Source organism: Monodon monoceros, unplaced genomic scaffold (assembly GCF_005190385.1).
Source record: "Monodon monoceros isolate NGI ecotype Baffin Bay Population unplaced genomic scaffold, NGI_Narwhal_1 Super_Scaffold_4, whole genome shotgun sequence".
NCBI classification, from domain to species: Eukaryota; Metazoa; Chordata; class Mammalia; order Artiodactyla; family Monodontidae; genus Monodon; species Monodon monoceros.
The window spans coordinates 49,532,474-49,604,562 of record NW_021703781.1 but is presented as its reverse complement, the minus strand read 5'-3'; the positions used below and the strand labels follow the sequence as shown (position 1 = coordinate 49,604,562).

General features: G+C 42.4%; 1 protein-coding gene and 1 long non-coding RNA gene across 5 annotated transcripts; one reads left to right on the top strand and one right to left on the bottom strand.

Moving 5' to 3' along the window:
- Positions 1–33,673: 33,673 nt before the first annotated feature.
- LGI1 (leucine rich glioma inactivated 1) lies at positions 33,674–65,228 on the bottom strand. Of its 4 annotated transcripts, none has more exons than XM_029245849.1 (8): positions 64,678–65,228; positions 64,211–64,282; positions 46,546–46,617; positions 46,372–46,443; positions 40,224–40,295; positions 37,472–37,641; positions 37,036–37,200; positions 33,674–34,100 (listed from the first exon to the last, which is right to left on the bottom strand). In XM_029245849.1, the coding sequence occupies exons 1-8, from the start codon at positions 65,142–65,144 to the stop codon at positions 34,063–34,065; spliced, it is 1,128 nt and encodes a 375-aa protein (XP_029101682.1). In that variant the 5' UTR covers positions 65,145–65,228; the 3' UTR covers positions 33,674–34,062. The 4 variants fall into 4 exon arrangements, with proteins under 4 accessions (XP_029101682.1, XP_029101680.1, XP_029101678.1 ...); XM_029245845.1 differs by having other exon boundaries at positions 33,689–34,881; XM_029245846.1 differs by lacking the exon at positions 64,211–64,282 and having other exon boundaries at positions 33,690–34,881.
- Positions 48,225–66,002, top strand: LOC114909004. The gene is made up of 8 exons (XR_003797105.1): positions 48,225–48,277; positions 48,769–48,863; positions 49,224–49,278; positions 59,960–60,018; positions 61,583–61,657; positions 65,024–65,196; positions 65,451–65,554; positions 65,741–66,002. It is a non-coding gene; the product is annotated as an uncharacterized LOC114909004 (long non-coding RNA).
- The last annotated feature ends 6,087 nt before the right edge of the window (positions 66,003–72,089 follow it).

Genomic DNA, 72,089 nt, shown 5'->3' with positions numbered 1-72,089 from the left:
GCTAGTTGAATAATTTCAATGGCCTCTGGGTGTTCTCTAGTTGTCTAGCACTGGCCCTGGGGTGATTAGGGCAGGGGAATAGTGGCCCTGAGGATGAGAGCCTGATAGAGTAGGTGGGAGGGGGTAGGCTCTGGATTGGTTAGTTGGCATATGAAAAGTACGAATCCCAGCTAGTCTTTACTATCTCTAGGAATTGGCTAGCCCTTGGAGGGGCAGCCATCCAGGATCAGCAAGGTCCCAAGATGTCAAAGCATTGGAAATGAAAATAAAAAAACATGATTAGAGTGTGGAAGCTACATGGACTTCCTTTTTGGCTGAAGTGAGATGCCCCCACCCCTACTCACCACTCTCCCCCATGGTTCTTAGATAATTTAGGGTAGGAGATACTGTGCTTCTTGATAGTAAGGCAGATGGGGCCTCAAGCAAATAATTAGAAAAGTGGTAGAGATGTGATCATGTTTGATCTCCAAATTTGTGAAGCATTCCATGCTAGTTATAGTAGTGAGAACTCAGTTGATTAGGCTCAAATATACAGAAGGAATTTTAAACAACTTCTATTTTAAAACGTCTCTGCAGCTCTCATTATCCTAATAAAATGAAAGTAAAAGGGAAATGGATGAATATTTAAATCAATTTAAAATGTATTAGCCTGGGCAGACATAGGTTCTTTGGATAATTCTTCAGACACTGCACACTTTCAAAGAACTACAACTGATGGGGATCAAACCCTGCAATAAACATATGAAGGCTATCAGAATATGCCATTCCAAAATATGTCTCTCTAGGATATGGATTATCTTGAGCTAAAGGCCATTGAGAACCAGCATACACAGGAAGAGCTCTTTACTTCCCTTTAACTGCCTAAAAATAGAGTATAAATTTCTTCTTTTGTAAAGGAAATCTACATTTATATATATATTCCATATAAAGATGTCTCCATACCAGGAAGAGAGCGACTCCCAGAGACAACTCTTATTACCTGAGAGACTCTTATCTGCATAACATCCCTCAGAAGCACAGCGAAGGAGTGATTAGCCCTAGCTCTCCCCTGAGTGAAGTAGTCCCCTACTCTACCACCAGTAGGACCCAGAAGCATGTAGCTGAATAGTTGAGATGCAACGCTTATTACAGGAAAAAACACCAAGAATGAAATGTGAAGGGAGAAGCAAGGCCAGATCTTGGAGAACAAATGTGGGGCAGGTTGGGGAAGTGGTTCAGAACTCCATTTCTGAATGCAGGGGGAGCCCTGAGATGCTGTTTTCAGACAGCCTTTGGGACATGCTTTAAGGATGTGTTTGATGGTTGACAGTGACCGATTAGGGCTAGACATGGCCAAACCCCTCAAAATCTTATTCTAGAAAAAATCTTCTAGGAAAATACTGTCAATAGCAGAAAATGTGTAGTGATAGCAAGTTTTAATTGAAAACCTAAGGACCAAGGCCTGGTAGAACTGGGCTGGAGGGAATTAACAGGAATAATAATCCCATCAAAATATTTATTGAGAGTTTACTAAACTTCACATACATAATTTCATTCAACCCTCAACCAAGTCTAAGAAGTAGTTATGATGATCTCCTTTTATAGATGGGAAATCGAGGCTTAAAACTATGAAAGACAAAATGTAGTGGACAATTAAGGATCTAGTTTTACCCAGGCTACTGCAATAGGGAGAAGGTTCATTAACACGGATGATCTCAATAAAGGGAAGGGGCCTGGAGTTTTATAGAAGCAGATAAATAAGGGAATGCCTCTTGGGAATCCTGGAAAGGGTGGAGATAGGTCTTGGAAGCTGCAAGGTCAGGTTGTCCTGTCTGAGATAGCCATTTCCTGGAATACAAAAAGGTGGAGGGATTTTGGAGTACAAAGGGATGGCGGGGGACTTCTTAACCCTCCATGTTTTCTCAGGGCTCAGGTAATATTCAGTGGTCTCAAAGGTTGAGAAACATATTCAAAGTCAATCAGCCTGTAAGTGGTTCAGCTGGATTCAGACCCAGTCTGACAGGTAAAATCTGTTCTCAATTTGTGGCCAGAACATCAGTTAATGTAAACAGAAAGAGAGAGAGGGAGAGAGAGAGAGAAAGAGAGAGAGATTGAGTAGCATTCAGCCAGGAAAAGCCAGGCCAGGAAAGATTCCAGAGAGCAAGAAACAGCCCCAGTTATCCCATGAGCCTGGATGTTCTAATTAAATAGCTCTAGGATCAGCCTTTGAGGAATCCCACAAACCAGGGTCCAGGATGAGGGTCCCAGGTTGGGAAAGTGGGAACAAAGTCTCAGTCTTCCTATAGGCAAGAAGAACAATCAGAAACTGTCAAAGACCCCGAGGTGGAGGCTGTCTCCGTTCTCCTTTCACCTTAGATACTCCTCTGGGCTTGTGCAGACATTGGGGCATATATGCAGGGGCCAGAGAGAGGCCTCTTCCCCTTCCGAGGAGCTCTTCAGGAGATCCTCGCAGCTAACTGGCAGAGCCGCTAGGCTGCTTGACATTAATTAGCCATCATTCTCATGCACTCATTAAGCAAGTTCAAGGACCTTTATCACTTTGTTGACTGAAGGGTAAAATGAAAATGAGTTTTTTACACTTGTGCAGCTTAATAGTTAAAAGTCAGAGAGGTAGTTCTGTGCTTTCTCACTTGCGGGGCCTCAGATAAACTTTCCCTAGGGCTGCTAATGCACACTGAAGTGTGCTAGCCACTGATGCAAGCTATTCAGTGATTAAAACAGAAAATATCCTTCCGTTTCTGATGCTTACAAGCTAATGAAGGAGATAATGAACATAATAAATAAGTAAATTATGGAGAATGATAAAACATGATATGTGCTTTAGAGCAAGGTGAAGGGACTTGGAAATACTGGGGGTGGGCTTTGCATTTTAGATAGGGTGTTTGGTTGAGAAGTAGATATGTGAGCCCTGCAGATGTAGGGGGAAGGGTGCTTTGGACAGAGGGAGGTGTAAGTGTGTTACGTGTGTTCATGGAACAGCAAAAAGGTCTGGTTGGAGCAAAGGAAGGAAGTATGAAATAAAATTCATATTTTCTAGCAAGACAAGAAAAATTTAAGCCTAAATTTTTTTTCTCTGCCCTTTCACCTGCCCTCCCGCCTCTACTATGCGTTGTGTATCTGCATTATGCCTGGACCAAACCTCCCCCAACAGCAGAAATACCTGCTTAGCCATAAAGAACAACATTCTCCTAGCACCAACAGGACAACTTCTTAAAAGATAACATTCCTTCTTGACCTTATAAGGGGTCACGATGACCCACCACGTTGTACTTACAGATCTGGGTGTGCAAACTATCTATGTCATTTAACATACAGCCCTCTGTCTCAAAAACCTGTATAACTATGCTTTGACCTCTAATGGATGGATGGATGGGACAAGTCTGAATTATGATGTAAAGTTTGAATTAGTGTTCCTAGAAGTTAGCAAAAATGGGGGAAATATTAAAATGCATCTTTACTCAATAATTCGACAGTGAACAAAACCCTAGGAGGCAGAAATTATCTGTCTGCAGTTGAAAGGATAAAGGAGGAGGAATGTGGAATAGGCAAAGAAGGCAATAATCCACCTGGATTATTACCAGGTGCACTAACATCCCCTCCTTTGGCTCCTGGGCTCACTAGGAAGCTCACTCCCAGTCTCTGGAACTGCCAGGCATCATGGCCAAACCTGCTGGTGGGGGGAAGGTTGGGGGGAATGGGAGGTTGTGCCAGGAAGGCTTCTCAGAGGAGATGAAGTTTTTTTCTTTTTTTTAAAAATAAATTTATTTATTTATTTATTTTTGGTTGCATTGGGTCTTCATTGCTGTGCATGGGCTTTCTCTAGTTGCGGTGAGCAGGGGCTACTCTTTGTTGCAGTGTGTGGGCTTCTCATTGTGGTGGCTTCTCTTGTTGTGGAGCACAGGCTCTAGGCACACGGGCTTCACTAGTTGTGGCACGTGGGCTCAGTAGTTGTGGCTCATGGGCTCTAGAGCACAGGCTCAGTAGTTGTGGCGCACGGGCTTCATTGCTCCACGGCATATGCGATCTTCCCGGACCAGGGCTCGAACCCGTGTCCCCTGCATTGGCAGGCGGATTCTTAACCACTACACTACCAGGGAAGCCCTCTTTTATTTTTTTGAGATATAATTCACCTACAGTGATATGCACCGAGTTTAAGTTATGGTTCATTGGGTTTTGACAGAGAAGGTGAAATTCTGACTTGAGTCTTGGAAGGCTAAGGGTCAGGAGTACAGAGCACGTGCAAAGGCACAGAGAGCTAAGAGGGCATTCAGTTCCTGGTGGCGGTAGTTTGTACCAAGAATAACATGCTGCTTAGGTACGACCAATAGATAAGGCCGGAGAAAAGTCCACACATGTACATGCAAGAACTAGAAACTAGTTTACAGTTCAGAGTTTTATTGCTATTGTTGGGACCCAGGGTCAGCCACCCCAAAATGTGCCTCAATGGCACATTGATTATTTTGAATGAAAGTTACTTAAGAAATGGCCAGTGCAAGAGGGACTAGCTACTCCTCCTCTCTGCCACCCTAAAAGCAGGAAATAAGTCTCTCACGTGAAAGGCGCCCTCCCTGCATCTGGAGGTAGAAGGACACCCTTAAGGAATTTGGGGCTGAGAAGCCCAGATAAATAAACCTTGTTACTTTAATTTACTCCCTAAGCCCAAACTCTGTTTAGATTCTTCGCTAATTGAGCACCCAAAACCCAATGTTTCTTTGTCCTGTCAATTCCTCATAAATTTGTTTCTTTGTCTAAAAAGTATAAAAAGCTGCCTGCTTTGGCCACTTCTTAGGTCCCATTACTCTGAGACCTCTGGGCACAAGATTAAAATCTGTTTCTTTTGCTCCTGTTCATCTGTCTGTTAATTTTATTATTAGCCCAGCCACAAGAACTCAAGAGGGATCGAGGAGGAAATTTCTCCCTCCCTGACACCATTTTTGTGTGTAAAACCTTAACTCCCAGTAGCAAGACCTCTGCCTTCTGCTTTCTCTTTGGAATTCTTTGACCCCTTCCATTTCATACGGTGCCACATCCACACAGCTGCAGGTGGTGTTGCTGAATTCCCACAAATGCAGGCTACTAAGTTACCACCTACGTATCCAGCCAGCTGGCTTCCCAGCCAGTTTCTGACAGTGCAGAGTCATTTATTCTTGGGGATGTAAATATGCATATCAGCTGATCTGGGATTGCTATTTTTGGCTGTGAATAAGGACATCATTCAAGAGTTATGAGAAAGGACAAGATTTCTACAGTATAAACACACCAGCCCCTCAGTGGAAGAGACATCCCAAACATAGTGAGAGCTGAGAAGCTAACTGACCATGGTTCAGTTTACTCAATACATATGAGTGCTTTCTATCTGCCTGGTGTGCCCCTACTTGCTTCCCAACTTTACTCAAATGGCGTCTCTCCTTGAGGCCTTTTCCGGCCTCCTCCTCCTGTGCACAGATTTCCCATGTACCCTTCTCTGCTTAGCTTTCTCCTTAGCACCCATCACAATCTAGCAAGAGTACTTATTTTACTTATTAATATTAGTAAAATATTAGTAAATATTAGTAAAATATTAGTAAAATATTAATATTTTACTTATTAATCCAGAGTACACTTTACATTTTACTTATTCATTGTCTGTCTTCACCACTAAAATACAAGCTCCAAGAAGGCAGGTGTCTCTGTTTACTGCTATTTCTGCAGTATCTAGACCATAGCAGGCACTTAAAAGTATTTGTTGAATGAATGAGTTGTGCTAAGTTCTGTAAGCAGCAGAGGCTCTGAAATTGATGCACATTATCTAGTGATAGACAAAGACCCACAACTCAAATAACATTAGAAGGAAAGGAATGAAAAACAAATGAACAAAGGCAAACGTTTTAACATCAATAGTAGAAACCTAAATAGCCTGCTTTAAGCTAGTTAATCATCTTAGAAATTTGACAAGCTCAACCAAATTCCTGAACATTTCTTTAAAAGGCACAGATAATTTAGCTGTCTCCTTCTTAAACGCAGGGCATAATTATAGATGCATAGACTTTGGAAGGGTAAAGGATGTACAGATCCTATTTGCCTATTTTTAGAAAAATTCTGCTCTTTGGAGAGTCAAAGAAATGACCTTTTGTAATATTCAAAACAGGAGAATTAGACCTAGAGATGCAGATAACTAAAATTTTGAATATTATAATCTTATATGTTAGGAAGTGGTATGCAACTTCACTGACACCTGGGAGCTTTTATGATTCTACTTTCCAGGTCTTTTATCCTTGACTGAGCTGTGACTTCTTAGTGATTAATTGAATTTGATTTCTTCTCCACGTAAATTTTAACAAAATACTTCATTGAACATGCAGATTGTGGCAAGTTTTATTTAGTTTTAAAAATGGGTTTTTATTCATTAGAAAGACTCATTAAAGTCTACTTTTTCTGAGATAAAATTTAAGAGAAATACATGCATCTATCTAAAGATTTTTTTTCACGCTAAAGGCTTTCAAATGTAATGTTCATGAGTAATTATTACCTGTCACCTCTTGAATTTCTGTTGGGTATAGGCTGACTTGCTGATTTTCCCCTAAATGTCAAATCATAAAACCCTGTGCAACAACTTGGTAAAGACTTTGCAATACTCAATTTTTGTCTTTTTCTCCACAGAACTTGTCAGTGGCTTTTCAAATGTAGTTCAGAATTAACAAAACAGTCCACGTGAGCCCCAAGGAACAGTGCAAACTAAGGGTCCCTATGGCATAGATACTTCTATCATCATAGCATTTGTGCTTACGTTTCTGTTATGGATTAACAAATATTCATCATGTTCAATGAAAAAAAATGTAAGTTCATTCATCCATTCAACAACCATTTTATGGCGTACTTAAGCAATGCTAGGAATAATGCTAGGCGAGGGATTACAGCTGTGGACAAAACCGACAGACTCAGTTCTCATGGAATTTACATTCTCGTGAAGGCAAAGATAGCAAACAAGTAAATAAGTAAAAAGCAGCATAATTCTAAATATATGAGCAGCACACTAAACAAGATGAAACAGTGTAATGTGATGGAGAGTGTCAGAGTAGGGAGGGAGCAATTTTAAAACTGGTGCTTAACGGGACTTCCCTGGTGGTCCAGTGGTTAAGGCTCTGTGCTCCCAATGCAGGGTGCCCGGGTTCAATCCCTGGTAAGAGAACTAGATCCCACATGCCGCAACTAAGATCCCGCATGCCGCAACTAAAAGATCCCACGTGCCACAGCAAAGATCCCGAGTGCCGCAACTAAGACCCGGCACAGCCAAATAAATAAATAAATAAATGTTAAGAAAATTAAAAATAAAATAGGTGCTTAGGGATGGCTTCTTTGTGGAGGTGACAGTGTGAGCTGAGACTTACAATAACGTTGGTCTAGAAAGATGGGCTGAGAAGATGAACTGTCCCTCTTAGCATACCAAGGCTGGTAAATTGCTATCAATGATCCGAACTTATTCTTCACTCTTCCCCACATGCACCTGCTGCTCTAGCCAGGTGTGTGCTCAGAGTGACTCCCCCACCTCACCCCTCCATGGAGGTCACATATTCTTCATCAGCCCCAAATCACCTTGCACAAATGCCAAATGCCTAGATGCCTCTTACTCACAAATCCTGTTGTTCCTTAAATGATAAAATGGGAGGGAGAGGAAATTTTTATGATATTGTTTGGCATCTGGGGAAAACCACTCACCCATTCCATGCACCTTCGCACCTTCATCCTGTGGGGAAGAGAGTAGAATGTTGCGTGAGGAGGACTTGGTCAAAGGTATGAAATTTGAACATGAGCTTTTGGACTTCAGGGTCCAGCCGACTGGGGCACCAATCTGGGAACTCCTGGCAGATGATCATTCAGTTTTTGTGTTGACACATTTGAGATCTGAGTAAACCCTGTAGGAAGATTCCTCTGCTTATTTCCAGAGGGACATCTGACAGCAGAAACTTGAAACTGTGTTTGGAGCTAGAGAGAAATGTTCCTGAAGTTGCCACCTAGATCCTGAAGCAACGTGTCACTGAGATTCAGGCACCTTCTAACAGTGAGCGTCTCCTCCGGCCATGCTTCTCCTGCTTCTAAGCCTGTGGAGTCTATAATTCTGGAATACTCAGACCTTTCCAATATGCCCGTGCAATCCTGCCTGTCATTCAAAACATCTCTTCCCTAATACCTTTCCCAGCCACTCTGGCTTCTCTGAGGCCCTCCCATGCTCAGCATATTACCCTCGGAGCCTCTGATTTAGTAGATCTGAATTCTTATACAACTCTTCTCCCAGAGATTATGACGATTAGTCTGGTCCAAGAACTTACTTTCTATCCAAAGGAGACTCAAGAGGAAAGGGAAGGAGACAGGGCTCGTCCCCTGTTCTCTACAGTTCTTTGGTGACCACAGAGAGAGGCCTGCTCAATTTGGATAAAACTGTTTTTTCTAGTTCAAGGCCACCATTCTCAGTGTAGAAGTTTCTCAAACCTTAGGGGACAGAAGAATCTTCCAGGTAGCTTGCTACAAATGAAGATTTCTAGGGACCAGCCCCAGAGGTCCTCCTTCACTAAAGCTGGTGGGGCCCAGGAACCGGCATTTGTAACCAGCATCCTCAGGTAGTTGGGATGTTGCTTATCTGTGGACCTTTTGAGAAATGCTCGCAGAATGGAAAGTAGGAGACCATTGCCCACCTCTGCCTTCTTCCTTGTATAACAGGGCATTCTATTTTAAAATAAAGTCCTAACATTCTCGTTCATCCAACAAACATTTCTCTAAGCCAAGCACCATACTAGGCATAGGGAATAGAGCCAAAACAATATTTGAGACATACTTATACAGATGATCCCTGACTTAGAATGGTTTGACTTAAACGATTTTTTTTTTAATTGGGTATAGTTGCTTTACAATGTTGTATTAGTTTCTGCTGTACGGCGAATCAAGTCAGCTATATGTATACATATATCCCCTCTTTTTTTGGGTTGCCTTCCCATTGAGGTCACCACAGAGCACTGAGTGCTCCTTGTGCTTGAGAACAGCAGGTTCTCATTAGTTATCTATTTTATACATAGTAGTGTATATATGTCAATCCCAAGCTCCCAATTTATCCCACCCCCCCTTTCCCCCACTGGTGTCCGCACATTTGTTCTCTACATCTGTGTCTCTATTTCTGCTTTGCAGATAGGTTCATCTGTACCACTTTTCTAGATTCCACATATATGCGTTAATATACGATATTTGTTTTTCTCTTTCTGCCTTACTTTTTTTGGCTTTACAGTGTTGTGAAAGCAATATGCATTCAGTAGAAACTGTACTTAGAATTCTGAATTTTGACTTTTTTCTGTACTCACAATATGCTGTATGATGCTATAGTGATGCTGGCCAGTGGCAGCTTCCAGGCAGCCACGTGATCATGAGGGTAAGCCACCAATACACTTACAACCATTCTGTTTTTCACTTTCAGTACACTATTCAATACATTTCATGAGATCTTCAGCACTATAGTATAAAATAGCTTTGTGTTAGATGATTGTGCCCGACGTTCAGCTTATGTAAGTGTTCTGAGCATGTTTAAGGTAGGCTAGGCTAGGCTATGACTTTTGGTAGGTTAGGTGTATTAAATGCATTTTTGACTTACGACATTTTCAACTTATGATGGCTTTATCTGGATGTAACCCCATCATAAGCCGAGGAAGATCTGTACTAAAAAGTTATCCATTGTTTATCTGAAATTCACATTTAACTGGGAGTTCCATATTTTATCTGGCAGTGCTAGGTGGAGGTGGGCAGGAGTTGTTGCAGGTTGGGTCCTCCACAAGCACACTCTGAGATGGAGTTTAGTGTGCAGGATGTTTACAGGAAGCACCCTTGAGATCAACACATGTGGCAGGAAGGGGAAGGAAGCTGGACTGGGCTGAGAGAGAAGGTGGACTAATATGTAGGTCCACCAGCCTCCACTAACCCTACAGGCAACCCAATGCATCTGAGTTGTCCCATGTTGGGCTGAAATGGCTGGGACTACATAGCCCGGCTCCCATCCATCATTAGGTATAAGCTGCCCCAGGAAGGATGTAACCTTAGGCAAAGGAGCTCTCTGTAGCCATTCTAAGCCTGACCATTCTAAGTCAGGGACCGTCTGTATAAGTATGAGGCTGACCCTGAAGGGGCTGACAGCTGAAGGTTCTCTGCTGACAGCACTCCCAGCAGCTGGGCAAGTCCTTCCTTGAACAGAGACCTGGGGATTCACCATCCCTGTGTCCACTGCAAGAGCCTAAGATCTAGCAAGAGCTCCGTGGTTCCAGCCATTAAAATGCGGACATGAAAAATTAATGTGATCTTATTTTATGCTTGAGAGGCTGCAATACCTGGATACAGTGGTTAAATTTGTTCGAAAGGAGACCTGTGTCCTACAGCCACATATTATCATTGGCTTTTTTGAACTGCTTCACAGGGTGGTATTTTTGTAGATACTAACTTTCAGACTTCCACAGCACAGAAAATAAAATTCTGAGAAGTGAATGAGTGATTCACAGTGATATTTCTCCAGGTTTAAGAAACAGAGCTGATGAAAACCTGGGGTCAGTGGCTAATCATCAGGTGATGAACCTCTCTAATTCCTAAATCCATGCAAGTAGGAAAGCATGACCTGTTTACCCACTACAATGCCAGGGTCACCTTGTCTCCCACTCTGCATTCATGCATTCATCCAACAAGTACGAATTGACCTTATCCATAGAAATAAGGGCTCTTATTCCCCAAATTGTGGAATTGTTGAGAGCTTTCCGTTGGTATGTTTTGAGTAGAGGTGGAAAGGCTGTTTTTATTACTTGATTTGTTCAGGTTTTTAAATTTTTTCATATCTTCCAATGCCTCATTTGTTTTCCTTTGAGATGAGCATCACTGATTCTCTTTCCTTTACATCAATAATTTATTAAAAAATACACAGGTTCCCATAACAACTTCAAAGGTTAACAGCTCATCTAGGCCAGGGGAATCTCCAGAAAACTGTTTGTGATAGAATCACTAGGTCTTCCAAAAAAAAAAAAAAATGCTTAAAACATTTAAAAGCTTAACACTGTGTGAGAATACACACACACACACACACACACAGAGTTGGCTGATGGTGTAATGTGGGATTTTCTGCATTCTAGCATCTTATTACAGTGTAAGAATGGGGCAGAATTCCCTGAGAGAGGTAGGGACTCACCATGCTAGGGGATGTGGGGCTGGAGAAAAGGAGTGGCCCTAACAACAGTGAGAATAATGTTTTTCTGCTGCAAAGTTTCAGGGGGTCACAAAGCCGGAATTCCTCATCTTTGCCAGATGTTAGGAGAATGCTGAAGATCTGATGATCATATCTCTGATTTTGTAAAGGAGGGATAGAGGCTCAGAGAAAAATGATACTTGGGAGAACAAATGCAGAAGAACAGAAAGTAGAGACAGAGAAGGGGTGGCTGTGAAAATGTGCCACTGGATTTCCTACTGAAGAGCAAAATTGCAAGCCGGCCCCTACTCCTGCCCCTCTATCTCCACCACCAGTGGGCTGAGTCCCGCTTCCCTAGGCTACTTGCTCCAATGATTGAGCACAGCAGAGGGACTGAGGCAAGCCCATTCCATCAAGAGGAGTGTGACTTTGGCTTGAAAACTCCTCGATAGCTTGCCTGAGACTCTTCCATCCCAATCTTTCTTCCTTTCCAATTTTTAAAGTTAAGTAGTCTATCTTCTCATTATTGAGTTATAAGAGTTCTTTTCATATTCTGGATAAAAGTTCTTGGTCTTATGTATGTATTGTGAATATTTTCTCCCATTACATGGCTTGACTATTTCCTTTTTTAATGCTGTACTTGAAAGAGCAGAAATTTATGATTTTGGTGAAGTCCAATTTATCAGCTTTCTTTTATATTTTGTGCTTTTTTGTGCCTAATCTAAGAAATCTTTGTCTACCCCAGGGTCACAAATATTTTCTGGTACGTGTTTTCTTCTACAAATTTTACTTCTTTAGGTATTATGTTTAGGTTTATGATTCATTTTGAATACATTTTTATATATAATGTAAAGCAATAGTTGAGATTCATTTTTTTTAATTAATTAATTAATTATTTTACTGCATTGGGTCTTCGTTGCTGTGCACAGGCTTTCTCTAGTTGAGGCAAGTGGGGTCTACTCTTCGTTGCGGTGCGTGGGCTTCTCATTGCGGTGGCTTCTCTTGCTGTGGAGCACGGGCTGTAGGCAAGCGGGCTTCAGTAGCTGTGGCACACGGGCTCAGTAGTTGTGGCTCGCGGGCTCTAGAGCGCAGGCTCAGTAGTTGTGGCTCACAGGCTTAGTTGCTCCACGGCATGTGGGATCTTCCCAGACCAGGGCTGAACCTGTGTCCCCTGCATTGGCAGGTGGATTCTTAACTACTGCGCCACCAGGGAAGTCCCATACCCTTTATTACATAATAAACTGGAAAATGTAGTAGTAAATGTTTCCCTGAGTTCTGTGACCTGGTCTAGCAAATTATTAAATCCAGGGAGGTGGTTGTGGGAACTTCGATTTATAGCTGTTTAGTCAGAAGTACCAGGGACAACCTGAGCCTTGTGATTGGCATCTGAAGTGCGGATAGTCTTGTGGGACTGAGCCCTTAACTTAGGGGGATCTGACGCCCACTCCAGGTACATAGTGTCAGATAGAACTGAACTGTAGGACACCCAGGTGCTCTTGGAAAATGGGTGATGTGGGAATAAACCCACACATCTCATGTCAGAAGTGTCAGTGAGTGTAAAGGTAAAGGAGACACAGGGAGTTTTTCCTAGACAAGTCTATAGTTCAATCTGGGGAGAATCGACAGCTTAACAATATTGAGTCTTCCAGTACATGAACAGGGTATAGTTCTCCACTTTGAATTATAGGGTTAAATATAAATTGTATTCCATTGTTTTACATGTCTTCTTCAGGAGTTCCAATGATTTGTATCCTTAATTTTCTTTGTCTTCCATTTCAACCACTTTCTGTCTGAATCGTTTTAGTTCTTTATTTCATTTTTATTTTCTTGTTTGCTTTTCTGCCTCTCCTCAATACGCATTATTAAAATTTCATTTGAGTCTATTCTCTGTTGGGTACTTAAAATTTAGCCTTCATTCCAAAAATAATTTTGTCTTTTTTTCCCCAAGTTTATTCAGTTGATTGCTCAGTCACTTTATCTGCCTATCTACCTATCACTTTGTCCATTTCTGTTCTTGGATTTTGAATTTTGAATTTAAAGTGGCTTTTCCTATTTCCAAATGCTTGTTTGGCGATATTAATCCATTTGGAATTTTGTGTTTTTTTGGTAAGAATTTTCTCCACCTAAGATTTTTTTATTCTCGGGGCTTCCCTGGTGGTGCAGTGGTTAAGAATCCGCCTGGCAATGCAGGGGACATGGGTTCAAGCCCTGCTCTGGGAAGATCCCACATGCTGTGGAGCAACTAAGCCTGTGCGCCACAACTACTGAGCCCTCAAGCCACAACTACTGAAGCCCGTGTTCCTAGAGTCCATGCTCCACAAGAGAAGCCACCACAATGAGAAGACCTCGTACGGCAATGAAGAGTAGCCCCCGCTCACTGCAACTAGAGGAAGCCTGCACCCGCCAACGAAGACCCAACACAGCCAAAAATAAATAAATAATTTTTTTTTTTTTTTTTGCGGTACGTGGGCCTCTCACTGTTGTGGCCTCTCCCGTTGCGCGGAGCACAGGCTCTGGATGCACAGGCTCAGCAGCCATGGCTCGCGGGCCCAGCCGCTCCGTGGCATGTGGGATCTGCCCGGACTGGGGCACGAACCCGCGTCCCCTGCATCAGCAGGCGGACTCTCAACCACTGCGCCACCAGGGAAACCCAATAAATAAATTTTTTAAAAAAATATTTTTTTATTCTCATTTTTTTCCCCTTAGAGTAACTTTGTGTTGATTTATGCTGCTTTGTTTCATTTTATGGATTTGGAGTAATTTGTCATTCCTAGTTCAAGATCACCCTCTTCTGTCAATGTCGTGAAGTACAGTTCCTTTAAGGGATGGTTTTATTTTTAAGTTGAGGGGTGGATAATTTTTTAATGCTCTTTTAAATTATTTACCTATTCCAGTTTCATAATCTATTCTGATTTTATTGATGTTATCTTCTTTTATTTTTTTGAAGATTTTAAGCAGATTCATTTCAAAGTTCTTTTAAGATTCTTCTTGTATCTCTGTCACCTCAGGATATAAATCTCTCCTTTGGGACTACTTCTCATTGTGCTAAGTGTGTTTTCAAACCTTTCCTGGAAAGCTCATTTTGCATGGGAATTTTCTTTCACATGTCCCTTGTCTGTGAGGCAGTTTCTTAGCTGCCTTAGCCTCCATCTCATGGGTTAACCAGACTCAACCCATGTCATATGTGTGCAGCTCAGTTCAGAGCTCCCCATTTCTGGAGTGACAGCTCTCCACAGTTCATATGGCACAGAGCAGAAGGGACTCTGCCGTGGACACTGGCCCTGAGCAAGTAGTGTATTTCTGCTACAATTCTCCATGCCTGGGTGGAGCTATCTTGCCCGCTCTTCTTGGGTAGGAAGCCCAGCTCAGAGGTGCATTTAGGCCTGTCTGGGAAGGTATTTAACGCCAGCCCTGCTTGCCTGGCTCCAGCTGCTTACACCTGTGGTTTAACATTTTGCTTATTGTTTAAGTTTTATGTGTCTATTGAGCTGCTGAGATTTTCCTCTTGTATTTTGTTTTTGTTTTGTTTTGTTTTCGGTACGTGGGCCTCTCACTGTTGTGGCCTCTCCTGTTGCAGAGCACAGGCTCCGGACGCGCAGGCTCAGCGGCCATGGCTCACGGGCCCAGCCGCTCCGCGGCATGTGGGATCTTCCCGGACCGGTGCACGAACCCGTGTCCCCTGCATGGGCAGGCGGACTCTCAACCATCTGCGCCACCAGGGAAGCCCTGTTGTATTTTGAGAGAAGCATATAAATATATATTTTGACATCTTATCCCTCATTCTTATGGATTTAGAGCACAGGAAATAGTATCATGAGTGTATTTACTTTGAGGCATTATCTAGAGGTTTTCATGCCTTTTAAAAAGTGAGAATGACAATATGTATCTGAACTCAAAAAATATATATCATCCTTTGATCCAGTCATTCTGCTTCTGGAATTTTACTTGAGGAAGTAATCCAAAAGGAAGAAAAAAAGCTTCATGCACAAAAGATGTTCATAATTATCTTTGGTTATAAAAATCTGGATATATTACAAATATTTCCCAACAATAGGGAAATATTTCATAAATATATCCACTCAATATAATTTTGTGCAGCTTCTAAAAATAATAATTTACAAAGAATGTATAATATTTAAAAAATGCTTGTCAGAATGCAAGAGAGAAAATTGCCCTTAGCCATTTTTTGTTTCATACAAGTGTGCTTTAAAAAAAAAAATAGAAAGATAGAAAGGAGAATGGAAAGAAATGACACCAGAGTGTTAAAAGTGGTTGTCTCTTGGTGATTTTTTCCTTTTATTTTCTTCTTTATTTCCAAAATTTCATGTTATGTGGATGGATCTTTTTTTTTTTTTTTTTTTTTTTTTTTTGCGGTACGCGGGCCTCTCACTGCTGTGCCCCCCCCCCTCGCTGCGGAGCACAGGCTCCGGGCGCGCAGGCCCAGCGGCCACGGCTCATGGGCCCAGCCGCTCCGCGGCACGTGGGATCTTCCCGGACCGGGGCACGAACCCACGCCCCCTGCATCGGCAGGCGGACTCTCAACCACTGCGCCACCAGGGAAGCCCTGGATCATTTTTATAATAGAAAAAGACCTAAGTAAATATGTTGTCCAGAAAGCTGAATAATAGAAGACTGAAATTTAAATAGGCGTGCTTCCTGTGAGAGAATGGATTGGGATGCCACAAAATCATTGATTACAAAACATGGTTCTGATGGGCCACAAACAGCAGAGGAAGCTTTTGGGTTATAGGATTATTTGTTGTGATCAGATCACTTTTCAGCATCAGGGGACAGGTAACACCAGGTTGGAGATACAGAGCAAGGAGGCAGGACTAGGGGGGGAGGCAGGTGGCAAGAACCTACAATCTGTGGGCAACTGGCCAGGAGCCAGGCTCCAATGAGGGAAAGGGCAAACTAAGAGATGGCACTGGAGGTCAGCTGGCAGGAGACACAGTGGGAGCCAACATTCATTGAGTTTGTGTCAGGCACAGTTTGGACCCTGAAAATACAGATAGAGAAGACTGATACAGTTCTTGCCTTCATGAAACTTACAGTCTAGAGCAGGGGTTGGCAAACTTTTATGGGAAAGGGGCAGATAGTAAACGTTTTAGGTTCTGTGGAGCCATGCAATCTGTCACAACTTCTCAGCTCTGCCACTATAATGCAAAAGCCATCTTAGATGACATTAAATGAATGGGAGTGGCTGAGTTCCAATAAAACTTAATTTACAAAAACAGATGGTGGCTGGATTTGGCCAGTGGGCCATCATTTTGCCAACTCCTGATCTGGGGGGAAGACAGACATTAAACAATCACATCAACATGAATACCAGATTGTGATCGCCGTCCAGAAGTAAATAAAGAGGGTGTTGTGGTAGTGAACTACTATAGGTGGCCCACTTTATATTTTAGCTTTTATTGAGGCACGACATCCATAGAGCAAAGCATACAAATCTGAAGGTATAATATAGAATATTCTTAGCACCCCAAAACTGCATTCTGAAGGATCAGAATGATTTATCCAACCAAAGATCTGGGCAGAGGGCAGCATTCCAGGCAGAAGGGAAAGCAAGTGCAAGATCCTGCAGCAGGAAAAGACCTGGCATTTTCCAGGAACAGAAAGTGCTTCCATGTGACTGGCCGGCAGTGAGCTTGGAAAAGAGTGAGATGTGTGGGTGGAGGAAAATCCTACAGACTTCACAGGCCATTGTGAACATTTTGTATTTTATTCTCAATGTAATGAGAGAGCAGTGGAGGGTTTTAAATAGAACGACATGATCTGACTGAAGTTTTAAGATGATCTGTGAGCCAATTTCTTGTCTTACTTCTGGTCTTTTCTATAGTGGTGTTAGGTTAGGGCTGGGGGCTGGGACCTGCTGTGGGATGTGTGAGAAAAATCCATCAAAGAACACCAGGACCACTCACCATGTGCGGAACCACAGACATCGATCTCTTTTATGAAACATTTCTTTGAAATGTTACTGTTACAGGATTTTTTAAAAATAAATTTATTATTTATTTATTTATTTTTGGCTGCATTGAGCCTTCATTGCTGCATGTGGGCTTTCTCTAGTTGCGGCAAGCGGGGACTACTCTTCGTTGCGCTGCGTGGGCTTCTCATAGCGGTGGCTTCACTTTTCGTGGAGCACAGGCTTCAGTAATTGTGGTGAGTGGGATCAGTAGTTGTGGCTCGCGGGCTCTAGAGCGCAGGCTCAGTAGTTGTGGTGAACGGGCTTAGTTGCTCCAATGCATGTAGGACCTTCCTGGATCAGGGCTCGAACCTGTGTCCCCTGCATTGGCAGGCAGATTCTTAACCACTGCGCCACCAGGGAAGCCCCATTACAGGATTTATTGACACCTGCCACTTAACTAGCCTACACCTTAAGAATTGTGTCCTAATCATAGACAAGGGCCTGAGAAAAGTGCAAGCAGGGAGCTCAGAGGTGAGGTCAACGAGCAGGTGTAGATCTGGCAGCTGCAAGAAAGGTAAGTAGTGAGGTCAGTTCAGAGGCTCACGGGTGAGGCTATATGGGGTGTTGTAATACACTATTAGCGCCTAAGCAAAGACACTCTGAGTTTGTAGGAGCCGGAGAGGTTTGGTTTGATTGTGTGTGGCTTTGTTCTGACTTGATTTTTTGAAGACATATTGTGGGGACTGGTTAGGAAGTGTCTTGTGATGGTGAAGAGACAGAAGAGCAAGAGGGGGTGGAGTGTGGATAGGTAATTAGAGAGAAACTAACCATTTGGGGTTCATATTTTCTCTTCCTCCCTTCCTTCCTTCCCTCCTTCCTTTTTTAAATACATGATGATGAGAGATCAAGAAGATATTTAATCAGTGGGAGCCACCCTTCTTAGGGTTGTCAAACACACTAAAATATTAGGGAACAGAAACATACTAAAAGCTTATTCGCCATTTATCTGACATTCAAAATTAACTGGGCATCCTGTATTTTTATTTGCTAAACCTAGCCATCCTGCACTGATGGCTTTGGTTTTGCTGCTTCAGCCTCAGGGAGCAGATCTTCCGTAAGACAGCCACCACCAGGAGGCAGCCGGGTGCTGTGCTCAGGCAAGATGACACGTGGTCTCTGGGCTTCTAGGTAGCTCTAGGTCTGTCTGCCTTCCTCTTCAACCCTCCCGGCACCCACCCCCGATTTAACCACAACTTTCCACTGTTCACTGCTAATCTTGCTTTGTTACAGTAGCTAAACTCCAAAGAAACATTTAAAACCCTGTCTAAACGTAAAAAGAACCCATGATATAACGTGCATCCTGCCTTCTCAATTAATTGCAATCATAAATTAATTCTTTCTTCCTTTAAAAACCTGAATTTAGCTTAAAAGACTCAGAGTTCCTGTCACTCACCCCTTTGACCTGGGTGTCTTCTCCCCTCCCTGCATCCCCTCCTGCCCTCTATCTGCACTGGCTCTTTGCTCCCTCCCTCCCACCCCTTCCTGCCTCAGCTCGTCACCATGGTTACGTGGGGAGCTGTTTCTGTGGTGCCCTCTTCCATAGCCTGCTTGTGAGGTAATTTCCCCAGTGAATTCCAACTCTTCCTAGTTATCTCTGCCCTTATCCTCTTTCGATGAAAGAAAAAAAAAAAAATCAGAGAGGGAGATGGCAGGAGAAAGAACCCCAGCAGCTCAGATACCAACATTTTTTTCTATCTGTAACCAGGAGACTTTCTCCAGCTGATGTTACCTCTTCTTTCCGTTTTCCTTCTTTAGCAGGAAAAGCCACTCCTGATCCTATGCCTCATACTCTGGTGTAAAACCTAGTGCATATTTAACACTTAGTTAACTAAGCGCCTTTGGGCCTTGTGGCTGTTTTCCTCTTTAAATGCCTTCAGTTCTGGAAGCTAGAAGGGTCCCTTTAGGACAGAAAAAGGAACTGAACCAAGAACACCAGCTCTGTCATGTGGGGGAGACATGAAGGTAGGAAACATCAGCCCAGGCCACAGTGAGAGTTTTGTTTTGTTTTTTTTATAATTAATTTATTTTATTTATTTATTTTTGGCTGTGTTGGGTCTTCGTTGCTGCACGTGGGCTTTCTCTAGTTGAGGCGCACAGGCTTCTCATTGCGGTGGCTTCTCTCGTTGTGGAGCACGGGCTCTAGATGCGCGGGCTTCAGTAGCTGTGACTTGTGGGCTCAGTAGTTGTGGCTCGCGGGCTCTAGAGCGCAGGCTCAGTAGTGGCACACAGGCTTAGTTGCTCCGTGGCATGTGGGATCTTCCCGGACCGGGGCTCGAACACGTGTGCCCTGCATTGGCAGGCGGATTCTTAACCACTTGAGCCACCAGGGAAGCCCACAGTGAGAGGTTTTAAAGGGCAGCCGGAGGCAAGTAACGAGACATTAAAGCCAAAGGCCTCCAGAAAAAGAAACTTTCGAAGCAAGATGGAGTGGAAATGTCTCCAACAGCTTTAAAGCAGCAAAAATGATTCCAGAAAGCTTTAGGTGTGATACCAAGGAAGGGAAGATCAGAAATAGCAGGGTTTTGATAACTATTTGTCTTCCGGTTTGCTTGGTTGGGGGTAACTTGAGATCCTGTGTGTTGGGTAATTTTCCGTGTTCCTCATGAGGTTCAGAATAACCTATTTGGATTATGCAAATGCTCATTCAAAGGAAGAGGCAGAATTATGTTAGTTTGTCCTGTAATTCTATTGAAACTATGATTTATAGGGCCCATTCTCAAGGAAGACTTGTTTCAAATGAACACAGGCAAGCAACATTTTTTTGTTGTTTTTTTCGGTACGCGGGCCTCTCACTGTTGTGGCCTCTCCCGTTGCGGAGCACAGGCTCCGGACGCGCAGGCTCAGCGGCCATGGCTCACAGGCCCAGCCGGTCTGCGGCATGTGGGATCTTCCCAGACCGGGGCACGAACTCATGTCCCCTGCACCAGCCGGCGGACTCTCAACCACTGCGCCACCAGGGAAGCCCAACATTTTTTTTTAATGTCACAAAAGGGCTGTAACCCACAGAAACACTTCATAGAATCCCCATGTTTTCTCCCACCCACTTCCTTTACACAGCTGCTTCTGGGTCCTTCCCTTCCAAAACCCAAATTCGAACACCCTCCTTCAGCCTAATCTGTGAGTTTCTTTGTGTTATTCTCCTCCCAGTTCTGCTTCAGGAGAGACCCCAAAATAGGACTCTGGGAAGACTTGGGGAGAGGAAGAAATTGAGTAGAAGAAGGCAGAATTTTCTTTAGCTGTAGAGCCAGGAGAAGGGCTGGGAATACATTGACAGCAACAGTTGTGCCTAGTTAGACTAACATCTTTGATAACAAAGTGTTAACAGAATAATTTCCTTGGGCTTCCCTGGTGGCTCAGTGGTTGGGGGTCCGCCTGCCTATGCAGGGGGCGCAGGTTCGTGCCCCGGTCTGGGGGGATCCCCCGTGCCGCGGAGCAGCTGGGCCCGTGAGCCATGGCCGCTGAGCCTGTGCGTCCCGAGCCTGTGCTCCGCGGCTGGAGAGGCCACGGCAGTGAGAGGCCCGCTTACCGCAAAAAAAATAATAAATAAAAAAAAAAATTCCCTTTACTGTCCTGACCCACTGGGACAGTCATCTCAACTAGCAATAACTCTGAGTGGTACTTGGTACTTGACCCTACACACACGGGGCTTGATGGGTCTTGCTGTATTTAAAGGCAGTAAAATTCAACTACACATAGTCATCTCTGGCTTAACCCAAGAAGAAAGGGAGGCAACCAAGCAGGCCCCCTCTATGTGTACATGACCCTCACCATGCTCACCATCACCTGAGTGAGAAAACTCACCTTCTGGAGAAGAAGATAGAGGGCAGGAGGTCTATTGGGAAGATGTTATCTCTCTTTGTTGTGGAGGTGGTGAACATTGGTGACACAGACAAAGCAACGGTTAGTCTGTTCAGACCTGCTAGGTAGGATAGGTGGTTGTTTCTGGCTGAATTTAATTAATTGCTTATATCTTGGCTGAGTCATTAGGAGTTTATGTTCTAGTCTTCAGCTTTGCATGATCCAAATTGCTGTTCTCATGGTTCCTCTTGGGATGACCGGGCTTTGGAGGATTAATCCAGTCTCTCGGGGGGCAGGCCAGTGTATTGATTTCAGGGGAGAACATTGCCTTGAAGAAGGACAGATTTGGGGTGCTGCTTTTCCACTGAGAAATTCTGTTTACAATACTAAAGCAAGATGCTATTTAAATATTTTTCCTCAGTTGCAGATTCCTCCTCTGGCCTCTGCTGCCTTCCTCATCAGGCTGAAGCAGGACCTTGGCAAAGTTTATTCAGCAAAAATTTAATTATTATTCTAGTTCTTGAACCTTGGTAGCCCCTGGACTCTGTTCTTGGAATTTCCAGAACAGCCTCAGGAAAGGAAATCTCTTTCCCCAAACCTCCTTTCCCACTTTAGCTGCAACTTTTCCAGGGACCACCCTTCATGGACCGGATCCCCTGGAGCTCAGATGTCCACAGTAGATGCCACACAGTCTCTGGGGCCGCCTGCAAGGGCAGTCTGGTTCTGCTGCCCTCTCTGACCACAGTGGGCTTGTTCTGTCTGTTAACCATTGGGTCACATCCCCCTCCCCACCAAGGTTGCAATTCTTACCCTCCACCTCTCCTTCCTCATTTGTCCTTAACAGGTACCAGACCCTCTTATTATTAAGGAGCATGGCATGAAGCCATGTTGCAGCTTCCGGGTAGAGTTTATCTCATAAGCCCCGTGAATGATTCTGGCACCCATCATAAAGAATAATGGGTTATTTCTGGGAAGGGCCCTGAAATATGACCAGAAAATGTCTGAGCTCATCAACTCTGCCCTGCCTCTCATTCAATTTGTTGTCAGACGGTAATATCTCTTGACCTTGCTCCCACATTTTGTGATAGTTCCTATTTGGGGGCCTCTAATCACGAGGCTACTCACTACAGCAGAGTAATATTATAATTGTTATTGTTATGCTTTATCTGCTACAGCATCCTTGAAGTGGTAGCTGAGCATTGCAGAAATTTCAAATATCAGCATCAGGTTGACCCTTTAAACAGAAAGCAAAGGGGAAAAGATTTAGAAAGATGCTGTTGGGGGTAAAATTGGGTATCCTAGAAATAAAGGAGCCTAGGTTTAGATACCCCAACATGCTGGGTTATTAGGGACCATTAATACAAGTCAAATTTTATTTTAGAGTGTAGACTTCTTCAGAGTCTTGTGCTGATCCTTCCCAGCACACTAATGCAGGCTAGCAGTGCAGGATCTGGGAAGTACTTCTGGGAGGATCCACCTACTACGTAGCCTTTTTTGTTTGCCATGGAAGAGCATTTTAGCAGATGTGTGTACTTAAAAGTGGTCTGCACTCTTCCCCCACACCAGTGTAAATACTGTAAGCCTGAACATCTGCCCCATATCACTGATGACTACAGGGCAAATTGGCCTTCGATTAGGAGGATGAGACAGCAAAATCCTCATCAAACCAATAGTGGCATCTCTAAGAGTTGGCTGGGGTAGGGCAGTAAGGGAGCTTAGTCCCCTTTAATCTCCATTTTTGGGAAAACTTTTCTTTAAAAAGGTTATTCAGGTATTATATGAAAACAGTTTTTAAAAACTCGAATAAAGGAATTCCAATAAAAATAGTAGTAGCAGCCAGTGCATGCTTTGGTGGGGGTTTTTCCCCCCTGATACAGTTACATAGTAATGTCCCAAGCAGTGGCTATTCCATCAATGCACGCATCAGTATATGAAGATTACGTTGACTTGGAATAGTGCTCTCAGTAGCATGAATAAGAAAGGAGTCTTTATTATTTTAGGCAAGTAATATTTGAGCTCTACCAAAGGATTGCATGTACCCCAGCCTATCCTGACTGATACAATCAATGCAAGTACAGTGGTCAATCACTAGGGCTCTGATTTCAGACAGACCTAGATTTTTTTTTTTTAAGTTTTGAATTATATTTTATTTATTTTTTTATACAGCAGGTTCTTATTAGTTATCCATTTTCTACATATTAATGTATACATGTCAATCCCAATCTCCCAATTCATCCCACCCCCCCCCACCACTTTCCCCCCTTGGTGTCCATACATTTGTTCTCTACATCTGTGTCTCAATTTCTGCCCTGCAAACCAGTTCATCTGTAGACCTAGCTATTTTTTAATTGAAGTGTAGCTGATTTACAATAGTGCATTAGTTTCAGTTGTACAGCATAGTGATTCAGTATCTTTGCAGATTATATTCTATTATAGGTTACTACAAGATAATGGGCATAATTCCCTGTGCTATACAGTATATCATTGTTCATTATCTATTTTATATACAGTAGTTTGTATCTGTTAATCCAATACCCCTCATTTGTCTCTCCCCACTTCCCTCTCCCCTTTGGTAACCACAAGTTTGTTTTCGATGTCTGTGAAAGACAGACCTGGATTTGAATCCGGGCTCTGCTGTCTCCTAGCTATATGCCTTAGGTAGACTTCTGAACCGCTCTCAACTTCAGTTCCTTCTGTAGAAAACACTGATAATAGGATTGTTGCAAGGCTTGGATGACCAAATACATGTAAAACATTCAGCACATGAGTAAGTACTCAATAAGTGGTAGCTTTCAATGATTAACAGTGTTTTTAGCCTATTTAACATAAGTTCACAGGCAATATAAATACAGGAGGAATGTGTGTGAGCTGGCAGAGTTATTGCACTAGATGGAATACTGCCTTTTAGGAGATACAGAAAGGAGTAAGTTCTTCAAGCTTTGTGGTGAAAATAAGTGCACATATGACTATTTTGTGATAGTGGAGGGGAAGGGGCCTTTATTTTTGGTCTTTTAAAATAGTATCTCTGCTTGTTCACACTCCATTCAGAGAACAAGTCCTTTTTACTAAACCTTGATGAATTCTGTGCTAAAAATATTCCATTCCCATTTGGTGCAGTGAAATGTCATGTCCATGAAACACCAACATACCAAATGCTGCATGCAGATCCTCAACCCAGCAAACCCAAGCTAACAGGAAGCTGTGATCATCCTCAGCTTATTCATACTGTACATCTCAGCAGATTACCCTGAAGGATTCTCTAAGGCTTAATTGTTATCTTAGAGCTATTTTAAATTAGAAACATAAAGAACTCATGTACTACAACAAACTCATTTTTAAAGAAAGAAAATTGTGGCCCAGGGAATGAAAACGACTTCTCAAGGTCACAAAAATATAAAAGTGCTGGAACTGGGCCCAGATCTCCAAACTTCCAAGCTAATTTTTTTTCCCCCATTATAACAGAGAGCTACAGAATTTTCAGAGCTGGAAAGACCTTCAGGATGACCTGATCCAGTTCCAATAAGTTATAGAGGAAATTGAGGCCAAAAGAAACTTAAATGTCTCACCCAGGGTAATACCTAAAGCTAGCACGTGCTAGAGTTTGGGGCCAACTTTTGTAACCATAGGCTTGGTGCTCTTGACATGCCACTGGTCAGTCCAATGTGGTTATTTAGAGTAGGGGACCCCAAGTCCCAGTTAGTGGACTGGGAATGAGCTATCAACATCAGAATCACCTAAGGGATATTTAAAAATAAAAATTCCTGGATCCCAGCCTTTGCAGGTTCAGTTTTAGTGGGTCTGAGGTGAGGGCCCCAGAATCTGTATAGTTAGTTTGTTTTCTAGGTGATTCTGGGGGACATCCAGATTGGGGAACCATTATTATTATTTTTTTTTTTTACATCTTTATTGGAGTATAATTGCTTCACAATGGTGTGTTAGTTTCTGCTTTATAACAAAGTGAATCAGTTATACATATACATATGTTCCCATATCTCTTCCCTCTTGCGTCTCCCCCATCCCACCCTCCCTATCCCACCCCTCCAGGCGGTCACAAAGCACCGAGCTGACCTCCCTGTGCTATGCGGTTGCTTCCCACTAGCTATCTACCTTACGTTTGGGAGTGTATATATGTCCATGCCTCTCTCGCTTTGTCACAGCTCACCCTTCCCCCTCCCCATATCCTCAAGTCTGGAGAACCATTATTAACAGAAGCCAGCACTTTATATTCTGTTCTCTGCTGAGACTGGCCGATGATAATTTCCAGATGATGACGAGATACCTATGGGAAAGCTTAGTCAGGGAAAGTCCTGGGCCATCAAGGAGCCTCTAAGATTTTAATCTGCAAAGCCAACCTCAAGGTAACTAGAGCAAGGAGAGAGCTGCCCTCGCCAGATGGAGATTGATCTGAAGTGGAAACACATCCAGGAGAAGAGAAAATGATCTAGGAACGCTTGGTCTCATCTCCTAGGCATGGGTGGCCACTAAATCAGAATTGGCAGCTTGACTTCACTTGGGAAAACATCCCTTTAAAATAAAGGTTATCCGTTTAAATATTTTAAAACAGAATATTTGAGAGAACACCATTTAAAAATGTATATAGAAATTGTACCAGTGAATCATCATGAATAATAGACAAAGATGGGAGGTTATGTTTTGTCAAGTCTCACAAAATAAGAGCTGGAAGGGCTCTTTGAAACCTTTTAGTGAAGGGATTCTAAACACATCTGAGGCCGTGGCTTCTCCTCTGGTTACCCTGTCTCTCTAAGTAGAGGATCTCAGTAGAGAGCACACCTCTTGCTGATGACTGTTGTTGTTTTGCCTATGCGGCATCCTCTCCTCCTTTTTAACAGCACTCTAATTTTACTTTAGGGAATCACCCTTACCTCACTCTCATTCCACGTGGTTCTCATCCGTGGGTTCCAGGGGTGGGCACATGTCCCAAGCTTAGCCAGTCAGAGCACTCTATCCTTAGCCAAAACAATTACTTCAGGTGGGCACTCTGGCCATTGAGCATCATCCTCCAACCTGTGCTAAAACTACTGAGAAAGAGGTCTTGTTACTGGGCATGGCTAGACTGGCAAGAGGCAATGTCGGAGCTGCTGGTGGCTGTCTCTTCACCGTGAACGGAGAGACTGCCTTAGGAAGAAGTCAACATGGAGGAAAATAGAGCCAAGAGTCAGAGAAAGACAGACTAATGAAAATATCACCTGAGTTTCTGGTCTAGGTTTTTCTGAAGCTAGATGCATTTTTATGTTGAAACTAGTTCAGTTGGATTTCAGCAACTGACAACCAAAAGAATCCTGACCACCGTGTCTCCTCAGGGATCAGAAGCTGGGGTAGAGAAATGGTTGTGTGTATTTAGAAATACACCCACGGATAATTCTGATACACCCATTGAGAGTGAACAGAGTTTGGAGACAGGAAATGGGACTTTGCTTTTCCTCACTAGACCACTATTAGTTGAGAATGACTTATGCTAATTGAGGAAGCTTGGCCAAAGTCACATAGCCTCAATAGAGTAAACCCCTTCTGAACCTGATTCTGTCTTCTTTTAGAAAAAAAAAGAGAAACATTATACACTTAAAAAAAATAAGGGCACATATCACTACAAACCCATTCTATGTAATCATTATACACATTTTGCAGACAAGATTAACTTACCCAGGGTCGCAGAACTAATAAGTGGCCACATTGAGATGCAAACCCAGGTCTGCTTGAGTCTAAAACATTTTCTGTTAACCACTGTGTCTACTGCCCCAAAGAGAGAATTGATGTGGGCACCATCAGGATAGACCTACAGGCAAAAATGGGAAAACATGGGTCACATCTCACTTTTCCTATAGATCTTACTTTTGCCTCTTTTATTTTTTTGCATGCTGCCTTTTAGAAATAGCCCCAGTGGTGTGCAAATCCTTTAAGGGTAGGGACAATTTCTTGCTCATTTTTGTTTTGTTTTTGTCATTTATCATAGTGTTTTGCACATAGCAGGTGATCAATAAACATCTTCAATGAAATTGTGCTTGCTGTGTCCATAGGTGTAGGTACCTGATAGCCTGAGGCTACTAGGAACACTCTAGGTTCCTGAGTGGTGTATCTGTCTATGTGGCAGTTTACAGAGTTGGGAAGTTTTAATATGTTTTGTCTTTAAGCACTTCAAAGCATGGTGTCACTGATGAATACTATCCAAATGAATCTTGACTTTGCTTCTTAACTGGCTATTTGACTTGGGCAAGTTACTTAGCTTTTCTAAGACTCAGCTGTCTCATGTGTAAAATAATACTATTATATAGAACTATAAAGGATAAAAATGATAATGCAGGTAAAGCACTTAGTATATTACTTGGCTCATAGTAAGTGCTCAATAAATGACACCCATTATTATAATGAAATTAAAATATTAAAGAATATTTCCTAAATTAAAGGTAGAATTGTTAAACATGTGTGGGTAGACAAGGTCAGGGAAATAAAGGACAAAGGACAGTTGTCCTGAGATCTGGTACTATTAAGAGGACTGATTTCTGGGATACAGTTTTGCTGGGAATTATTGTTCAAAGCTTCATCTAGGCAAGATGCTTCCCCTTGGCATCTCTGAGTAGTGCTGACCATGGATGTGGATCCTTACCTGGGGATAAAAATTGTAAAGGGCATAGAATTTCCAGGAGTATCAAACTTCTCATCCTTAGGGTCTCCATGGATTAATTAAATCGGTTCCTAGCCTTCAGTTTTGTGGACTAGGTTTTAGGTAGATCTGCAGTATGTGTTTTTAATGACTCTGGAAATAAATTATGTCTCTTTTACCTCCCATCTCACCCCGGTTACCCCTGGGGAGCAGGTGGGCCTATGCGGGCCTGCTCTTTTGGGGTAATCCATGGCGAGGACTTTTTGTGGGACTGGAAATTTACCACAGGGAATAGGGAATGAGGCTGCTTCTCAGATATGTGAACATGAAGGCTGAAGCTGCTGGGCTTAAATCTATTTCATTCCCACCAACTTTGTGTTCTCTCTAAAAGTGGGACTGTTCTAGGAGATTGAGGGTGGGGTGGCATAGAATGATCATAGCTGCCTAAGAGACAGTCCTGACCCTCAGGGATGTGTAACCTGGTGGGAGAGATGGACATACCAACAACTAACCAAACGGCAAGGCAGAATGAATTGTGAGTCTTGCTCATGGTAAAAGCCACGGGCTGAGAAAGCCAGAGAAAGGAGAAATCCTATCTAATTGGTTCGATGAGCAGGACTAAGATTTCAAAAGGTAAAAGAGTAAGGAAAGGGCATTGTAGGTGGTTGCAGCAGCCTGGGCACGGAAGCATGTAAGTGCTTAGATAGGCAGGGATTGGCCAGTTGTGTGGGTAACAGGTGGGTGGGTGAAGTGGAGGATGCTAGAGTGGGAGAAGAAGCTGGGTCAAATTTTGAACTCCACGTTCAGAACTTTACAGGGCCATTGTAGGTCTTCCTGGGCCTGTGGTTTCTGTGGATGCCCTGATGCCCTTGATAACAATCGTATGAAAATGCGTCTACATCCCACATTAAGACTGACATATAACTGCAAGAGCTGAAATGAGTGAGTTGAGCTCTCATTGACTAGTTCAGTTTACCTGTAGATGTGGTTCTAGGACCACTGCCAGTCCAGGAAGACTGTGGAATCCATTTGGGATGAGATAAGTCCAGAACTTGAGAGGAAGCGCTGAGAAACTCTTACAGCAATTTGACATTGCCACAATAACCAAGCGCGTGATTGTTTTTCTAGTAATTCATTTTTATTCTAATTTCCAAAAATATTGGTCCACAATATAAATGGAAATACGTTGGTCTAAAATACATTGGAGATTTTAAAATTTCCATGGTCCAAATTTTTTTTTAAACACTGGAAATATTTTTAGAAAGTTGAGAAGCTCTGAGCTAGTTGAAATAATACTACTTTTTAAAGAAATTTGTGGTCAGAGATGACAGAGGAGAGAGTTGGTGGATTTGAATGTAGAGCAATAGAAATTATACAGTTTGAATAGCAGAGAGAAAAGAGATTGAAATATCTAGTACTCACCACTGTATCTACCTTATAGTACATTGTGCCTAAGTGTTCTGAATTGGTCGAAGATAATTTTGTGGCAAATACAGAAAACCACACAAACTAACCTAAAACAAGACAAAATGTGTGTGTGTGTGTGTGTGTGTGTGTGTGTGTGTGTGTGTGTGTGTGTGTGGTGGGTTGTTATAAGAAGGTTACAGAGGTATCTCAAGGAATTCAAGGACAGGGAGTGCCATTGGATATCATGAGGGATGGAGTGGAAAATGAACAATCACTAGGAATCAGGGCTGCTTCTCCCCATCTCCTCTCTCCCACTCTTACTCCTCACTCCTTTCCCTCTGGGATGGATGCTGATCCTCATTCAGGAATAAAGGAATTATTTTCCCAGCTTCTGGGAGTACTAACAGAAGATGGGTCTCTACTGTCTGCCTTCTTTGGGGATTGCCTTGGCTGAAAAAACAGCCTCACCCAAGGCCATGCTTTCTTCCAGGGACAGCCCACCTCCAACGGAGCTATAAAGGTCTGATCCCCTTGCTCCAACTTGGGACAGCTGAGAAAGGACATCTCAGCTCTAGAGCTCCCTACAGGGTTGCTTTTATTAGAACTGCATCACAGTTCAGCTGCTTTCTTTGCCAAATTCTAATTCCTTCTCCCTTCCCAGTGTTGGTCTCAAAGGTACTACCTAATACATGTACATTAACTTCTCAGAGTCTGGTTCTCAGGTGACCCAAGCTGGGACACCATGCCTCCCAATCTTCGTCCCACTCTCCCTCCTCCCTTCCTTTTTACTCTCCCGTTTCCCCTCCTTCCCTCTCCCTTTTCTTACCCCCTTTCTCTCTTCTTCCCTCCTTCTTTTTCCACTCCCTCCCTCTCTCTTGACTATGTAGTTTCTCACCCCTCCTTTCTGAGTGTCTGCTTCATTCTCTTCTCACCTTTCAGACCAGTTCCCTCTGCTCTTCTGGTTCATGGACCATCATGGCTGCTCCAAAACAGAGTAGTGCCTCAGCCACCATCATTGTAGCATATGCTTTCGGTCACCCACCCAGGTGCCCTTTGCTAGGCTGGTGCACCCATCCTGCAGTGTGGGTGTTGGTTAATGACTGCTTACATTGGTACCCTTCTCTGCAGGATTACCCTTAGCCAATTGCAACCTTCTCAGCTGGAGATGCCTGAGAGGTTATGCCCCACATTCTTCGGTCACTGACTGTCAGATGAGGGATATAAATGTCCACATTCCTTGCTTCAAGGCAGGACACACTCTGTAGTACAATTCATGCTTTAGAGTTCCACATGGGGTCAGGCTGCAGCTGGACTTCTCCTGAAAGAACATCTTTGCTTGACATCTTCCCCTGCCCTATGCGCCTCTCTCTCCCTTACCTGAGAGCACTCCTTCAGTAAATCCCACTACTTCGAGGGAACCAAATTTAAGATCATCACCTTACAAGTCTGGTGCCTGTGGCTAATTGGCCCAGACTCTGCTGTCCTAATTCCAGATATCCAGGAGGGAGAATGGATTGGCTTAGGCTGAGCCTAGCCCAGCTTCTGGATTGAGCACCTAGATTGAGAGTTCACTCCAGGTCCAATCATTTATGGCTGGAGAGCGGGCAGAGTTGCATAGTATAGAGTAGATGAGGGTTACAGGGAGAGAGGGCAACTCTCAGAAAACACTGGTCAATTCCTGCAAAAGTGGACCCTACCATATGTCCTCCTTCTCAGTCTTTCTCGAATTTATTTTCTCGGTCAGCCTCTTCACTCCTCACCTCTCTCCCCATCTGCAATCCCAGGTTCCAATGGGAGGGTTTTGAAAGGTAGCATCATGTGATGGAGAAGGGACTGGGCCAAGTGTCAGGAGGCCTGGACCGTAGCTTACCTCACCTAGCTTGCTTCACATCTCTGGGTCTCAGCTTCGAGGTAAATTAGACAGTTGGTTTGCTAACTTAAACAGCCAATGCTTCTATGAAAACAAACAGGGCGGAGTCTAGATCCACTATCTCTGCAGCCCTGAAGTCAGCAGAGTACCTGGCACAGAGTCGGAACATACTGAAAACAGGAGATAGCCTTTAAAAATGAAATGACAGGTACTTCCCTGGTGGTACAGTGGTTAAGGATCCGCCTGCCCATGCAGGGGACACGGATTCGAGCCCTGGGCTGGGAGGATCCCACATGCCGCAGAGCAACTAAGCCTGTGCGCCACAACTACTGAGCCTGTGCTCTAGAGCCTGCGAGCCACAACTACCGAGCCCGCGTGCCGCAACTACTGAAGCCCACGCACCTAGAGCCGGTGCTCCAAAACGTGAAGCCACCGCAATGAGAAGCCCCTGCACCGCAAGGAAGAGTAGCCCCCGTGCGCCGCAACTAGAGAAATCCCGAGCACAGCAATGAAGACCCAATGCAGCCAAAAATAAATTAAAAAAAAAAAAAAAGAAATGATGGTGAATTATATTACAACAGTAAGGTAGAGCATGACCCCAAAACATACAATATTCTGAGTGTGGAGCCCATTAGTAATAGCTAGCACTTGGTGAGTGCTAACTTGTGCCATTCTGTGTTAAGCACTTCCCATGCTATTCTTTGCATGATTACTACTGCAGTATAACAAATCACCCCAAAACTTGGCCTTTTAAAACAACCATTTTATTATGCTCTTAGATTCTGTGGGTCAGGAATTTGGACAGGGCATCATAGGGATGGCTTGTCTCTGCTCCATGATTTCCGGATCCTCACTTGGGAAGATTTGATGGGCTGTGGTGACTTGACAGCTGGGGGCTGAAATCACCTGGAGCCATCTTCACTCACAGGACTGGTGGTTGATGTGGCTGTTGGCTGGGACCTTATCTGGGGCTGTTGACCAAAGCTTGGGCTTCCTCAGAATGGTAGCCTCAGGCTAATAGGACTTTCTATGCAGCAGCTAACGCCTCCCAAAGGGATTGTCCCAATTTCACAAGGCAGAAGCTTCATTGTTTTTATGACTTAGCTTCAAAAGTCAAACTGCATCATTTCCACCACGTTCTGTTGGTTACAAGGCCATCCAGATTGAAGGATAGGGGAATTAGGCATCACCTCTTGATGGGGTTGGGGGAAGTTCTCATAGAGCAAGTAGGCTGGGAGATATTGTTGTGGCCATATTTGTAAAATTCAATCCACCATGTGTGCATTGTTTCATTTAATCCTGTTGCCCTTTGAGTAGGCATCATTGTACCTTTACAGATGACGACACTGAGGCTCAGAGAGGTCATGTCCCTTGCCTGTGGACAAAATCAGGACATTGCAGGGCTGGACTTAAACCCAGTCTGTACCAAGCAGGTGTTCTCCAACACATATGTGCTGCTTATAGGACAAGGGAGCAAAGAAAGTCAGACATTCAAAGGCCAGATCTCCCTATGTGTAGGATTGGGAGCGGGTAAGTCTTCTTCTTGTCCCCCCATAACCCTGATGTCAGAGTTAGTATCTTCCCCGTGTGGTAAAGGAGTCTGGTTTCTATGCATAACTCCCCAAGGTGTTGCTTCCCAGAGACTATGTAACTATTATGTGTACCTCTGACGCCTCAAGTTCTCCAGGCATGTGCTGCCAGTGGAGTTGCTGTCTGTCCCACCTGCCCCCACGCCCCTAGTCATTTGGCAAAAGATTCTGGGGATCAATGAGTTGGAGGGAGCTCTGATCCCCTCTGTGAAGGCAGCGCACAGAACCACATCATGCCAAGAATATCTTCTCTGCCCTGATCCCCTTTTGAAATCCCTTTAAGTTCAAACAAGGACCACTTCTTGCAGGAACTCATTGTGGATACTCCCCCGATACTTAAAATCAGAATGTTCAGGTGAAATTTGGCACTCACTGCTAACTGTAGTTTTTTGTGTCCTAACCCCCCATTAGTCTTCTAAGGCCCCATGGATCAAAGACTATGCCCTCCTCTTTCCTCAGTTTTCCTCCGCAAACCAGAGGAATGATACCCCGTTCTTAATAGGTACTCAAATCAGTATGACTGATTAGATCAAAGGGCCTCATGAAGTTTATTATTAAGTTTATGACAGGAGGACACGTGCATCTTCGAAAGTAGTTTTTAAGAGCCTGCTCTATCACAGGCATTGTGCTAAGTGCTAACATACCATGTGATCCAGGAGCAGGAATTTAGAAAATCAAATATGAGCCTCGTAGGCACTCTGCAGTATGTCAGTAACGTATCAGAACTGGTGTCTAGAAGTGAAGCATCCTTGATCATATTAAGAGGACTTCATATGGGATACATCTGAGACAAGTGCTGTAAGGTTACAATCTCTGTCAGCTGTCAGATGATTCCAGAGTCAAACATTTAGAAAGCCCCGGAATAGGGCTTTAAAAATCCAAAATCTTGACTTTGGCTTCTTCTCTAAGTTGTCTGAACGATGTTTTTAGCTGGAACTATCAGATAGAAAAGGATGGGTCTAACTGTCAAATTAGCCTTCTTGTAACAGGCAAATTTCACTACCCTTCTTTCCATTTGTCACCATTTCACTTCAAAATGTTCCCCAAAGCCATGCCCTTTAGAAACACCTTTGAATGTTCAAACTCAACTGATCGTCCTATTAATAAATGATGAGTAATCAGTATCAGTGTTTATCTTCACTCATTATGCACACCATAAATTCTTGATCCAAATATAACCCTATTGTATAAAATTCCTTCCTCAACATACCATCACCAAGAATAAAATAACTCCTGTAAATAATTACCTTTGGGATATGAAAGAAAATGTAAACATTTTATTTGGCAGTTGTTTCTGAACACATGAATAAATAAATGGAAAAGTACATATTCATATTTCTTTTTGGAGTAACAGATACCATTAAACGCTTATTTACACATCTTCACTGCAAAGAACAGTTACACAATTCAATTTTGTCTTATAAAAGGTAACTTCCCACACCACTGGACTGGACAGGAAAGGATGGAGATTACGGGTAGTGCTTGGTTCTAGCAGCCTCAGTGTTTGAAAGGCATTCATTTGCAAGTGTGATAAGAAGAGTCATCATGCATTGAGTTCATCCGGATCATATACTGTAGAAAGTTTCTGATGGCAGCCACAGAATTTCGTGTGTCATGCGCTTAAGTCAACTATGACATGTTTGTAAATCTGTGTGTTTCCCTTAAAACTGGAAGCAAAAAGAAAATTACGCTTATTAATGGACACATGCGTGAATGATCTTGGTGCCTGAACATTCAATTCCTGAAATTTTACAAATTTGGCTTTCTCTGCATCCCAGTTATACACTTGAGTAAAGGAATAATCACTTCCAAGAATTGCGTATTGATAGTTATTTATCTGAAGAGGCTGGAACACCATGGATCCTCGCGATGGCATCCTCTGAATATCCTGGAATGAGGAGCCTCCCCATTTCATTACTTTGGAATCACCAATGAATCTTGTCAAGCAAATGTACACGTCACCTTTCACTGAGAAGTGCTTAACGGCATATACATCTTCCATGTTAGGAATGTCAGTTTGGTTAGTAAATAATTGTATTGCTTTGTTCCACTGATAAATTACAGGACGCTGGGAACTACTGGACAGGATTAAATGAGGCGTTCTGAGTGTCTGAGGTGTTCTGGCTATTTCTAGATATTCCACATCAGTATCCCTGTACCACGCATGTAAAGATTGATGGGAGTAGAATCCATTTCCGTTCCATTTATAAATGGTAGTAAAACCAGCTTTTGAACTGTCAGCAACAACAAAGTACCAGTTGTTTTCAATCTTGAACGTTTCAATGTCATTGGGTTTTCGGATTTTGAGAATTTCAATATCCTGGATTTTTATGAATTTATTTGCAAAACTGTCTCTCTTATAGATGTGAGAGCCACCGAACAGCTGGGCCACAATAACATAGAGCTGAGTTTCAATGACTATAGGCTTGCACACTACAGTGGACGTGCCTGGAAAAGACAAATGAGAGATTAGGAGGATGGCCATCCTCTTTTGGACATGTTAATACACATGCCGAAGCCATGCAACTGCCACCAAAATCATTTCCTTGGTTGATTAGGCAAAAGGCCAATTTCCTAATCAGGTCCAATGGCAGCGGGATCCCGAAGTTCTGTGCCTTTGTACCTCATGGAGCCTTGTTATCAATAACTGAGTTGTCATGTCACATCCAACGTGTACTAGACGTTCAGGATACATGGCTACAGCCTGAGTTTTCTCCTCTCACTTTTTTTTTTTTTTTTTTTTTGGCCAAGCCATGTGTGGATCTCAGTTCCCCAACCAGGGATTGAACCCGTGGCCACAGCAGTGACAGCACCAAGTCCTAACCACTGGACCGCCAGGGAACTCCCTCTCCTCTCACTTCTTACAGAAAGAAAGCATTGCTTTCCCTGACATATCATGAGTTGGAAACTGCCATTTATTGAGCACCAACGATATGCTTTGCCAAATCATCTCATTAAATTTCCCAACAATCTTAAGAGATAAATATTATCACCCTCCCTTTTGCAGATGAGCAGACAGAAGCTCAGAGAGGTTCGGTGCTGCTAGGAGAAGGCAGAGTTGGGATTCAAACCCAAGGCTACCAGCGTCTCTATGCTTTTAACCCAACCTGGGGTGAGCAGTTAGCTGTACAAGGACTTCCAACTTGGCCAGCATTCCACAAGGTTCTAGAAGAACCTCACAAAGTTTTGAGCGGTAGTCTGGGCAGCCCACGGCTCTACCTGCAATTGGTTTGCTCTATGTATAAACTGCTTCTTGCTCTAGAATAAACTGACTTTCTCCTGAGAAAGGAGAGAGATGCCACTTGTGAAGCTTTAGGTCACTGGCGGCAGAAAAGAAGGAAGAGAAATCCTTGAGAAAAGTGAAAGAGGGGTACAGTCATGGGCGAAGCTCCTGGATGTTACTTTGGGAAATCTCAGAAAACTACATGGGAGTCTGTCAGAAGCCTAGCTCAATATCCTTTGTTAAGAGTTTAACATTTATCAATAGATTCTGATCTCGTAGAGGGAGCTTGGCTCTAGGAAATCCAAAGAGAGCCGGGCAAATCTGGTCCCAGGCTTTTTCTGACTGCAGCTCTAAGGGCTTTGAGGTAATAAGTTCCAGATCAACTCTTTCTATTAATTGGCTCCATCCATAGGCAAAATTATTCTAGTTGTGACGCTTTTCAAGGCTGTGTAATTCTGTGACCTTGGGAAAATCACTTCTCTGGGATTCAGTTTTCTCTTCTGTACAATGAGGGTTGGAACTAGATGAGAGATGGCCACTAGTTTTCAACCATATACCAATATTGATTGATTGATTGTGACTGCCTGGAGAACTGTGTTAAGAAGGATTCTGTCCTCTGCAAGAAAGAGCATCATGATACATTAGCGATGTCTGTCTGGGGTGAGGGAGGGGATAGTGACTGTATATATGACACATATTCGTCATCCTAGACTAGATGATGCCATCTGAAAGTCTGCAAATATATGATTCATTTTTCATTTAAGTGCTCATCTAAAGATTCATTCAAAGCAATTGACAGACTGTACACATGTAAGAAGAACCTTACACAAAAGTAAGGTTTAGATTTCACAAAGCCCTGCTGCAATCCATTGGAAAACTGAGGGGACTGCAGGAGATTTCCCATGAACATTTTGCAGAAGTAATGTTTTTGCCGTTAAGTTTGAGAGTCATTGATCTAAAATAACCTCCTTATTTTATAGTTAAAAAGAGGGGCCCAGTGAGGGTGAGTGGCTTGACCAGTTAGCTTGTGGCAGAACCTAGATTAGAACTCATAATTCTTAGTCCAGTACTTTTTCATTGAAGAAAAATAACCCACCTTTTATTGTATATTTACTAAGCTAGGTCCTATGCTAAGTTTCTTGAACATATGCTCCCATTGTTTTATAACAACACTGAAAGTTAGGTATTATTATTCCCATTTTACAAGTGAGGAAATTAAGCTTTAGGGAACAATCCCAGGCACTCAGTAAATGGTAGATTTGGGATTCAAATGATTCTCAACCTGCCCAAAGAATTCCCTGATATCATTCATCTTTTCTTGTTGCCCTTGGCCCAAGTGGCTTAACTTTCCACTCAAAATATGATCAGGCTTTTCGTACCTGTAATGTTGTCATAATTCCGGAAGGTCTTTTCTACATGGTCCCATTCAAGGAAAATGCACTTTCCAGTGAAAGGCTGAGCAATGACTACATACTCATCGTTCATGTAAGAAAAAGTGTCTATGGACAGTGATTGAAAAGGCAGGTCTTGAGACTTTGCAAACTCTGCAAAAATTGAAAATGATGATGAGTAGCTGTGCTGATGCCTCATTCCTTGGCTAGATCTCAAATGTCCACAAGAAACATATTTATTCTAGAGAAACAGTGAAATGACAATTTTACTTTGCTTTTAAACACATGAATTTTAATGGTTCATAATATTTTTAAATTGCTCAGTTGGTTTTTAATATATATATTTAAAGAATCAGTTCCTGCATATGTAAAAAATTAGCCCTTATTCTAATTATATGAGGTGGAATGATTTGGAATACATTACCTGTAATGATGCAATCAAAATCCTTGGAGGAGAGACTATTGATTTTGCGCTTCTTGTATTCTGGAGGGCCTTCACAGTAGATGTCTTCGACAGTTGCATTGGTGTGGCCTAGCCATTCCACCAGCCACTTCAGTTTACAGTCACAATTAAATGAATTACCTCTCAGGTCCCTGAAAGACAAACTTCAGCTGCTTTTGATATACGAGGGCCCTTCCTTCCCAGGCATGACTTTTACTTTAGCAATTAACATGTGCAGAATGACCTCACCTGGCTTTATGTAATGTCTCATAATCTACCTTCAACCTGACTGACCATTCACTTTGGGCTCAGAGAATGACCACAGTGTGCCCTTGCAGGCCACCCCAGTCAATGGAACCTCATAACTTATTCCCTCTTGGATTCAAAGGTAGCTCAGTCTAGAGCTGTGCTGTCCATAGAAATACAATGTGAACCACATATGTAGTTAAAAATTTTCTACAGACACATTAAAAAACTAAAAAGAAAGAAGTGAAATTATTTTCATAGCATATGTTATATAACCCAATACATACAGAATTTTATCATTTTCACATATAGTCAAATAGAAATTACTAATGAGATATTTTACATTCTCTTTGTATACTAAGTCTTTGAAGTCTGATGTGTATTTTACACTTACAGTATATCTCAATTTGGAAAATAAAATTTCAGCAGAAATTCCTGATTTGTATTTAGAGTTAACAAAATTTACAGTTGAAAAAAACAGATTTATACACCCAAGTTGTTCCAAACATACTTAAAAGTCTTCCAATGATTGAACAGAGAATCAGTTTTTAAATTTAATTTTTTATTTAATTTTTTTTAATTATGTAAAATTTAAAATTCAGTTCCTCATTTACACTAGGAACACATTTCAAGTGTTTTGTGATGACATGTGTGGCTACCATATTGGGCAGCACAGGTCTAAAAGAAAGATGTAGTGATTGTTGTACCATATTTAATTACATCGAGTGAGCTATTTGCTTTTCTTCTTCCTCACAGGCATAATTAACCCTGATCCTATTCCATGGTCTACAAATTCAATTTTAATAGGAAATGACTTCGACACAGCCAAGTTAGTGCAGACATACAATAATAGCTCATGTCCATAATAAACTGTACAGCATAGATAGTTTAAATTTCCACATATGATCCCAGCTCACCAAGTTCTCTGTTTATTTGCATTGCTTCTGTTCAAAAACTCTATCTCTTTCCTAAAACCATTCTTGGTCACACAAAATTCCTAAGATAGGTACCTCCTACTTTTCACACAGCATATGAGTACTTTTTAAACGTTGAAGCATTTAAAAATGTGTTTTGGGGGTAATTCAAGAAACCAAGAAATCTACTGAAAGGCAAGTCGGCATGGATCCTTGCACTTCTTAGATGATTCTTGGTTTGGGCATATCAAGGTAGGCCCAAGAGGCCAAACCCATTATGGGATTCCTTGGAGAGACTGAGCCAATTTCAAGTGTTTTTTCTTTTGCTAGTGTGGGGTATAGGCTGACACAAGGTTGGGCCAGAGGGTCCCCAAATAACGCTGTATCCCCAAGTCTGCCATGGAGAATCAGCTAACTTCCAAGACATTCTCAGGACTCACCTCATATCTCAAGAATACTCTGACCCAGAATAATGAGTGTCAACTTTTCTGGGCTATTGTAAACCAGAGCCGGTAACTGTGGTCTGTCCAAGACTATTTGGAAGTGTCCTGATTCTGACACTCTCTTGGAAATAAACCATCTTTCAGGAATTGGGGTAATAGGCATGGAGGAGGGGTGGGGGGAATACTACAAGGAACAAAGGAAGTTTTTCATAGCTTACTGATTTGAAGTTAAATCCTAGGTTTAGGAGAAAATTCTTGACTCAAAGTTTTGTTATTGGAGAAAAGTTGTTTTGAATATATATTCTATAGCAAAGTACCTGAAAAATAAGAACTCCTTTGTTTTCATACATCTTTCGTTTGTTCCCATACATCTTTCGTTTGTTCCTGTTTTCTACCTTGTGACATTTAAATACCTTTCCAATGTTCTGGAAGGCACTTATTGAAGCTAAATTGCTTTTGAAAGGGTTAGGCATATATTACTTGCTTTGCTTACTACAAAATACACAAATTCTTTACAAAGATCTTTCACTCTGAGGCTTAAAAGTCAAAGTTTGAAAGCTCTTTTGTTTGAAAAAGGGTCAAAAATAATTAAGTTCATTCCCTTCCTGGGGCTTAAGCCAAATTCCTGGGGATTAAGCCTAGTGCTGTTGTTCAGTCTAATGAGAGAAAAGGCAAACTTTCCTCCCTTCCCCCACTTCCTGCTCCATTTCTCTCTTGACTGACCAACCCTTGGGTGTAAACTTTCATCCTTACTCTGTCAGTTTCCCAGACTTCTTTATGTTTTTCCTTTGTAGCCCCATTTCCTGGACCTCATGAGAAAAAAAAGGCATCTTGAAACCTCTATCTAGCCCTCCTCTTCCTACCCCCTCCAAGTCCCTTGTCATCAGCCCCTGCCATACAGGCACACACTTTGTCAAAGGCAAACTTGGGACTATATTTTCAGAATATAGTGGTAAATACCATAGGAGACTCAAACATTAGTCCAACTAAATTCAAATTTTAAGCCAATTTAAAATTTAAAAATTCTCATTTAATTTAAAGCCAATTAAAAAATTTAATAATCCACACCAGGCTTCTTTGTTAACGACTGCAAATTAATTAATTAATCAGTGATTTCTTAGGTCCTCTTACACATTTGTTAAAGAATCCAGGCCTTTGAAAATGTCTTTTGGGAGAGTCTGGAGGTTGTTGTTTGCAAGGCTCCTGGAAAAAAAAAAAAGAATGATGTAAACTGTAGTCATAAATGAAATAAATGCATTTTATGACCCCTTATATATTATGGTATTAAACAAACAAACAAGCAAACCCTCCAAAAGACGAGTAACAGAATGATGCCTGGGCATTGGTCTTTCTACTTAGCACTGAGTATGAGCATCACACACTCAGGCATTCCATCAAAGGGATGCCTCCCCATGTCCATGGTCTCCATGTGCTCTCTCTCCTCTCACTCAGGCTGCCCTTCTCCTCCCTCCCCCCACCGCCCCACTTGCTATAGAGAGCAGCTCAACCTCCAACTCTTAGTACCAACAGCTCTCAAATTTGGAGGCCTGTCTGATCTATCCCCCTTCCAGCACATTCTTTTTGTTTCCTCCTTTTTCTACATTTTTTCCCTTTTAGCTCCATTCATTCATTCCTCCTTAGAAAATAGCTTCCTTATAAATATCCATCTATTCACCCATCCATCCATCCATCCATTCATCCATCCATCCATCCATCCATTCATCCTCTTTAATCATCTCCTTTTCCCTTCTTCCAATTCTTGCCCTATTATCACAGGAATTGTTTTCTCCTCTTTCTATTTGTTCTTTCACTTACCACTAAAATGATTCTGATGCTAATCAAGGGTAATAAGTAAGAAACAGTCCTGATAGTATCAAGGAAAGGGACATGTGTCCATACTGCAGAAATGTGCACATAACAAGGAGCAGATGCTGTATGACAGGGAAGGGTACTAGGTACTGGTAATTTTCTATTTTTAACCAGCATTATACATGTACCTGTTATATACTCTTCTTAGGAGTAGTTTTAATTTTCACAATAAAAATTAAAAACTAAAACTAAGGGCCTCCCTGGTGGCGCAGTGGTTGAGAGTCCGCCTGCTGATGCAGGGGACGCGGGTTCGTGCCATGGTCCGGGAAGATCCCACATGCCGCGGAGTGGCTAGGCCCGTGAGCCATAGCCGCTGAGCCTGCGCGTCCGGAGCCTGTGCTCCGCAACGGGAGAGGCCACAACAGTGAGAGGCCCGCGTACCGCAAAAAAAAAACAAAAAAAACAAAACTAAAACAAAAGAGTCTATGCTGTCAGCCTCCAAAGCCCTTGAAAATTCTCTCACATTCCATTTAAAACACTCTCAAAAGTCTTCTGTTTTCCACCTCCTTTAATTAATACAAGATTTCTCAAGTGCAAGCATTCAGAACTTTTAAAATCTATTTTTAAGTCATATATGTTGTTTTTCTGAGTTTTAGAAATTACCACTAGATTAGAAAGCTTTTTTTCAATGAACCTCGACACAGAAGAAAGGGAACTGAATCAGAAGTTTCCAGTCTCAGTGATGGTCCATTTTGTGACAAAGAGCACAGCTTTGGAGTCATTCTTTCTGAGCTTGGTTTGAATCCCGGCTCCACTATTTACAGGCTGTGTGACTTTGGTTATGTACCTTCTCTGCGACTCAGCTTTTTCATTTTTTAAGTGGAGGTAATAATACCTCATATCATAAGAGTGTTAGAAAAAGTAAATGCGGTAACTCAGGATGGTAGTTGGACTACTCTCAATAAAGGGCAGCTGGGAGGAGTGGGGGTGGGGGACAGGAAGGAGAAAGGCTTTTGTGTGGTCTTTGCCCAAGAAACAACATTTAGAAAACTGACCATACAAATGAACTGCTGTGACTGTCCGCCTATGCAGAATTAATAAAACGCTGCTAAAGAAGATTATTCCAGAGAACAGCTCCATAGTTCTTTTTACTGAATGGTGGTTAAATGAAGAGATTTCTTGGGTCTTGGACCAGTCTAGAATCTCTCTCAAGTTATGTGTCTCAATATAGTTGCTGGCACAATGTGTCCTGAAGTCCTCATGCTAACTTGTAAGTGGACGTCCCTCCACCGGAAACGAGCACGAAGTGCAACTGGCTGCAGGGCATGAGCTTGGAGGAGGCTGGGTCATAGGACAGTGGGAGTGAAATGATGAGAGTCAAGTCCTGAATTACTGCAGCCACTAGGGTTACACAGGAAGAGGCACCATGTTTTTATTGCTGCCCTGGGCAGTTCTTTTAAACAGCAGGTGAATCTGAGAGTTCCCGCTTCCTGCCCAAAGAACAGAGCTCTAAGCCTCACATACCCAAGGTGTTAAGAGTCAGTGAACTTCATAGATACAGAGAACAAATTGGTGGTTGCCAGAGGTGGGGTTGAGGGGATGGGAGAAATGGGTGAACTGCAGGGTTTTCTGTTTGTTTTTTTTGGTTTTTTGGTTATAAAAAAAAAAAGATTTAAAAAAAAAGGAATTCCAAAATTAAAAAAAAAACTCAATGAGCATCACCACCTTAGGTTTTACTATGGGGTGGGAATGCACTGTATCTGGGTAACTGATGAGGGGTAGAACTGATTGGGAGAGAGCGAAAACAGGCCAATGAGAGGTTTGAGAAAACATGCATCAATGTTAATTTTTTTCTAGGATGACTTTGTAGTGAGTACTGGAAGGATCTTTTTCTCACCACTGTATCCCCAGTGCCTGGCATAATATAAGTCCTCAACAGCTACTTTTACATGAATGAATGAATGGGGCAGGCTGGAGTTGATAAGAAGACGGACATCCATCCATCCAAAGAAAAGAGCAGAGAATGCTTCTCTTAGGCCCTTGTACCAAGACACAGAGTTAGGGAGAAATTGCAAAGCCCTGTGAATTACCGTTGCCCCACCTCCACGATGCTCACAAAGTGCCCTCCCTCCTCTGAGCCCTCACTGTGGTAATAAGCCCTAAACAATAGGACGGCTTTTCTTTTTTTTTTTTTTTTTTAATTTGGCTGAGCCGTGAGGATTCTAGTTCCCCGACTAGGATTCGAACCCAGGCCCCAGCAGTGAAAGCGCCGAGTCCTAACCACTGGACCACCAGGGAATTCCCTAGGAGGGCTCTTCAAAGTGTGCCTGCCACTAAGCTCCATTCTCTAGGTCCTGACTCAGAGTCTACCTAAGAAACATTCTTTAAAACACCCAGGGAAACGGCTGAACTGAGCACCTAGCTGCCTTGAGACTAGCTGAGAAGGGTCAAGCATTCTCAGTGGCAGGCAGGCTTTCCTACCCAATGGAACTGACGACCATTCCCTCCACTTTGGTGTTTTCATGGTTTACCTGAGAAAACCTCTAATTATGGAGTATGGAACCTACTGGAAAGTCTTCTCTCTAAGGCAGACCAGACTGGCTCAGACAGCACGTTTGTTTCAGTGCCACTGGGGTCTGCTGCTAAGAAAGCATCGCCCACGGCCATCTGGGGTGCTCCCAGGCTCCCTGCAGTGCAGATTCTCAGCTTGAGTTGGTGTCTCACTGAATTTGTGGTACTTCAAGTGCAGTTATTTTAATTTCATACAAAATGTTTAAAGGGGATAAATACACTACAGCATTCGGAGTCCTGATCCAGGACCAGTGGAAGTTAGGCAGTGAGGTTTAGTTTATTCCTACGTGATGGTGTTTACTGCATAGCACACTCTGTTCTAGGCACTTTGCATAGATTAACTGACCTGGTCTCACGACAACCTTAGGATCTAGGTACTCCTAAGTATTTTATTATCCCCACCCCCACTTTTACAGATGAGTATTATCACTTCCACACTACACATGAGAAATTGGAGGCACCATGAAGCTTAGTGGCCTGCCTGATGTCCCACAGCTATTAACGGGTAAAGCCGTGCTTTGAACCCAGGCAGTCTGGTGGCAGAGATCCCCCTCAGCCAGTATATTGCACTGCCCTCTTTACATGCATGTCATTGTAAAGGCCGAAATGAGGACATCCTGCCTGACTAACTGGAGACACACAGGCACCCTGAGCTTGGGGACTGCTGTATATATCTTTTGCACCTCCGCAGTGGTGAGCAGCCAGTAGGTGCTCCCCAGCAGGTAGGCATGGATGAGATTTTCCCCAAATGTCTTTATACATGCATGCCAAGAATCTTGCCTCCACTGGGCCTTAGCCACGAGGACACGCATGTGACGCCCAAGGGAACCTTTATGAAAACTTCATGGGTGTTAACAGAAACCAGTACAAAATGTTTAGAGATTTTGTGATCATTGGTCATAAATGATTTTTTAATTCATTTTTTCCCTGATTTCAGAAGTAATACATGGTCATCAGGAAAATTCAAACCTTTCTGAAATATATAAGCTATTCAAACACTTAAGTTAATCATGTATAATATTACAGTCATTCAGAATAATCAAGAGAGGGTCCCAGGATTTGTAAGGACTTAAATATAAGGAATTCTCTTTTTTTTTGGGGGGGGGTTGGTTTGAGGGGGAGAGGAGTCTATATAGTAAGTTTTAAGTTGTCTATTAATGTCTCTTTAGAAGGTAAGTCTACTGAGTTAGATGTATAAGAAGGTGAGATAAGTTCATTGCTTCTTTAGGAATGAACTGAATTTATATCAATGCTCAGGCAAGTCCCTTGGAGAAGCTTTGGTGTTAGGCCAGGGTGGGAACCAGTTGGATCTAAAAGTATATGTCTAATCCCAACTATTTGCATTTGGAGACTACAGCGAGGGTAGGGCTCCTCTCTTCAGGATCTTCTCTTCCTTCCCCAGCCATATTTGCTCCTCAAATGATGTCCTGTGGAAGGATCCAGCCAGCTCCATAAAGCTTTCTGATCCTGCTATAATTTTTTTCCCCTTTTTCCTTTCTTTTTTGGCCACTGCATGGCTGGCGGGGTCTTAGTTCCCCAACCAGGGATTGAACCCAGGCCCTCAGCAGTGAGGATCCGGAGTCCTAACTACGGGGCCACCAGGGAATTCCCCGGTCCTGCTATAATTGACATGGTGGAGAGGGCACTAGATGTCTCATTAAAGACTTCGGGAAACTTCTAACTTTTACCACTACTAACTGGGGAGCAGCTTAAACTCAGGGTGTACCTCCGTGTTCTCATTCACCAATGGGGATAGTGCCTGCCTTGTATCTTTCATAAGGTCATCAAGAGAGTGTAATGAGGTCAAGAATATGAAAAAGCTTTGTAAACTCTTTCTGTAAGTTAGAGGGTGAGGTGATAATTCTTTGCTACTTGAATGTTTGCCTTTAATTGAGAAGAATTGGTCTGAGGTGGAGGAAAGTGCACTTTGAAACCTAACACCTCTAAAATCTTAAAAAGAAAATTAATGGCTCAAACAAATGTCAGATTTATTTATAAGTGATAAATAATGGAAAATGAACTTGATGTGCTGAGCCGTCAGAGGGACATTTGGGCTTCAAATCTTCCCTACCCATCTCTTCTTGAAAGGAAAAAAGGAAAGGAGAAAAGAAAAAAGGAAAGAAGGAAGAAGCAGAGAACTACACCTGGAGGAACAGCATAATTAGAAAGGAGATCATGACCTGGGGACAAGGCACTCAGTGAGAAAATATATGTTCATCTAATTCCTCTTGCTAGACTGAGCTCTTCCAGGTTGGAGCTGGATTTTATTCATTTTTGTGTGGCACATCCTAGAGACTATTTAGGATGAACCATATGGCAATGCCATTTTTGCAGATCCAAAAGAGTCTCATATTGGCAATGCCACACGAATCAACCTAAGTGTTTGATAAAGATGAAGTGTTTGATAAAGACAATTGTAAAATTGTCCCGTTAAGAACAGCTGATGTAGCTCTAATCATCCATTGAATAAATATTTCTCTTATAAAAAAGTTGTTCAGGTGCTGTGTAGACATAGCCTGTGGTTCTAGTATATGTTTAAATGTATATGAAGTCAGGGCTTGTACAGAAAGAGAAACACAGAATATCAAATTAAGCTATATAGTCAATTCATGAAGTGAGTAATGATGTAGATAATTACAAACGTTATTTCAGTCACACAATTTCCCTGCAGTGGATTGTTTTCCTAATTATTGCTGGTTTGGGCTAGTATTAATAGTAACTGGTTTCCTGGACACACACTGGCTGATGTCAGGGAGAGAAAGCAAATGTGCATGTAGAGAAATCATTTGGCTTTCTTAAATTTTCATGGATACCCACAAAGTGGGTGCTTTAACCACAGGTTATCAAGTTGCATTGCCCACTGGCAAGTTTAAAAAGTAATAGCAACATTCATACTTACAGGTGAATTAAAGACTTTAGTCCCCGGAAAGTATGTCTTGAAATGGACTTGATGTTGTTGTTTTCTATGAATCTGCAATAGGTTATAATATTTTGGGTCAGACAGCTGTAGGAACCTCAGAGCCCTTGTACTGAATCATTATGTTAAAAAAAAAAAAAAGGTTATTTTACTTACAAATACTCTAGATGTGGGAGACCAATAAAAGCATCATCACTGATCACATCAAATGAGTTCGATGTGAATAACCTGCCCAGAAAAAGTTCACAATGAAACGGTTAAACTGACAGATTGTCAATCTTTGCTGCTTTTATCTCTCAGAGAAACGAGTGGGAGTTGTGCATGGAAAAATGTCTGGATGTCTGCCTTCTACAGTGTTACTTATTCAGGTAATTTTTGCAGCTTTTTTTTTTAACCATCAATTATCTCATCAAATGCTCATTGAGGGGTGCCTTGTGCCCCACTCCTCACAGGGATGGATGTCACATGCCCTGGGTAACATTTTGAGATACAATAGGGCAAGTATGGCAGTCGACAGCCAAATCAACATGTTGCAGGTTTCCATGCAAAGACACTAGCAGAAGCTCTCCCTCTTTTTCTAGAAACTTCTGGAACATTCTGACCAGGCCAAATAATGGTGTCATGGTTTCAAGCCTGGGAAACCTAGAAAACTAGCTCCATGTCCAGTTATGCTGTGATATCTCATAGTAGATAAGCCACTGACACTGGCTTAATAAAAATCAACTAACCTCCTACTTTGAAAATAGAACAGGCTGAAGATGGGAAACCATGAGGCTTAGGAAGAGTCTCAGACCCATTTTATTACTACATAGTTGAAAAGGAATACTTTTACTTGGACAAATTTATTTGCAATTTCAAAATCCACAGGGATTTGGTTTCAAAATAACTGATGAAAAGGAACATCAACCAGCCGTCCCCACATCCTGTTGAATTTCCCGAAGAATTTTTTTTTTCTGAATGGGAGGCTTAACAGAGGTGATTATAGGTCAAATAATACAAAGTTATTTTTTTAGAATGAGTATTAATTTATGGAATTCATTAGATAAAGTGTTGATAAAAACTGAAAATAAATTTTTCATGTACTTATGACAAATTTATAATGAGTTCAAGTGACATTTAGCCTACATGTTAAGGTTTTCATATGGGAGAACCTCATATTTCACTTGTACTTAGAGTCTAAAATGTGACCGTGGTCATGGGACAGACCAGAAGTTTGACATAGTTTGACAACTCATGTCTCATACATACTGTTTAATTGTACTATGTAAAGTCCAATATTCTCTGTTAGTAAACTTTTTGACTTTTATTTTTGAGGTGTAGGGGTTAAAAATAACTGCCACTAACCAATAGTGACTTACCCTCTCTGAGCCTGTTAACTAAGGGGATTAAAACTAGGAGATGTCACTTTCTAAACAGTTGTGAATAACTTATTTGACATCTGGGATTCCTTCAGAATATTGAGAGGAGGGGGTAGCAGTGGGTTAGAGATGAACTGAGCATGAGGTGGTAATTTCTGAAATTGGAGGCTGGGTCCATGGGAGTGAATTTTACTATTATCCCTACTTTTATATATGCTTGAAAATTTCTGTAAAAATGGGGGAAAACACAAACAAAACCAGATGATCTCTTGCATTTCTTCCTAAGCTATCATTCCTGGAATGATGTTGGATTCTCTTCTATCCCTTCTCCTTCCAACATCATACATAGCTTTATACTCAAGTGATTCACTAGACTCTGAAGAGACAACACTGTCGAATAGTCATACGTATTAGATGCCCATAGTTATTCAAACAAATTCAGTTTTATGATTTCAGTCGCAACTTTGGCAATTGTCTCTTCTTACTTCATGGTTCTGGGAAACAAGAGGATTACTCAGCCTTACTCCAAGGTAAGCTACCATCCAAAGTCCTCCTTGGGTTCCAGATTTTCATTTCATTCTGTATAAGCAGCATCAAGGATGGAGAGAGTGAAATAAGGCAGAAATAGATACAGAGAAATACCTCCCATGCTCACTGGTTTGCAAACTGTCCCGTGGTTGGACCAGTGACTTCAAAATCACACTCCAAGTCACTGGAAGAAATGGCTTCTAACACTAGTTCTTCTTATGTTGAATCATATGCATAACAGGGTAGGATATAGATATTAGTGGGCAGAATTAGCCCGCACATGTCAGGGAACTAAAACAGGGTTTCCACTAGAATTTTTATCTGCTTGTTCATTGCTTATCCCTAGCACCTGTAATAGTGCCTGTCCCATAGTGGACACTGAATAAACATTTGTTAAATAAAGAGGGATTTACTTTACATTAAATTCTGATCATTACTAGATTGAATGTTCCTTACAGCAGGGGCTTATCTTTATTGACTTTTGTGTCCTCAGCCCTGAGCATATTTCCTGGCTGAATTGTGTTTGCTGAACTAGCTCGTAAGGATCAAAACCTCTGGCTAAAACTACAACAACACGCAAGAACATGGGTGAGTCTCACAAACCTAAGTCCAGGGAAAGAAGCCAGAATGCAATAAAGTAATTCCCACATGATTGCACTTATATAAAGAACAAAACCCAGCAAAACTAATCTATGCTGGCAGAAGTCAAGATAGGGTTTACCCTCGAAGGTGAGTGGTAACGGGAAGGGGGCACAAAGGGAGTCTTTAGGGTAATGATAATGTTTGGTTTCTTGACCTGGGTGCTGGTTACAAGGGTGTTAACTTTATAAAAAATCATGGCAGGGGTGGGAGTGATGAATAGGCAGAGCATAGAGGATTTTTAGGGCAGTGCAAATACTCTGTATGCTACCATAATGACGGATACATGTCACTGTACATTTGCCATAGGATGTACAGCACCAAGACTGAACCCTAATGTAGACTATGGACTCTGGGCGATCAAGTAAGTTCATCAGTTGTAACAAACATACCACCTTGGTGGAGGAGGCTGGTGATGGGGGAGGCTATGCACGTGTCACGGTAGTGGGTCTATGGGAAGTCTCTGTGCCTTCTCTTCAATTTTGCTGTGAACCTAAAACTGCTCTAAAAAAATTAAGTCTTAATTTAAACTATCAAGATGTACGCTTAGGATATGCACACTTTTCTTTACGTAAATTATATTTCAATAAAAAGTTTTCTTATAAAAGCTAAAACAAATCCCTCTGGCTAACATAATAATGAGTATCTAAATTCTAACATCTAGATTCTAATTCTAATATCTAGATATTCTAATATCTAGATTCTAAATTCAATTGTAATTTTCTTTGGACAAGGATTCCATGGACAAAGATTTGTAAATTTATACATACATTCTAAATATAGTTGAGCAGGCTATCCATTTTATTATCCTATATATACTTAAAAAAACTTAAAAAGGTCCTGTGCTATAAAGGGGGTAAAATGCCAATCTTTAATTTGTATGGGTTCCTTTATAAATGTTTGATTTCAGTATCATGATTTGTTATTGAGCCAGATGTGTTAAAGAATCCCAAAGTCCCTGTTAAGGGAAACTGTGTCACCCCACCCCATCTTCACACAAAACAGATCTGGGGCAGACCAGGGTGGCCAGGTTTTATACCTCATGACCTCTGTCCCCTTTCATAAATTATGAGACCAAGAAGGACTCCGTTCTTCATCCAGAGTAGCTGATCCTGAGGTCAGTCAGCATCCCATGGCCCAGCTAGTCTGGTTCAAAAAGGTGAGTTGGGCTAAAGATGAACCCCTTCTTGGGGATTTGGAATCACAAACAGATGGAACCAGCCAGCAGAGGAGCTGAAGGAGAAAAGAGGCCTTAGGGTTGAGTTAGGCATGGCATGCTAACTCATGCCATGGCAGGCAGACTGTGCAAGGCACACTCAGAAGAGAGTGGAATGCAGAGGAGACCTCACGAAGGGCAGTGTGTGTGAAGGCTGGAGCAGGGAGATGCCCAGATCTGTGTTAGATCCTACACCTGTGCTTCTCAATCTTAGTTGCACTTGGAATCACCTGGGGAGCTTTAAGAATACTGACACCGGGTTCTCGCCCTCAGGGATTCTGGTTAAATTCTATACCTGGGGTGTGGCCTGGGCATGAGAGATTTAAAAGCTCCCCAGGTGTCTCTTACGCACAGCCAGGGCTGCATATGGTAAACTTTCTTGTCAGCCACAATAGCCTTCCTTTACCTGTGGTGACCGAGGGGGCCTGTGCTCCTTGCGGCAAGTGTGGCTGGAATAGTTTCTCTGGTACACAGAGGTGCTGTGGATTGTCCCGTCTCCATAACTACAGGCAGCAGGAGTCCACAATAATATGACTCAGATTTGACAACTGCCCTCACAAAAGTAGCACATGGAGGGGTGGGTGGGGATAAGTGTACTGTCTGAATGAACTGGTTACCCTGAGCTGCAAATCAGAGATCTCTATCCATACACTTGCCAAGTGGCCATCCAGTAGGTTGGTGCAGAGATAATGTAGAGTTTGCCCTCTGCCCCTGATCCTGTGGGAACATTTGAGGTCTCTGCCACTTCCTCTGTTCTTAGGGAGGGAAAAAGGCAGGCACTGTTCCCTAGAATTTTGGTGGAGGTGGACACAGGGATGCACCTTGTCCTTTCTGTACCTCCCCCCCCCGCAAGGGCTGTGCACTTAGGTCTCTTAGCCATCTGTCTCATGAGTGCAGTACGAAAACAACGGAGTGTAGGAGGTGTGGGGAGGAGTTTTTTCCTCTGCAACTGAGGGAGTGTGTATTTCCTTATCAAGAAAGACATTTAAGACCATACATATCAACTGTCAGTACCCTGCAGGCAATAGCTCATTCTTTAAATGATGATTGTTGCCTCCATAATAGCCTGTATTTCATAGACTCCTGCTGCATTGTCTTATTTGGTCTTTGAACCAACTCTGTGAAAGTGGTAGAGTAGGTGTTAATAGCTGTTTGGCAGGAGAAAACTGAGGCCTAGAGGAATAGTTAAAAGCTTTGACCAAGGTCATGAGGCCCAAGACTCCTGGTCTACTGCCCTTTCCACGCCCTGGGTGGTCTGTCCGTATAGGACCCGGATCACGTAGTGATACAACATCCACATTCTGGTAGACAACCATAATAACACTACTCAGCTTATGCAGATTTAAGAAATCGAATTAAATCAAAATTCCTTTTTTAAAGGAATTAATTACTCAAAGTTAGCAGCCTTAAAGTCACATTAAGATCATGTCAACTTGTATTTTTTTCAAGTCAAGAATTTTAAAAATCTGAATGCGGTTCGGTGTATTCTGCTTAAGGACGCTATATGCTCAGTGTAGAAATTCTGGAAAATAAAGAAAAGCTTAAAGAAGAAAATAAAGATCACTGTAGTCATACTACCTAAAGATGTGAATATGTGTATATATAATAAATATATGATATATACATGTATATATTTATAAAATTGGAATAATAATTTTTATATTGTTCTGTGTCCTCCTTTTCATGTACTTATTTTTTCAAGAATAATTTCTCAGGACAATACATTTTCAATATATAATTTTAACAGATGAGTAAGTTTTGTATTATGGAGATATCGGGATTTAACTTTTTTATTGTTGATTCCAATTTTCACTATTATAAACACTACCATAACCACCCTCTCATGCAAGTATTTTTCCATATTCCTAATTCTTTCCTTAGAATAGACTTAGGATAGATTTTTAAAAGTAGCATTATTGGATTGTATATGGTTTGTATGTCTCTAGTTTATTACTAACTTGTATCAAATTACATGTTCAATTCTGAATATAAAAACGCCTGTTTTTACCACATCCTTACCAACATTTAGTATTATCATTTTTGTTTCTTCTTCTATGAAATCATGTCCTTTGACCATTTTTGTTGCTTTCTAAGCGCCTTTTATTTACTAAGGATATTACCTATTCTTTTCCTTTCTTATTTGATGCTGAGTTTTTCCCTACTGATTATGATTTGCCTTTTGAATCATGATTTTTAACATATAGACGTTTTATATTTTAACAAAATATATCAACTTCTATTATATATTCTTTCTTTGCTGTAATTCTTAAAATGTTTTTTCCTACCTTGATATTAATGAAATATTACCTAAACCTCCCTCCTTAAGCTTTTTTTTTTTTTTGACTCTAATTTATTTGGGACTTACTTTTATCTATGATGTGAGGTGAGACATTGCCTTGATTCCTGCCTAGATATTTACCCAAATTTGCCAAAGCCTGTTGTTGAATAATTAATGCCCTCCCCTGCCCCGCCACTTGCGAGTACATATTACTTCCTTCAAATGTCTGTGATTTTATTGGGTTTTTCCAAAAATGAAATCTTGGATTTACTTATTCCCACTGCTTCCTAATTTATTTTTTTTCTGTTTATTATTTATTTTCTCTTGAGCTCCTTAGAATATGTATTGTTTCATGCTCAATTCATATGTTTTTATTCTTTCTGATTTAAAATGAAAGTATCAATATTTAGAAATATGACTTTACCTCTACATAAAGCATCCAGTAAGTTTTAAATGTAATCTCTTAAAATTGCATATTTGATTTCAACAAATATTTAGAATAATATTCTTAAAATTTCCTGTTGATGATAGGTTTTTTTTAAAGCTTTCATAATTTAAAATTAATATTGCACTGGGACCAGAGGATGAGATCTGTAAAATGTCTGCTAACCCTGAGCTCCAGTTCTTCCTTCTGACTACCTATTTTCAACTGTCTGTAGGAGTGGGTCGCACCTCTCCATAAGCAATAAATTAACACCAAGGCTGAAAGGTTATTAGGGGGTTCCTAGTTGAAAAGCTAGGACCAGCAGCACTTAATTCAAAAGGGGTAGAGAAGTGTGTGATAGGGTTGGCATGGAGCTCAAGTGCTGGGATCAGCAACAGAGAAGTAAAGGAAGAAGCAGAGGATCACAGAATGAGGATCTAGCTACATTAGAAGGTCAAGACTAAGGCTGCCCAACATCCAGCTGGGGGTCCACAAGAGTAAAATAACTGGGCAGGAGGGACATGTGTCGATTCCAAGGCTGATGGGCTGCTGAGGCGGTTTCTTGCCCTGGCTTCTCACCTCTTCTAGGGACCAGGGAAGGAGCATGCTGCAGAGGGAATTGCAAAGCCTGGGTCTTCATTCCCACTTGGCCATAAACCCTCTGTGTGGCCTTGAGCACATCACTTCTCCTCTCTATGTTGTCAAATGAGGGGCCTAAACTAGCTTGAAAGATGTATGCGTCAGGCTTGTAGCGCTGCAGGCTTCATTCATGGAAGAGTAGGCATGGCCTCTACATGAGGAGTGGGGCATAGTGGGGAGGCAGGTCTGCAGATGGCTGAATGGGAGGAGTAACCCTGCTGGGAAAATCTCCCCTTGTCTCAAACCAGACTGCTCATCTGGTCACATCAGGGCCCCCTGGCTCTAATGACACTTCTTCGGACTCTCTCTAGTCACCCGTGACATCTTAACTGCCGTCAGAATTGTCATTGTTCCACAAGTGGTCTGCATTTTATCTTCCAGCCCAAAGCAGATTCTTGCAGCTATGGGGGGGGGGGATGATTTAGGGGGCTCTCCCATAAACCACCCCCCTCAGTAAGGGCTACTCTGGATGAAGAAGAGTGGGCAGCCAGCATTGGGCTGTCACTTAGAGATGGCACTGATTAGACATAGAATAGAGAATCTGGTTTCTAAGTTTGTGGCTGCCACTTAGTATGTATATGGTACATCAAGGAGGTAAACCTATTTCAACATCTGTTAAAATAGGAATGATAATAACAAAAAGATTTCCTGGAAGATTCTAAGAATTCCATGAGATAATGTATAAGAGCAAGTCTCCAATGCTTCTGCCAAGGAATCGCTCAGCAAAGAGCATAGACGTAAAATATCAGAGCTGGAAGAGCTTTTAGCTCTAGTGAAGGACCTTAGTTATATAGAGCAGGAAACTGAGGTCCAGTGAGATTGTCACCTACGTAAGAGAGCTGTTATGAGCGTTGTCCAGGGAATTAGGCAGCCGTGGGCAGTGTCGCGTAAACATACTTCCAAGTACATATGTGTGCCTGTGTGTGCATATGTGCATATATATGTAAATGAGAGAGCAAGACGCATGGGTTACAGTTGTTGGAAGATTCGAGGGCATAGCTGGAGGGGCTGGCCAACTTGTGTAGAGCTGCCTCTGCTTAAATGATTCAGACCTGCGAGCTGTTACTAATGTTCTCCTTTATCCAAAATGATAGGACTGGTTGAATGAAAGTTAATAATAGGCGATGATTAACTTTAGTTAAATGCACACATTCTAAGTGCATGTGCCACGTGAATAATTGACATCTGAATATTTTAAAATATGCTCTTAAGGTAGGAAAGCATTAAAATGGGAAACATCACATATGAGCGCATTATGTCACAGTTCTTTTTGACTTTCATCCTTGGAAAACATTTTCAGTGTAATTCAGCTGATCCTTAAGTAGACCACCACCTCTTTGACCTGGATTGATGGAGAGTAACCTTACTTTTGCTCTCATAAGTCTGAGGGGGGGCACCCTAGAGAGATATACCATTCAATTCCTCAGGTGAGGAAACTCAGGCCTGCAGAATTAAGTGACTTATTCAAGGCCACATCTTTTGTCAGCAGCAGCGCCAGGTTTAGAATGTAGATTTTAGATTTGCAGGGATTCCCTGGGGAATGTTCTTGGCATGCACACTAGCAAAGGCTTGAGCATGGACCCACCCCTTTGGTTTTATAGTTCATTACCTCTCCTCCCAGGATAGTCAAAACTTTTCCTTTATAGACATTGGCATAACTAGTCAACAGCCCACCCTTCCGATGTTGTTTGTAAATTCAGTCTGTATTTCCCTGCTCCTAAAAAACAAAGGAGGAGGGACTTAAATTTTATTTAAAGCCTATTCTATGCCAAGCCTCATCTTTATCAGATTGCCATCTATTAACTCATTTTAATCCTCCAATGAACACTGTAATGTAGGTTTTATAGTTTCCATTTAAAATACAAAGACCATGCTTCCTCTTTTTAGTCCTATCAGATCTGCTCAGTATCTGCTACAAATCTAGGAAAGCCTTACCCAGTAGTTCCCCGAGTGTAGTCCCTGGAACACAAGGCCTTTACGGGGTTGAGAGGTTTTACATGAACAACAACAGAAAAAAACAGACAAATAAATTTGGGGAAAGTGGGTAAATGAAGTTACTCGGGGTTCCTAATTACACGAATCTTTCTATCCTTAAGTAAATTGAGACTCTTCAAAAGGGATTTAAATATGCAGCTTCCCAATCTTATTGATAATGGGACCCTTTTATCATTGAGTTTTACATACAGTGTGTATACCCAGGGAAATGCTGGATTAGCCATTTGGGAAATAGCTGTGAGGGAATCCTCCCAAAACAAAAATAGTGAGAGTGTAAATTTAAGCTCAAGGGCTTTTTCCTATTGAATGGGCTGCAAGTGATAATCTACTTCCTCTGAAAGATGGAGCTCCACTGGGAGGTCCCCAAAGAAGCAGAGTGTGCCACGCTGCTTGACCAGGTAGAGAGCCTGGCAGTGAGTCACTCCTTATATGGAGATAGATGGTTTAATGGATCCTTTAAGATAGGATTCTTTGTACCCACCCAAGCTCTGTTAGCAAGCCTCTCTAGAACAAGCTGAGGTATAAATAATTAAGCTAATAAATAAAGCAAGGGACTTCCCTGGTGGTGCAGTGGTTAAGAATCTGCCTGCCAATGCAGGGGACATGGGTTCGAGCTCTGGTCCAGGAAGATCCCACATGCCGCGGATCAACTAAGCCCGTGTGCCACAACTACTGAGCCTGCTCTCTAGAGCCCGAGAGCCACAACTACTGAGCCGGTGTGCCACAACTACTGAAGCCCGCACACCTAGAGCCCCTGCTCCGCAACAAGAGAAGCCACCACAATGAGAAGCCCCACACCGCAACGGAGAGTAGCCCCCGCTCGCCACAACTAGAGAAAGCCTGTACACAGCAATGAAGACCCAACACAGCCATAAATAAATAAATAAATAAATAAATAAATAATAAAAATAATAAAAAATAAAATAGGGCTTCCCTGGTGGCGCAGTGGTTGAGAGTCCGCCTGCTGATGCAGGGGACATGGCTTAGTGCCCCGGTCCGGGAAGATCCCACATGCCGCGGAGTGGCTGGGCCTGTGAGCCATGGCTGCTGAGCCTGCGCATCCGGAGCCTGTGCTCCGCAACGGGAGAGGCCACAACAGTGAGAGACCCGCGTATCGCAAAAAAAAATAAAAATAAAATAAAAAGAAGCTCTTTAAAAATAAATAAATAAATAAAGCGAACACCGAAGGCATAGATTCCCAATATCCTGTTGTAGGTTAAGAAAAGGAAAACAACATAAAATAATTCCAGAGACTTTTCTAAGCCAAGGTGCATTGCGAGTAGCCAAGCAGGGATAGAATGAGTGGTTTCTCAAATTTATTTGAGCACAGAACTCTTTTTTTTTTTTCAGGACAACTGTTCTATAGGACACAAGTTTAGAAAACATTGGTCTAAGATATAACTTTAAAGTATATAAGTCCCTTTCCATTTGCTCTTTTCTTCACTCTCTCTCTCTTTCAAAGGAAGGAGACCAGAGCTTACACATACAAAGAGAGTTGAACCCTAGGGAAACTCGATGTTCTTGCAGCGGGCCACTCTTTCAAAGGGCTTGTCAACGATTGTCTCCAGGAATGAGGACACATCCCCTGCATATCCTCACTAATGGCAAAGGTTGACCCTCTGAGAGGGGATTCGATTTGGGGAACAAAGCTATGCAAAGTTAAGCCCAGTTATTCATGTTCAAGAGGAAGCAGAGAGAAGTAGTTAAAAGTGAGGATGTGGGTTTACACTCCGGCTCTGCGACTTATGAGGGGTGTGACATCGCGGAGGTTACCTAACCCTTCTAGGATTCAGTGCTTCATCTGCAAAATGGACATAATCACACTTCCTCACAGGGTTATTGTGATGGTGAAATAAAAAATGAGACACATACAGTGCTTGGCATCAGGCAATACAAAAATGACAAATGTCCCCTAACAAAACTTTGCCTGGTTTTATTGTATGACTTGTAAACTGGCAGTGAAGACAATTCTCAAAGATCTAGAAACGTTTAGCTATAGAAGCAAAGTTAGGAAGAATCTCTGATCTCCTGTAAGGAACTCTCTGCAAGTCAGGAGTTACTTGTGTATATAAATTCTAGTCTGTTTATTTTTTAAAGGCTCATTGTTTTTTAATCACAATTTACACAGGCAAACACCTGTCATCCTGCCATGTAAATGGGCTCAACAATTCCTTTCCAGTCCTTGCCCCATGGGAGGGATATTGAAACATTGTTTTACCATCAGCCATCATGGGAGGTCCTGGTAAAGTCCCAGTGGACCTGCTTGGGAAATTTTTATTCCCAAGCTACATTATTATTCTAATAATAACTTTATAATAGTCAATTCCATAGAATGAGGCTCTTTCATTTAACAGTCTAATTTACTGGTTTGTTAGAATTGATACAATAAATTTTGTCCTTTTCTTTAACAAGGCCATTTTCTATATTATGTATTCTATCCTACAAACAGTACTGTGTTTGTAGAATAGAATAGAATACGATAGAATGTTTAAGCAGAAAGAGACCTTAGTTAGTTGAACATGAAGGTCTCAAAATGCCAATTACATATGTTTTGTTTGGTCTCCTGTTTCAGAAATCTGCCTCCAGATTTCTGCCTTCCCCTGAAAATTTAAAAAGTAAGACCGCATATTCATGTGTGGTCAGCAGTAATCAGTTGAAACTGAAGATGTCATTTTAGGTAAGACATGTCTTGTCTGGTTTACCCCAGTCACTACCACTCCCTACTGTCTTATACCCAACTGTTTCCTTCATTTACCTTATCACCCCAGCCCCCATTGGGCATTTGAGTTTGAGAACCATAATTTAATCTATCTCTGATATTTTCTACATATAAAATCTGAGGCCCAGGGATACTTGGTCACACAGCCCATTACTGTCTGAACTGGATTTCAAACCCAAGTCTCCTGACTTCTACTTCAGGCTTCTTTCCATCTTACCACAAAACTACGCATCTGAAGACCGGCCAGTGTTAATTATTTTTAACAAAACTTGACATGTTTACAAAATACGGTTCCAGTTGTTTTTTCATGAGGAAGAGTGAAAGGGTTCTGCTTCTCTTTTCCCCTCCCATTCTCAGAAAGGTAAATAGTTCATGTTCCTTGTGAGAAGTATTTGAAGAAAGATTTCTTAGCAGGTTCTGATGGAGACCTATGCGTAGAACAATAAAATTTTAAAGCTAGCACTGTAGGCAAACCCAAACTATACAATCAGATGCTAATCTGATGTTAAGGTCGTTCAAATTAAAGTGATTTTCAGAACTATAATGAAAGCTAACGTTTATTGAGTTACAGGAGCCGTGCTAAGTGCTTTACGTGTACTGTTTCATTGAATCCTGACTATAATCCTGTGTAACAGGTACTATGGTTATTGCCCACTTTGTAGATGCAGATAATGAGGCTTGGTTAAACTTGCCCCGAATCACAGAACTAGGAAGCAGCAGAGTGAGGATTTGAACCCATGTCTATTTGACCAGAAAACCTGTGTTCTTTGCTACTTGCCACATTGCCAGCTCACCAGGGTTAGCCATTTTGACATCACAGCTGTCATTGTAATGCCCTGTGATCATTTTGTAGCCTATATCAGCCGTAGGCTCAACAATGGGCAAGAGTCACCATCCTCACCAATCAACTGAATATCATTTTGAACAAAATGAGAGAGCTTATCATGACTGCCTTATGATACAGTCTTTGTGTTCATAAATTTGCTCTTCATCTTAATAATGCTTAACCAACAGTTTTCTTTGGATGTCCTGTCAGACTGGATGAAGGGGGACTTTGAACCTTCACAGGAGAGAGGCTAGTCAAACCTGGGAGAGAACCTGGGTGGCAAATATGATTTTGTACTTGTCAAAGACCTAGAGGAAATCAGAGTGAAACAAAAGGGATTCAGCAGGTGGGTCTAAAGAAAGATTTTGGATGCTTTGCCTTTTAAGTTCCAGTACACTGGAAATATCTGTTGAAGAAGTTTGACATCATAATGTCATGAACAAATATCTCTTCATGGTTTTTTTTTGGTTCAGCCCACTTTCCAGACGTCCACTATTAATTCACATGAAATCTGATTGTGTATACAAAACATACAAAAGAGCAGGTACATGACCGAGACTATCTACTGATAGGAAAACAGGAATCTTTAGTATAAAATCTATAAAAATATGAACTGAATTCAACAAACATATAGTAAGCAAGATCTAAGCTTATAACATCCGGGCTCTTTTCTAGGACCTTGGCTATTGAGAATCCTCTGTGAGAAACAAGGGCAGACACAAGCACAGTTAGCTCTAAAAATGACAGAAAGAACTATAGACATCAGTAAAATCTACAGAGCTTGAGAAAATAGAGGTACTTCAGGCTGGTATGGATGGATCTTACAGTGTGTGGGTGTTTGTGTGCGTGTATGTGTGTGTGAGATCAATACTGCGAGAGATGACCCTAGACAAATAGCCAAATTATATTAATACCAACTCAGGTATTCAGATGTTTCTCTGTTTCTAGGGAACCATTAAAGGCTTCCAAGCATGAGGGTGACATGATGAGATCTGCGCTTCAAGAAGGTAACACTGATGGAGGTGGGGAGAATAGGGACCGGAATCAGGGGGACCAGTGCAGAAGCTCCCCAGCAGCCTGTGGAACAGTGATTGCAGCCTCAGTTAGGGCCATGGTCCTGGGGTGAAGAGGAGATGGCAGATTCTCATGCTGTTTCCTGTTGAAAGTGGACATGAGGGAGAGGTAACTCCTAAGTTTCTTGCTTGAATAATTGAGAGAATGAAATACACTTTCAGAGAAAACATTTGTTGTACAGGGCTGTGTGCACAGTCACAACAATTAATTAATTAAGAAGTTAAAAATCAGAGCTATGGGTCATTGGGCAGATTGTAGACAAAACAGCCTAGGTGATTGAAATTTTTACTTTTTGGTCCCTTGTGGGCCATCAACTGGGCACAAACCAAAACATGCTCATCCATAACCAGCCAATAATTCCTCTAGAAGCCCTCTTAGCTGATAGGTTTGGCTTGAGTTGTCACTGAAGATTGCTAAATGTTTCTTACATTTGTCATATAAGGAGGAGTAGAAAAAGAGGCTCATCGCTGTAAAGGTGAGAGAGGCTATGGATATTTTTCCCTGGACAAATCATATTTTGAAGAACTGAATGATAAAATCTTAGTAAGGATGGACTTATGATTTATCATGTTCATGCTGTTTGCTTTTCTGTTTTTTAGTTTTTGATTTCTTATGGGCTATATATTTATGTATTGATTGTGGATTAATAAAAGAAATGATGAGATTTTTTCCCCAGAGGGATCAATTCTGTTGCTTCAGACAAGATCAAGTCTCACTGGAATAAACAGCATTTTTTCTGGTTATACCAAATTCTTATATAAAGATTTTTTGTGTGTGCAAGATACTAACCTAACCCTGTAATTTACTCCCTGCAAATAGAACTCTCTTTAGAGCTGGATAGCTTTAGTTTATTAAAAATTTTATCAACAAATGGCAATGTGGCCACATTTTATGCTCTTAAATTTGAATTTTACTTCTGTAATGAGCCTACATCAGTGGGGATTTTAGTCTGTGGTTGAGAAGAACAGGACTGTCCTGTGTGAAAACACATTTCTGTAAATTGCCTTCGCTACAAGTACCACTCGCTCCTATCACTAAAAACAGACTAGAATGAATAATCATTCCCACTGGTTATGTTTCACAGCAGGCCTATGGAAACATGAATGAAATTACATTTGCTTGGGAAAGGTTTTGTTGCTGTTGTTTAAAACCAAAGTTGTTTTTTAAAAAAATAGGTTTGTATAACTAATCTGATGAATTTTTATTGGATAATTTTATTCTTCCTCTCTACAGAGTGTGGGCTTTTGTTTTTCTTGTTCTCCAACACACATTGCCAGCCAAGGCCTACCAGGATCTTTTCCCCCAAAACATTATATGTAACTTAAGGAGGCACTACGTCTGTTTCCCTCAGTACCCCAGGCTGACATTTCAAAAAGTACTTCTCATCATGCCTTCTGCAGAAGGTCTGAAAAAGCATTTGGGGCCATAATGAAATTATCAGATTGTTAGGGTGGGCGACATGAATGGGTCATTTCTTTTCCCTTTTCCACAACTTAGCAAGAAACCAACTGCCTTTGTACATCAATCAAGCAGAATCGATTCTGAAGTTTCTCCCTTCACAGGATATGACAGGTCAGTTTGGTAATCCGCGGTCACAAATACCATTAGAATTCATTGCAAACCCCAAGCAATGGTTGGTGTGATCCAGGTCTGGTCTGATGGCAAAAGTCATGCAAAGGCAAATAAGACCCCTGGGTCTTCATATTCCAGTGTGGGGTTTTCAGGGCAGTGGATGGCCCTGTCCTACAGAAAAACTCTTTCTGTCTGTGAGCCATGCATTCCCACCACTGTTATGATTATGGCACTATTCATACTTGGAGCCTTTTCATTTATTTTCTCCTCAGTGAAAATGCGCTTATTAGACCCTTTCCCGACGACAGGAGGAAACAGAGAACATTGGACAGGAAGAACGGGGAGCAAAATCTTTAGGAAACAGGATCCTGGAGATCAGAGACAAACTTTGACCCTGGACAATTTTGCATAAGATCAGCACTGGCACAGATCTGCCATGTTGAGGTTAGCCAGTGTGAGTTAAGTAAGGACATCCAGGGCAAGAATTACTCGCCCTTTTGTTATTTCTGAAAACTGAACTGCTTTTAGAAATAAGGGCTGGAATGTTCCATAGGAACTCAGAGCATGGAACGCAGGGGCATGGCACACACACTCCGTGTGGGCTATTTAAAAACCAGTTCCTTGGCTTTCCTCTGTGATTCTAAATACGTGTAATCACATTACCCTGCGGCAGCCGGTAACTCTTTCTATAACATTGTCCAGCATCTGTGTTTGCTGAGGCCGGATCCACCCAGCAGAAACACAAAGTGGAGAGGTGCTAACTGATGAGGTTGATTGATCCAGGCTTTCTGTGTCACAGCTAATGCCCATCCAGTGTTGGCATTTGAGTAGTATGTGTCAACTGACACTTCTCGAATTTTAAGGACTGATCTATTTAACTCTCCTGGGGAGAGAGAGGTGCCTTAGCTCAACAAAAGGATGCTTTTAAAATGAGCCATTTATGTATTTAACAATTAATAACATAGGCACAACTGATCACTTTCTCACATACAAGCAATTCTTATCCTACGGAAGGATCCCAGCACTGAAGACTTTGCCCCTTTATGTGCTAAAGACTCTGTCTTTTTTGAATTTGTTTGATGTACTAACACTTCCCCTAATCACACTATTAGCCATCAGTCAAACAGATAAATCACTTAGGAATATTCTACTCAATTGTTAATCATTCAAAGACACTAGCTAGTAGAAGGACAGTAGCCAACATTATTACATAATGTCAAAACACCTGATCAGGTTTATGAAATGAAATAGTCAAACCAGTTTGGGGATTTCATATGGACGAAACAATAGATTAAGTGATTTTTTTTTTAGCTTTTTTAGCTTTATGTAAAAAGTTAAAACCCTACCATTTATAAAATGTGTAACCATTTGTCACATCCTATACCAAGCATTTTATCTACTTAAATCTTATTTATCTCTGATAACTCTTCAAGGTGTCATCACCTCCATTTTACAGATGAGGAGACTGAGGCTCAGAGAGAGTTAGTCATTTGCACACAATTTCACGTCTAGTTTCTAGGGAGTGGTAGGGTGAGATTTACACACAGGTCTCTCGCATTTCAAATCCATGCTGTTTGCCTCTGTATATAAAACCTCAAACAGCCAAAATGGCCAATTAAGGCAAGAAAACAAAAACAAGCAAAAAAACTTGGGTCCAGGATCATGCAGTTAAGATAACTACAGCTCAGTTGATGGACATTTGGCTGATTCCCCCCGGAACCGGTAACTACAACCCAGTCTGTGGCCTGACACCTGAGAACGGGGAGGGGGGCGGGGGGACCTCTTGCCCCCGTATGTGGTACTGATCTAAGAACTAACACTCCAATGGCCAAACGTTACACGTCAGAACAAATTATCCATGTTACATTATGACTGTGGAGAGATCTGATTTCTTAGTCAAATATTATTTTTTGACTATTTTCAGACATAGACTGAATATATGGTTCCCTCATGGCTAACTTAAAACACACAGCAAAGACTAATCCTTTGCACTATCCTATATTAATATTTTCTTTCCCTCCTTATAAGGGGATGAGTTATAAATTAGATGAGATTAGAAAGCAGTCACTTGAGAATGAATATTTTAAGGAATTACCTAGAAAGAACTGAGATTTTTCTTCCCCACATGGTAAATCATACAGAGTAGCAGCCTGCCCCAGGTCCCCAAGGACAACATCTTGAGCGCATATGTTATGCTGGGTTCTGTATTGACTAATTCAGAAACTCCAGGGTAAAATAACCAAAGTTCCCAAGTCAAAAATGAAAGTAAAAGGGTGGAATGAAATGAAGATCATTGTTGCAACATTCCAACAACTTCATAAATAGCCATGAAAGTAGCTAGCATTACAGGTTAGCAAATTTACAATTGCAAGCATCAATCCGCACCGTTGGTGTCAAGTCGCAAACAAACCCATCTACCTCACTTTACTGATATTCCTTTCCTCTCCAGAAATATAATCACATTTGACAAAATTAATATTGAGATCGTTTTACTAGAGGGTTTATCCAAATATATGCTATATTAAAAATAGTCATGATATAAATATTTCTCACAAGAGCTGCAGCGATGGTGTGAATAAAAAACTCCCTTCTGATATTTCAGTAAAACCAGATCTCACAAAGGATCTGAAAGAAAACAAAACAAAACAATAAACAGACACACACAAAGAGACACACACACAGAACAAACCTTATGTTAATCCAGTTTAGCAAAACAGTCACTATTTGACACTATTTTTTATGAAGTACGATACTGTTCCTTCCCAGATGAAGTAGGAGAGATGAATCTGCTACAGGTTTCTCATAATAATGTTCAGGGGTGGAAGATATCTAAGCATGTTCTGTAGCAGCTAATAAAAATCAAAATTTCTAAATGCAGCAAAATGTTAGCCCTGTCAAATGGCCAAGCGTGCAAGAGGAATCTCTCCCCATGCCCTTCTACCAATACATACAAAGCCCCAAATACATCGGCTGGAATTTTTAAATTGTAAATTAGATACCAAAATGCTTACGGGCCTTACAATGAGATAACGTCAGGAGGAACGGTGCGTGGAATGGATCTGGCATTCTCACATAAAGCATTATCTTTGGTACAAGTACACACGGCAGGGCATTTTGGCTTCGCTGGTTTCTTCCCCTCAGTCAGCAAAAGCGCAGATAAGAGACATAGGCAATAAGCAATTCTTTTCAGGGGGTTGCAGGCATTTCCCATCCTTTGGCTTCTCTCTGATTCCATGCAGTCGAAAAAATATCCCCAAACATGAACAGGGCTTCTGGAATTCAGATGGTGATTGTCTTGCTTTAAGCCCAGGTCACATAAGAGTCCACCCTTTTCCTCTGCCTCTGTCTCTCTGCTTTTCAAAACAGGGACCTGCAGCTGATTCGTGAGCTGCTCCTCGCTCCAGCGATGCACTGCTCGGGGAAGAGACCTGTGAGGTGCTGCGAGATGGGAGGGATCCAACTGCTCGAGGAGAGAGCGGACTTGCATCACCACGAAAACACTGAGCACAGACCAGCCTTCGAAGGCAAAGCGAAGTGATGTAACAGAAAATAAACAGCTTTCTGCTTGCACCGGGAGCCCTTTAATTGTTACCAAAAATAGGATGGCATAATGTCTTATTAGTGGGTGGGTGGGCCGGTGGGTGGGAGCAGTCATCTTGCATCGGATCTCAGCAATCTTAGAAACCTTTGGGAATTTGCTTTTCATGTGGCAAACAACCTAGTAAGGAAAGCTAGCTTTGGAGCCAGCCCTGGCTGGAAATAGGAAGTGAAATGAAACTCTCTCCCTTCGCAGCTTTTGGCTAAAACCTTGGTATTTCTTGCTGAGTCCACCTGCCTGATGCCATCGCTGAAAGACAAGCAAGAACACATGGAGAATGTGACTTTCAGGGAATGAATGTGAGTAAATACTTTTCTGACACTTAACTGTCATAAATTATTGATTTTCATAATCCACCCCGCCCCCTCCCCCCCATGTGTAAGCCATTCCCTCCTCCCATGGTGAGGGAGGGAGATAGAAGCGGTTCGTTGACTGCCTCTGTGTATAACCCGCCCTCCTCACCTCTCACACTCCCCTTTCTTCAGTGCTGGAACCAGAAGCCTGGAAGGAACTCCCTGCCAGCAGGAGGCAGCCAACTTTGGTTTCCAGGGCTCTGGAAAGGTCTGGCTGAACCCAGGAGGCTGAGATACGGTGGGGAAAATGCCAACCTAAGAGCCAGAGACCTGGCTTTTTAGGGTCCAGTTCTGCCATGAACTAGCTGATGGTGCCTCTGGATCTATTCTCCTGTCTGTAAAATGGGCATGATAATGCAGATGTTCCATAAATATTACAAACATTAAATCCAAATGGTAGGGACTTCCCTGGGGGCACGGTGGTTAAGAATCCGCCTGCCAATGCAGGGGACACCAGTTTGAACCCTGGTCCGGGAAGATCGCACGTGCCGCAGAACAACTGAGCCCGTGTGCCACAACTAGTGAGCCCACGCGCCTAGAGCCCGTGCTCCACAACAAGAGAAGCCACGGCAAGGAAAAGCCCGCACACCGCAACGAAGAGTAGCCCCCACTCGCCACAACTAGAGAAAGCCCACGTGCAGCAACAAAGACCCAACGCAGCCAAAACTAACTAATTAAATAAATAGATAAATAAATTTATTTTTAAAAAATCCAAATGGTAGGCTATGTTACTGTCCTGCATGATGGGAAAGAGGATGTACCCTTAGAGAAGGAAACTCATTTAAACAAGAGAAAAACAAGAGGCCCTGGCTTTGGAGCAGGGAGGTATAATCTATGTGGGCGTGGAGATGCTTAGGATGGAGGAATAGACGCTTGGTCTTCTTACCACGCCACAGGCGGCCATCCCTCAAGCTGGCACCGTTGGCCAGTGATGTCAGTCCACAGTCCTTTTTCTCTCAGCTTCTTAGACTGAAAGGAGTACAAGGACTATTTAAGCAAATATGTGATTATGACATAAACTCATCCTGCATGGAGCTTGAGGCGTTGATGGTCTAACCTTTCCCTCTTGTAGGGAGCTCGCCCCTCGTTTACTTCTCTGGAAGCTCTGCGAGAGGAGGGCGGTGGCAGTCATGGTCATTCCCGTATTTGATTGCTGTCTGTTTACCCAGAAGACTGCAGGCTCCATGAAGGGAGAGACCCCTGGGTGAATCCAGTGCCTGGACAGCGCCCTGCTCAGCACCGTGAACAACAAGCGTGCCCTCATGAGCAGCCACAGGGCGCGGAGGCGTGCCGTGATCGGGACACGCTCATCCCAGGAAACTCCAAACAGCTCCTCAGAGCTATCATAAAGGAAGTTAAGGACAGTTCCCTGGAGAAGCAATGATCCAGCTGAGTTCCAAGTTAAGCGGGAATGACAGAGAGAGTTGGCGGGAGTATTCCAGGTGGAGCGAGCAGCATTTGCAAAGGCCTGGCCGCCACCCAGAGAACCAAGGTTGCCTCTGCAGAGTTTTAGGCAGCAGAGCGATAGGATATGGTTTGTGTTTCAAAAGGACCAGTAGGTTATTATCGTTAAACCAGCTTTGGGGGGCTTGTAAATATGTTGGTTTGTGTGTGTGTGTGTGTGTGTGTGTGTGTGTGTGTGTGTGTGTGTTTTGTTACAAAACAAGGAAAGAAAAAACTAAGTCTAGGAGAAGTAATGATTTTAGAATGCATTCTACTCTTGCTTCGCTGTCTAGGACTCTATGGAGGAAGGGAGTCTATCACAGTGATTTTAGAAACCATGACCTATGGGCAAGCCCCACTTGAAACAGTAAAAGTGTCACAAAAGTTGGCTGCAAGTCAGATGTTTGTAAACTGAATCCTGCTTTGAGTGCACAGTGGAAACTTGCTCCGTGAAATAATGATGTGACGAAAATTTTATAGAAGATGGTTTTTATTCAAACAATCACTTATGCCCTAAGTTCTCTGACTTGTAAGTGATGTGTTTTGTAACTATAAAATAAAAACCCTGAGATCTTTTAGGGACCTCAGAGTTCTCGGCTCCAATCACTGCGTGTTTGCGTGTTACAGATGGGGAGACTGAGGTACTGAGGGGTCACACAGATGAAAAGTGGCAGGGCCACCACTCTGCATGGGGTGACACTCTGGCAGATGCTTGGTTAAACTGATCTGTGTAGGCAAACAGAATACTTCCCTCCCCTCTGATACACTTTCAAATGTATCAGATTATCAAGATGGCTTGATCAGCCCTTGGCTTTGTGCTCTGTAGATGCCATCAAGGAAAGGGTGAGCAGTCTTTCATGTTTGGCTTGGTTAAGCCAGGAGACCAAATGAATGCGGGAAAGAAATCATAGCCATAACTTCACTTTGCAGCTGTATTTATCTGGCGGTTCAGTTTGTCAGTTCAAGTGGAAAAAGGACCATAGCGGGTTGTTGGGGGCGGTTCTTTAAGGAGAAATTACAATGGGCATTCTGAAAAGACAATAACTTTTTATTTTGCTATGGCATTTAAAGCCCAGACTTGAATTTCCTATTCATTTAAAGCACCCGCTAAGATCAGGCACAATTTTAACTGTGTAGTAACATATTGCTGATGTTCATCTAGGGAGGAGAAACATTACAGGTTCCAGAATTGGACTGAGGAGGGAACTAGTGAGAGGAGGGCAGGTTGCCGCTATATTGAAGTCTTTTGTTTATTTATTTATTTATTTGGTTGCACCAGGTCTTAGTTGCTGCTCGTGGGCTCCTTAGTTGCAGCATGTGGGCTCCTTAGTTGTGGCATGTGAACTCTCAGTTGAGGCACACGTGTGGGATCTAGTTCCCTGACCAGGGATCGAACCCGGGCCCCTTGCACAGGGAGCGTGGAGTCTTATCTGCTGCGCCACCACGGGAATCCCTATATTGAAGTCTTGAGGGGCCTGGGGAGGGGGCCCTGTTGCTGACCAAGCTTCCCTGCCCTCCTTCGGGAAGCCCTGGTAGGGCACAGAGAGGGTGTGGGAAGTGGGAGGGTAGAAGCTTAGGGCTTTCCACCAGCTTGGAAGCCTTTATATAAGTTTTGGCAACCCACCTGTGCATTACGGGGGTGCCTTGGGAGACAGGCTTAGAAAGGATGAAAGCAGAGCTGGAAGGAGGCCCAGGGAGGTTGGGAGGCCTGGCTGAGGCAGGCTCACTGCCCAGTTCCAGCTCTGGAGGAGTAGCTGAGGGGATCCAGGGCTGGCTCTGCACTTGGCCAGCCATGTGACCATGGGCTAGCTATCTAACCTTTCTAGGTCAGTTTTCTCCTCTGTAAAATGAGGAGTATGTATAACAGTACATATCACATAAAGTTGTTGAGAGAATGAAGGACAATACTGTATCTAAAGTGCTCAGCATGGGGTCTGTTACACGAAAGATTTATCATCATCATTGTCATCATTGCAATGGGACTTGAATTCTGAACATGGAACTTCTGATATTTGGAAAGCAAATTTCTCAAATAATAATGGGTTTATCTCAAGTGTGTATTCACTCCAAGAAGCAGGCACTTCTGTGCAGGATGACAGACTGTGGCCTTGCCAAGAGTCTCTGCACATGAGGGAACCAAGAATCCTCCTGGGGAAGAAAGAACTCTCTCCCAGTTTGGGTGAGAGTAGGAGCCCCCAAGCTTGGTCCAAGGATAAGGGCCAGGGCTGGAGAAAAGGAAGGTGGTTTTGAACATGGGATGGAAATTTTTTTTCTTCAGTCCATTGCCCTTGAACATGTGTAATTTTGAAGGCATAAGAAGAATCTACTTTGGGATCCCTGTAACAGAGAGTGTTCTCTCTAGTTTGGTGGGCACCACGGCGTTGCTTGTGGGTGCCATGGGGACCACACACAGTGCTCTGGCATCCAGAGCTGCTATAGAGATATGAGACCAATAGTATCTCCATCCAGGTCCATGGCTCAGACATCACCAGAATCACTGGATTTTCCACCAGGAGCAACTCACCCTTACTGTCCCACAGTAGTGACAGCCCCACAGACATAGGAAGTGGCAAATGATCCCAGCAGGGGGCCTAAGCGGCAGAGAAGGAAAATGAAGATGTTTGGGAGCGCATGTGCGACGTTCCCTGGCATTCTCAGAAACTGAAAGGGGTCTTTGAGGAGGGGCTGGCAATTCTGGGAGAGTTGATGAAAGCACAGAGAGAGAAGAACAGCCTGTGCTGTGGTTCTGATCCCAGTTTTCCCCTCAGGCTGGTGACCTAGGAAACACACATCGTGCAAGTAAACAAATGATTATTATGAGCCTTAAAAGATCCAGCATGGCCCTGCCTCCTTTTACACTCAGACATGCAAACTGGTGCCAGTTTAAGCAGCTTTCTCAATAGAGCAGGGTTTTTGAAGCAGCAAGTCAGCTGCATTAGTGGGTTGCAAAATCAGTCTAGTAGGTCAAGCAGAATTTTAAAGAATAAAATAGTTTTGAATCCAAAATTGGACTGTACTGCACCTATCAGAGTAGCTGTTGCCTTGTGAAGCCTTTGTTTCCATTCTTTGGATATGTATGTGTGTGTGTGTGTTCAGGGTTGCAATATAAAATGTATTTCTTACAATTGGTTTATAACCTCCCCCCACACACACAAAAAAAAAAAGAGAGAAAAAGAAAACATTACCTTACAGGATGTTGAAGAGCTTTACCTACCCCCAGCAGTCTGTGAAATGGCAGAGAGATGTTGATCTCAATTCCAGTAACTTTCACTTACTGATTGAGAGCAGCAATCAGACCTGTTGGAATATCATTTCTGTTATTTACTAGCAGTGTGACCTTGGGTGAGTTGCTTAGCTTCTCTGTGCCTCATTTTCCACACTGGTAAAGTGGAAGTAATACCTTCTTTGCATTGTTGTTATTAGGATTAGTAACAGTGCACGCGGAAGGCATGTTACAAAGAAGGCGTTCAATTTCTGATAACTCTCCCAGAATTAAATGGGAAGAGGGGGAGAGGGCAGTGAGCAGAGGGCCAGATCTTAAAGATTAGAAGTAGTGTGTCACCAAGGACTCTTTGGTAGAGAGTGATGGACACTGACTCTGCCCATCTAAGCATAAAAGGACCTTACTGGGCTTCCCTGGTGGTACAGTGGTTGGGAATCCGCCTGCCAGTGCAGGGGATACGGGTTCGAGCCCTGGTCCGGGAGGATCCCGCATGCCGCGGAGCGGCTAAGCCCGTGTGCCACAACTACTGAGCCTGCGCTCTAGAGCCTGCATGCCACAACTACTGAAGTCTGTGCGCCTGGAGCCCGTGCTCCGCAACAGGAGGGGCCACTGCCATGAGAGGCCCGCGCACCACAACGAGGAGTAGCCCCCACTCGCTGCAACCGGAGAAGGCCAGTGCGCAGCAGCGAAGACCCAATGCAGCCAAAAATCAATAAATAAATATATTAAAATAAAGGACCTTACTGCCATGGTGATGGAGTGACTCACAGAAGGGCTGTCCAAGCAGGCTTCAGAAATAGAGAAATTTGTGGGAGCTTGGGGATCTAGGCAGCAGGAGCTAATGGGCAGTGTCCTCTGGTGAATCCACTCCTACCAGTTCTTATCCACGTGTTCCTGCTGAAGGAGAGAGTCCACTGGGCTCAGCTGGAGTCAGGTACCCTCCCATTTGCCATGGGAAGCCAGGGCACCTTGACTGGCAATCCCACCAAGAGTGCACACTGTGGGAGAGGGGTGGCTCCCCAAAGGAAACTAAGGTGCTATTACCAGAAGCAAAGAGGATGGATGCTGGGCAGGCAAAACCAAGGGACACTCACTTCAGGATGTGTGCCAGTGTCTGTTAGGCTAGGGCAAAGGGAAATGATAGCAGCTCTCATCCCAAATCCATCCTCAAGATTTTAAAGTGCAATGACCAGGGGACAATTTAGACAAACAAATGAATAATTTCCCAAAAGTCAGCTAAACTCTTATGTCCTGACTGTGGAATCAGGGGATTTTCAACTCTTGTAGTCCAAGAGAACAGAAGTTTGGCCAAGAGGGGAGTTGAAAAGGCAACAATAACAAAAGCTGACACAGGATGCATATCGTGTGCCAGCTGCTGTTCTAAGCACTTTATGAATATTAATTCATTTAATCCTCGTAACAATCCCATGGGCTAGATATTATTATTATTATTATTATTTTCTCTATATTTATAGGAGAATAAAAGGAGGTCCAGGAGGTTAGAGAACATGCCCAGTGTTCCTCAACTAGTGAGGAGTGGCAATGGGATCTAACCCAGGCATTCTGACTCTGGTGCCCAAGGTATTAGTTGCTATTGGACACTGCCTCTCCAAAGGGCAGGGTGGGATGTGGGATACTGGGGGCCGCTTTGGAGGCCCATAGCGTCTCCCTGGCTAGGCACCGCTATTGAACTACAATTCCCAGCATGCAACTGGGCTATCATCTTAACCTCTTCCTCACCAAAAGTTCCTCACTGTCTTGGGTAAAAAGTTTTTTAATGGCAAAGGTGGCAAAATCTGGTTTCCCTAAAGCATG

Bases quoted from the DNA above. Each gene is read 5' to 3' on its own strand.
- LGI1 (XM_029245845.1), bottom strand. From the start codon at position 65,144: ATGCAAGTCCGCTCTCTCCTCGAGCAGTTGGATCCCTCCCATCTCGCA. The intron at 46,618-64,210 runs GTGAGAAATATT...TTTTCTGGGCAG, and splicing joins ACACCATCGCTGCAGCTCTT to GTTATTCACATCGAACTCAT. The intron at 46,444-46,545 runs GTAAGTAAAATA...AACCTATTGCAG, and splicing joins CTCCCACATCTAGAGTATTT to ATTCATAGAAAACAACAACA.